This window comes from Porites lutea, chromosome 1 (genome assembly GCF_958299795.1).
Source record: "Porites lutea chromosome 1, jaPorLute2.1, whole genome shotgun sequence".
Lineage (NCBI taxonomy): Eukaryota > Metazoa > Cnidaria > Anthozoa > Scleractinia > Poritidae > Porites > Porites lutea.
The window spans coordinates 44,689,042-44,756,541 of record NC_133201.1 but is presented as its reverse complement, the minus strand read 5'-3'; the positions used below and the strand labels follow the sequence as shown (position 1 = coordinate 44,756,541).

Here is a 67,500-nt window from a genome sequence, read left to right as displayed (position 1 = left end):
CTTTGTTTCCGGCTCGAGAAGTTTTCTTTGTTGTTGCCTCATGGCCTGTGTAATTCATTGCACTTTTCTGGCTTTTTTGCAATTAGCATTTCGCTTCAGTTTTGCCGGTTTTTAGTTTACCAATTTGTTTTGTTCCTCATTACCGGCGTTTTATCGCATTGTTATACATTTTCTCTTTGCTCCAGTTTTCCCGGCATGAGAAGTTCATTTATTCGTTTGTTCCCTCATGGTCGATGTTATTCGTTGCATTTTTATTACTTTTTATACCACAGAGTTTAATCCTTGGTACAATAGCTTTAGTTTTTCGCTTTGCTTTTACTGACATCTAGTTTCTTTACTATCACAGTTTGGTGTAGTGAAAACTTTGCTTTACTTTCTCCGGCATTTTAAGTTCTTTAAATTGTTTGTTGCCTCTTGCTGCTGTTTATCTCGTAGGCTTTTTATTTATTTATTTGTTTTCTGTTTGTTCCATATGACTGGTGTTTGTCACGTTATTATTATCATTATTATTATTTTTTGGTGACAATTTTGGTTTAGTTTTTTCCGGCGTTAGAAGTTCCTTAACTTTGTCTGTTATGCTTTCCATAGTTACTACGCTTTACTAAAATGGAGTGGGCATTTTACTTGGTTTGCTTTCAGACATGACAAGTTATATTAACTTGTCCCATGTAATTCATTGCCCTGTTATGGAATTTTGGTCAATTGGTATTTTAATTTTATTTACTCGTCCGTTGCCTCGTTTTGCAGCGTCGTCTTACATTGTAATTAATCGATCTTGTTCTTTTGTACTCCGAGAATTTTGTTTAAGCATTTTCCGCAAGATAAGTTCCCTTGTTTGTTTGTTATTTTGTTTAACGCATATCTTTCATTTCTGCTTCTCCGGCAATTGCGTTTATTTGTTTGCTATGTTTTTAGTGTTGTTTCCTTCTTTTGTTTCGCCATTATAGCACCATTTTCTTGTCACATGTTGCTGATTTCAACGCCATTAGGCTTTAGCATTGCTATCTTTCGTTTCCATAGTCCCGTGCGCGGTATCTTCTTCTTTATTGTTCTTTATAATTATATTATTTTTCTGTTTCTTTGTCATTTCTGTAAGGCCTTTGTGCGTAATTTCCACGGATCTTTAGTTCCGCTCTCTTGGTTCCGACATCGTTCTTACCGTATTGCCTTGCCCTCTCTGTGCTTTTTCCTTTTTTCCCGTGTTCCGCGCTCTTCGCGGTCGAGGCATTATCTTAGTCGTGAGCTACAAATAAAATTTGTTTATTGCTACTAGTTTTGTGTGTCCTTTTTCCCTTACCCGTTCTAGGGTGGCAGTTTTGAAAGGGAGTCAATTTCCCTCTCAGTTATTTGAGGCTCAAAACTGCCATCCCCGGAGCCACCTCCTCCATTTTATTTGCCCTTTTTCCTTTTCTTTTAGCCCCCTTCCAAGCGTTTTAAGGGTGCCTCTCCTACCATTCCACGGTGGAAATTTACGGCGGATTTCGACCCTTCAAGTGTTATCAGTCCTTAAGTACCCTGGGTCGGCTTTTATGGCTCGCCTCTTGAGGTGGCTCAGGGGATGGCAGAAGGCAACATCCATATTGCATCTAAGTTCGTAGATGGTATAAGTGGCCAGGCTTGCGCGGATGTTTCCATGCTCTCCTTCAGAGATCCCGACTCTTTTGTTGCTGGTAACCTACAAAATCATTTTCCAGCCTGGGAGCTCATCGCAAACATTGCCCCGTTTGATCTTACGTCTAAGATTTTGCTGTGGATCAAGAACTGTGTTGATGTACACGATTTCTTTCAACCTTATAGGGAGAAAACTTTGATTCGGCGTTACCCCGCATCGGATTTTTTCTAGCGCATCGTCTAGTAAACCGTTTGCTCAATTTGTTTCTGATGCCATTATTGATTGATCTCTTAAGGACTCGGGCTATCTCCTCGTGGGGAAGGGTTGGTGAAGTTCCCCCTCTTCATTTGGTTATACCGTTTATGTAATGACAAACGTTTTCTCAATTTGTGGATCAAGGACATGCCATTTCAGCTTGATTCCCTTTTACGGCTCCCTCCAATGTAAAAGAGAATGAAATATTGTTTACAATTCTCAATTTTAAGTTCACGTATGTACAAGCAAAAAGAATCTACATGAAGGTAACGTCGTGGGCCCAGTTGTTCGAAGGTCGATTAGCGCTAACCTAGGGTTAAATTTTAACCTGGGTTTCTTTTTTCTTTTTGTTCAAAAGCATTTTCCCGGACTATTTTCTCTATTCTTTTAAGGGCATCCAATCATCAAATTGTAAGCAAAAAGAATAAAACTGAATTTACTTTTTTAGCTCTCATATCTGAATTCAAATTTCGCACTAACCCCGGCTTATCTTTACCCTGTTTTGAACTACCCGGCCCTGTATTTTAGTCTTAAGTCTAAAAAAAAAAAACTAGCACGAAAAAAAGGCCGGCAGTGCATTCCACTGTCTAGCTGAAAAGTAAGAAAAGCAGTTAAGATCGTGGGTAGTTCTTTAAGGTTTACTAAGTGAAAGAATGTAGTTGCCGCGAAGATAATAGGAAGAGGCCCGAAGTGACAACTTATTCTTCATATAAGCAGGAAAATGAGCGAAACACAATTTGTTATATGACAATATGAAAAATTCTGAACGCGCTTGTTACATCACGAAGTAGAGTTGACTTTTGAAAGAAGAGTGGTGTATGGATACGAGTAATCTCCAATTATAAATCTAAGTATTCTCTTATTTAGTGCTTCAAGCTTATCCGCTTCGCGCGCTCCTCAAAAGTGCCAGACAGATGAGGTAAAATATTACGCTTTATACAGTTTAAATCAGATTTCCCTGCGTATGAGTTTTCGAAAGCGCATCAAAACATTTAATTGATTGTTAATCTTTTTGCATACATTTTATATATGCCAAGAAAAATTCAGTTTCTTAACTATTTCCATTCCAAAATCTCTAAAGTGTCCTTTACTGGGCAGGAAAATCCATGCTGTCTCCGTATCACCTAGGACTAGACCCTGATGCTTGCTCTCATTAACTAACATCCCATTTTCATGGGACCACTGATTGGCCACCCCCACATTATGAGATACGTATGCTTCTAAAGCTACCGGATCGACGTGGGAGTCGTACACCTGATGATCGTCCGCATCGGCATTCAACTTGGCCTTCTTTACGTGGAAGAAAAGATCGTTAATGAAGATGCTGAATAGCATAGGTCCTTGCACACTCCCCTGCGGGACCCCGCGCTTTACGCTTTCTCAGGTTTAAAAGGTGTCTCCAACTTTAACTCTCTGAGTTCTGCCAAAGAGATAGTTTCTAATTAGGGCACAACTTTTGTCGTCCATACCATAGGCCCTCAGTTTCGACAGGAGGAGTGGATACTGAATAACATCAAACGCTTTGGAGAGATCCATAAAAACTACCGCAACAAGCTCCCCCCTGTCGCGCATCATACTCCAGTCCTCCGTCAACCTTTGCAAAGAGGTCTAGCAACTACGAAACTTTCTATGAGCGCTTATGAAGTCTGATAAGAGCCCAGTGTAACATAACATACATGTTTATTCAAACTCATATATAACTACATAAATTTGAAAGGGAGAGTCTAGAGGTTAACCCTATGAATAAAACTCTCCTAAAAACAACAAACAAACAATAAATATTACAACTTTAAAAAGGATTTGAGTTTACATTTAAAAAGTTCAAGGGTACCGGCTTCAACAACATTACTAGGTAAATTGTTCCAATAACTAATTACATTGTTAAAAAAAAGAATATTTAAAACAGTTGATTCTAGATAATTTACAATAAAGCTTATACGAGTGATTTGCCCTAGTGGATTTGACTTTTGCGAATTGAAAGAATTCCTCAAAATCCAGGTGTGATAAGCCAAACACGATCTTATAACATTCAACAAGAGAGGAATATGTCCTACGACTGGACAAAGATGGCCAATGTAACGTGTCACAACGCTCTTCATAAGACATATCACCTCTTTTTTGTCTAAGAGCTAATCTTGACGCGCGTCTTTGCACGCTCTCTATTGCATGAATATCTTTGACAAGATATGGGTTCCAGACTGGAGCAGCATACTCTAGAAGTGGTCTGACCAATGTTTTGTAAAGCAATGAAAAAGTTGTTGTATTAGCTGTTCCAACAGACCGTCTTATTAGCCCTAGGACTTGGTTCGCCTTATTCACCATAGTACTAATATGTTCACTCCAAGTAAGATCTTTGATATAATAATTCCAAGATCTTTAAAGCTCTTGACATCTTTTAAGGCCGTACCTAGTTTATAATTCGTAGTCGATTTGTCACGAGAATGCGTTATTCGCATTGCTTCACACTTTTCCTCATTGAAACGAAGTTGCCATTTTTTCGCCCGTTTACCCAAGATTATTCAAATCAGTTTGAAGGTATTGTTCATCGAGACTAGGGTTGCGAAGCTCTCTGTAAATCTTTGTGTCATCCGCAAATAATTTAATTTTTGAAGAGACACTATCAACGTGTAAAATTCATACATCTGCCCGATAGAAGCCTTTCAAAAATAATGTTTAGAGTAGGGAGCACAGTTAAGGCCTATAGTTGATCTTACGAAACTCGTCGTCTTTTTTGTACAAAGGAGTCACCGTGCACACCTTCCAGCTAGCGGGATAACAGTAATGAGCAAGTATATTTATGAAGAGAATGTACTAATTTTCGGTTTAGTCTGTTCACATAAGTTTTCTACATCGGTTCGTTATCTTTGACTTTTTGTTATTCATAGTGTCATATCCTACTGTAATGAGAATGTGTTACGCGTGATTATTAAAATTCAGTTTCTTTTTACATCTCCTGTCTCTTTTTGTCTGCCATGTCATACCCCTCTACCCATTCTTCCTTTTCTCTAGGCTCTTCCTTCTGTTCCGCGTTTTTTCGTTCCAGCAGTTCCGTGCCCATCTTGTCACTATCCCAATTACCATGTCTTCAAGTTTTGTCAAAATAACTGTTATGTTAGGCGTCGTGTTCACTAAGCCGTTCCCACGGCAGTCAGTTTCGTCCTCCCTGCTTTTGACCTGCGTATCAGCTCTCTCCAGTCGGCAACTCTATCGTCCGCTTATTCCCGCAGAAACAATCTTTAAAGGCCGAGGTTGAAGGCTTTATTTAAGCCCTCCCTGACAATAAAAGCCTTTTTGATGCTTTCCCTCTAGATGCTTGCCGCTTTTTGGTTTTCAAGGACTCAAAAGGTAAAGCCCAAGTCCATAACATGTGATGTCCACATCTTGGTCAGCGGGGTTCTTTCCCTTGCAAGTCCCATTGCGACTGGCCTACTCCACCGTTGACTGATACATTGGCAAGTTACGCTCTATATTTTCCGCCATTGGTCGTCTAGGCCGCTGGCGTAGGACTCTCCTTATTGGTAACCCGTCCTCTGATTTGTCAGTAAAGCAGTACCTCAAAGAGTTCTCCGCTGAGCAATTCCGGGCCAGCTTCGCTCCCAAGCAGGCTGTGCCGCCTTTTGCTGACAAATTGCTTTTGCTTTCTCGACACATCGAGAAAACGTCTTCTCCTCTCGTCCCTCTTGCCAACTGACATGTTTGTCATCGCCAGAGATCAAGCCTTCTTCAAGGCTCTTTTCTCTTCTGATGACCGTGCATTGCGGGGATCTGGGGCAAGTTAAGATCTCGGATAATGCTCGTTTCCCTGATGGGAATGGATTCTTATCGCATTTGGGGAAAGACTTTGAGGGATGGCATCTGCAACCTCTTTAGCATGCGCCGTCACCCCAACCCAGCATTATGCCCTACTAAGGGTCTTTAACCTTATATGTCGGTTGCTCATGAACTTGGCATTAGCCTACCTCCTGGATACTTGTTTCGTGCGACAAATCATCAGGGGCATATTTTTGATAAACCCCTTTTAAGCTCCGAGGTCGACTCCCGCCTTAGAAAATATAGTCGTGATGCCAACATTGACAGTGGGGAAACCCCCTTACAGTTCTCGTTCCGGTCGTGCCCTTACTCTGGCTTTCTCTGGTTCCCCTTTGGCTGACGTTATGTCTCACGTTGGCTGGTCAAGTTCCAAAACAGCTTTTAATTACCTCAAGTTAGCTGACGTTTTCAGGGCTGGGGCTCCAGCTGACCTACTTGCTTCTGCTCCTTCGCAGTCTCAGGAGGCCTCTCGCATTTATGACGATTACAACTCCTTAAAGGATTTTGTCTCTGCTTTCCCTGCGTCCAACTCGTCTTCGTTCAAGCGTGCTCTTCCACCTTTATTTTCCCTTTGTCTCATGGCTTCCTCCAGCTTTCAGTTTTGGGGCGTTTAGTATGGGGTTTTCTTTGAGATTGGGCTGTTGGTCTCCGCTTTCTGGGTACCTGGCGTTCTACATGTCATTGTTCTCTGTGGCCGCCAGACTTCCATACCTCAATAGGAGTGCGGGTAAGATCGGTGTAAATAGGATACTATTTACAGCGGTCTTACCCAAGCGAGTATAAGAGGGATCGCACAAATGCATTCATTACCATTTCGATAGAAGTTTAGACTTTCCTCGCGGGACTGGACCGCTTCAAACAATTCCCCACCCCCGGGCCCGAAGAGTTGGACTTGTCCCCGGGTTGCCCGGGGGGGGATGGTTACAGGTCAAATTGAACCATGCATTACCTGGCGTAGCGGTAGTAGGGGTATCCTCTACCAACAGGAGAAGTAAGGCGACTGGTTCCCTCCGCTAGCTTACGGGTCACCTGTGGGCAGGGTGTAATAGTCGGTCAGCCTTCCGACCAGGGTTTCGTGAAGTCATGGGAGGCTTGATGTCATAATCCACGGTGTTGGCACCCATAACTTGCACCAGTAGGATCCTTCTTCCTTGGACACTGACTGGGGCTACCCATCTTGTAAAGATACCGCCTAGGAAAGAAATACTCGGGACCCTACTTTCCGAAACAACCAGTCTCAACAATCCAGGGGCACCCAACGAGAATATAGTTCAAAACCACTTAAACATAGCATTGTTAAACGTGTTTTAGTACTTAAACGGTGGATATTGGCATATTTTTATCCCCTATAAATTTTTCATCTGTTCGGATTTCCTAGCTGAAAGTCTAGTGATCTCTAGTGATCCGAAAATTATGGGGATCAAAACTTACCTGTTCGAAAATTTCAGCCAGAGAAAAGGCTCCCGAAAATTTTAGGTGACCTTTTTAGGGTAAAAATCCGCTGAAAATGGGCAATTTTACCATTTTTTAGATGTTCGAAAATCCTAGGAGAGGCAGGCAAGCAAGAAATTTTACAACAAATGTTCCGAAAATTCTAGATCTAAAATCGTCTTCCGAACAGATATTTTTTCCGAAAATTGTCGTTGGGTGCCCCTGAAAGTCTGAGACTGAGAACAACGAAAACAAAAGTCGTTTCCGCTGTGCGGTCGAAGATGCGACGTCCATCAGGATATAAGCAGCAGATGATAACAATGTAGTCACCTGTTGTAGTGTGATAGCTACTGTTATGCCATTTTTCCGGCTTTCTAGGGAACTGCAAGAAAAAAAAACACAGATTCCATTAGATTCTCTCAGGGGGGGGTGATGAACTCGCCAATCGCTCCTATAGGGATCGCGCGGCCGATGATCTTGGCCATCGTGACGTCACGAGAAATTTATCCCGGGAACTTTAAATGGTTTCATCGAGCGAAGTTGTTTCGTGGTTTCAAGAGGTAAAAGTCGAGACGTTGCGATGAAACGACCGAAGGTATGTGTTTATCTATTAATGCTATATAGTAAAATTGCAATATATTCTAGGAAAGAGCATTTCCATCGTAAAAAATCAAGAACTTCCCGAGATCGACCAGATGGTACTACTCATCCCGGCGCGTCTTTAGAGACGCATAACTAAAGAGCCCAGCAGAATTTAGTCTCGAGAAAAACAAATGACGTTAATATGGTATAGGTCTCTCAATTAGTGATAGAAGTGAGTCATCTAATAAGTTAGCAAAAATGATCAGTGGGATAAAAGTCGCAAACCTCAGGGATGTTTACAAAAATTGCGAAAGTGGCGTGGACAGGTCACGAAACATAGCGTCATGATGTTCATACTAGACTATCAAATTGTGTAAACAATTCATTAAAACTACACAAATGTAAGAAGCGAGAGGTTTTTTTTTTAAATAGAATATGGGCTATAATCTTCAAGGGTTTTGAAAGGATTTCCTGTTTGAGTGAAACGCATCAAAACGTTAATAAAGCGTATTAAATCAAATCGTCGGGCGATAACCAAGGATATTATTATAGCTTATCATATTGCAACTTTTCACTATAAATTACGATCATTTTGTCAAAACATTCATTGCTCATGATGGAGATAAGTTCACATTGCCTTTCTCTTTGCTTCTTGGCCCCACAAACAAAGGGGAACATGGTTTTTATCCTGTAAATAGTCAAACAGAATCTATCACTGGGGTAAAGTGCCGTGAGCTAAAGTTTTTGATCAACATCAAGGTAATGTCAAAGCAGGGAATCTACTGGGAGTGGGAGTGCAGGGGCATCAGTTTAATTTTCAATCATTGATGCTTTTTAACTTACTTGGACTCCATGCTATAGTCAGTTACATCAAGTGACACTGTCCAGTTCCAACAATCTTCAGGGCCTGCTCGTACAGTTTTGTCACCCAGCTTGTACAGTTTTATCACCCCGCTGATGTAGCTTTGTGGTAATTTCTCGGCAGGCGTAACTTAGTGAAGACCCAATCGTTCCATGACTATAGGTGGTCCACTATAATAGCTCTAAAGCCCCTCTTTAAAATTTGCTGTTGTTCTGCCTCTGCTAATATATTTCACATAGCCTTGCCTTTTAGCTATTGGTTTAAGATTAGAAATCAGTCTTTGGATCATCCTGATAGGTTGCTTGAAGTTACAAAAATTTATAATTCAAGGGAGATATTTTTTTTTGCCATTGCTTGGGGGGGGGGGGGGGGGTGGTGTTTGTGGTTTAACTCACCTATATTAATGTGAAGTTTAGGGAGTAGATGAGGAAAACCATTATAATATCTGATTTAAGAGATGCTTAACAAATAATTAGGGATTTTAAGTGATAATATTGCCTTTATTTATTTATTTATTTATTTTGTTTTGACTTTTGTATATATAATAATCTCTTTTATCTGACTGATTTTATAATTAGGTGCTTCCTTGGTTGGGAATACTCTATAGATGATGAGAAAAAACATGCAGTGTATGATGGAGTGCGGTGCAGGAAGTGGAGGATGTTAGATGGAGTGGATTCCATGGAGCAAGAAGAGACCATACAGGATACAAGAAATTAGAAGAACCAGTTTCCTTTTATTTTTTATATACTGAACAAATGTGTTTTCTTTCTTGCATAACAGGTCTGACTTAGACTTGTTTACATTTAAAAACTTTGCACATTGACTTTGATTAAAAGAAACGGTTTGTTATCAATAAAATTTTCTTACACTGGTGTTTTTCTTTTACGTCTTCTTTAACTTTTTGGTCCCTTCTAGAATTTGGTTAGCCAAGAAGTCTAGCTGCCCTGCCATTAGTTGCAGTTGGGCAGCTACCCTCTTGGCCTCTATTACTGTGTTTTTAATTTCTTTTGCTTTTTGTTTTAACCTTTCTTCTTTTCCTTTCAACTCTTTCTCTTCAGCTCAATCTCAGTGGCTGCCAGTCAGCTCCTTACTTCCATTTCTTCTTCCAGGGATAGCTGTAAAAATGAGTAACCCACCTATAATAATCTGTCTATTATTGTTAACTTATCTTACCCCCGTCTCTAGGATAATAAAATATGATGAGCTCATCCTTTAAAACAAAAAGTATCCTATCTCAACAAACTGTTGAAAGCCTTGTTTCATCAGGTACGGGGAGGGAAGGTGAGGTAGGGTAGACGCAAATAAAAATAGCCATACGGGAATGGGGCGGGTTTCGGAGAAAAGGCCTGTTTCCATACATGTTGACGTCATTATGGAACCATTTGACTGAGCCCTATGTGCCTTTTGTTATTTTAAGATGCCTTTTGCTTTCCCAGAAAACCATGAGATTGGGAGTCTTGCCCTATCAACACTTGGCTGGTGTCACCAGGGGACTTCTATAAATTATATAAATGAGTTACAGTACTTTCTCATTTCATGTTTGTTTGTATAAAGCTTGTTTCACTCATTTGATATCTTAAAATTTGAGGTACAGCCTAGGTTTAATTAATTTCTCCACACAAATAAAGATATTAATGCTAGCTGCAAATGTATATCATCATATCTCTGGAAGTATTCCAAATGTTTCTGCCTTTTATTTGAATCGTACTTAGCTCCTCATACAGACCTGCCAACCCCTGATAAAGGAAAATCTGTAGACTCATGAAAAAAAATCAGGAGATTCTACAAAAAGTAGTGAGATACTATTTTTTCCCGATCAAAATTATTGACCCCTTTTCCATTAGGGGAATCAACTGTTTATTTTAATATAACCTTGCTTTAGTGTGGTCCCTTATGTAACAAATTGGATGCCGCTTTTTCTTTGATGACTTTAAGATGCCAAAAAATAGGTTATCACTGTGACGAAACATACAGCAGAGTCATTTCTTTGGGCTAAGACAACTTCATGGCTAAAATAGTCAAAGCTTATCCAGGCAGAAGAATTTCCCCTCAAAATTTATGTTTTTATTCAACAAGGTAATATTTCAATTTAGAATATTTCCCAGAAAACCATGAGATTGGGAGTCTTGTCGTGAGACCGTGCGAAAAGTTAAAAAATTGTGAGACTCACGGCAGAATTGTGAGAGTTGGCAGGTCTGCCTCATATGACATTTTCTATCGAAACCTGTATGTAGTAGAAAGAAACTTTGTATTAAGTGGGCACTACAGCATTCTCTGAGGTGTCCGCTTAAATTATACAAGTTTTACTGTACATGTTTGACTCCATTCGCACTAACTTTTGATGTGGAACGATATGAAATTGCTTTATGCATAACAGATGTACATGTTTGGAGCTGTATGTAAATCTTATTAATTTTTTTTCCTATTTATGAACACTTAATGTAAGCTTATAGGCATTACAGAGAAATATCCTTTGCTTCAACAAGATGGTACAACCTTCAAGTGTTAAAAAAATATATATTCCTGGTGTAATTATTATAGATACATGGTGTTGAGGGAAGTCTTTGGTGTCCTTTTTCTTAAAACCGAAAAATAATTGACTTTCATTGTGCCGGGGTAACCGAGTCGAGGTCATCTGTTTATATCAATATTAAGCGCACTCGAATGGACTGAACATTTTTACTGCTAATTTCTCCCATAAAACATCAAGGACAATGTTTTCCACTATTGCTGACCTACCCTTCTGCCAAGTTTCGAATTTCCACACCAAACCGATTTTCTAAAACATGCGATGTTAATATGCGATCATGCAAATTTCTGCGACAAATATTCAACTTGAAAAAATAATTATCAACAGAATATAATACAATTAACTCTCCTTCTCGGAAAGAGCTGTTGCAACTATACTTTCCCTCTAACAGAAACTACTTTAAAGTTTACTTATCCCGAAAAGACAGCTTGAATAGGTGGTACTATTGGCATTATTGGAGATAACAGCAAAGTAATGAATACAATTGCATCAATTCTGGGACTGTACCTTTAATAGCGGCTACACTGGCACACTCGAATGGACTGATCATTTTTTCTGCAAGTTTATCTCAATTAACGTCAGAGATAATGTTTTCCAATAGAAGTAACCCACCCTTATGCCAAGTTTCGATGTTCAACACCTCACCGATTTCGAGAAAATGCGATATTACTGTGCGAACATGCAAACTTTTGCGGCACATTATTCCACTCGAGGAAATTGACCGAAACTGTTTACAGCTCTCATACGCGTTACTTTTCGGATTAATACACATTTCACTCACCTTTTCGGAAAGAGATGTTGGAACTGCACTATCCTACCGTGACAAAAACCATTTTGGAGCGTCAATATCCAGGAAAACCAACTTTAAAAGTAGCATTTGGAAATGGCAACGGCGCCATTTTCGAAAACTCCTCGAAGTTGCGCGCTTCTCTCTTCGTGACGTCACGATGGCCAAGATCGTCGGGACGAGCTATGAAACAGGTCATTTTTAGGGTCCTTTCCCATGGTGAGTTTTGGCTATAGGGTGTCAAAAATTACGGCATCTTCACCATGCCGCTGGCCAAAAGTAACATAGAGACAAGATCGAGACAAGGGCAGTTTCGTGTCATCTGCATTAGCGATATGCTGAAACGGTTGGAGAAGCCCGATTTTACCCTTCCAAAAGACGGCTGGAAAATCGTGCGACTTCACGCGAAGAAGGAGAAGACGTGCCTGGTCCTAGTTCTGGTGAAGATACTGTAAGCAATATTCTATAGAGACTATAGATTCGATGAGAAGTACGGTACAGTTCATGTATTTGCCGACCATGCACAATTGCATGACTATCTTTGTACGTTACTAGGGATTACTAGCTAGCATGATGGTATAATGGGGCATTACAAAAGATTTGATGTGACAATCATGGAATGATCTGAACAGAAACCTTTTTGTGGCAGTTTTTTTGCAGCTCCAGAACATGTCTTAGAATTAAGTATGTAGTGTGTTTGGTTTTCTTAGTACAATGAGCTTATTGAAGTCTTCCTTGGCAAGGTTTTAAATAAGATGCTATGTACATGATGCCTTTTTGATGTAAGAACAATTTGTAATCATCTCGACCTCATGATATGATTTGCACCATGCCAAGAAAATATCACTCTAAATTCGACATTACTTCGAATCTCTCAATTTAAGAAAAAGTTTTCTTATATTATGGGGAAATTTAAAACAGATCATAGGATAAGAACTCTTTTTTCTGTGATTTAAACTGCCTGTTTAAAAAAGAGTTTATATCCTATGATTTGTTTAAATTTTCTCATAAAATAAGAAAACTAAATTTCTTAAATTGAGACATTTGGAGCAATCTTGAATTGAAGGCTGGTTTCCATATGATCGCTACGATTGCCATGATCGCTGAACTTTTTTTCAGTGATTGCAGCGATCACAGTGATCGTAGCGATCATATTGAAACCAGCCTTTAGAGTAGATGATAGGTGCGGTTACACACATCATGGTAAAAGGCATTTCCCACATTAACAAAGCCGTGGGAAATTTTAATGTGGATTTAGTTTACCGCAGGAACATGTAGTTACACATGAATTAATTCCCAAGTTGATTTAGCCGCTTTTACGGCTTCATTTGCTCTATCGCAGTAATAATTGCTGTCAATGATGTAGTATTTCATGTTATGTTGAAAATTTACGGAGAGTTTAGCTGAAATTTCAACTGGTATGTTAGTGTTAGTCTTGCGAAGGTAGTTAGCAGTTTGATTACATGCCAGAAATAGAACAAATTTTTTTTGTAAGTATTGTTCCCAAATCAGTATAGCCCAACAAATTCGTTCAATCAGTGTGAAATAAACCTGTTTATTTAACACAGGAAACTTACCTTGGGAAACGTCGTCACACTATTAAATACAGTTTCCCATGGTAAAAGGGCAATTTCCCATGGAAAAAGTACCCTGTGTAACTGCACCTAATATATATATTCAATATTTCTAGGTTTCTGGTATACTGCAAAGTGATGTTTCAGGATATTTGTAACCCATATTTTAATTTCAATGTTTCTAGGTTTCTGGTATACTGCAAGGTGACGTTGTATCTTTGTATTTACTGGAGGTACAACTCACCAGAAATGCAGTTGTCATTTTAGACACTGCTGTGACAAAGTTCTTTTTGAGGAACTTTAACTTGCGCACAAGATCTCTGTGGGTAAGTCTTTATTGGAACTTAGTATCCTTATATTTTTATAAACTCTTTATAGATTCTTTTCACTGTCATGCAACAAAATAATACATTGGAAACCGTCCAGTGGAAGAAGCCAAGAAAATGAAATGTTATAAACAATTTGTCCAAGTTTCTGGTCTTTGTGGCCCACAGTTTCTGAGTTATTTGTCGAAACGTTTCATGCACCTTTGTAGAGCTTTGTATGGAGATACCATATTGGTGTACTGTTTTGGTGCACCAATAATGGCCAAATGGCCGCCAGAAATCAAGAAAAACGTCTGGAGTTCACTTTTTCTATAAAAGTGCTTTCTTTTCACTGGGAAACTAGCATACCTGCACATGAAATGGAAACATGCACATGAAATGTACACTTGAAATGGTTATACTGCTAAGAATCAAGAGGAGAGACTTTTTTCATCGAGACAGCATTCCTATTTTGGTGTCACGCACTGTGAAAACTCAGAAGTTCAAATTGCAGTATTTTCGAAATGAAACATGCTATGGGACCGGAGACTAGTTCAAACGCATGGTGAAGCTTAAAAAGAACTTGCATAAGTAGCCAGCACTTCTCTCTCACTGTTTTTTTGATACCGCAGAGTCCTTAACCCATTCGCCCCTGAACCACCCGTAACCACCCGTGCCGATCCAGGTCCTTTCTACCCATTGTGACATCATCAGTTTTAACAGTCAAGGACAACTTTCTTCGCTAACTTGTGCAGAGTGAAGAGATCTTTCAAACCATACCAGAATGAGCACAATTCAGTCAAGGACACCGGAGAAACAAGCAAAAAACCACGTGACATTGACCTGAAAATCTCCATGAAAATCTTGTTCCATTACCCACCTACCTTTCCTTTCACCTAATCCTAAGATCCTAAAAGCTTTCCTAAAAACTCTTCCCACCAAAATCAAGCCTACTAAATGCCCAGCAAGAGAAAAAAAAAATGAGGCAAGAAAAGCGAAAAAAGAAGGGAGGAGAGAAAGCGAAAAGTCAAAGTCAAGACTGCTGTGTCACTTTGAAACCCAAAAACTATCTCGAAATTTTGCTTTCTGCGCATGCCCGAACTTCGCAAGCTGATATTTTGCATCTGGATCAGAAGGCCGCGAAGTGTTCGACCTGTAAACCAGTTTGTGGTAAGTTTTAGCTCTTTATAGCACGACAGTGACCAGAAAACTACTCTACTAGCTTCAAAACGCGTTTTTCGGCAAAATCTCCAGGAGCGAATGGGGTAATAGAATGCAGCACCCATTGATCAATTTTTTTGGATTTATATAGCCGCTTATTTTGCCATTTACATGTAGATTCTCTTTAGTTTGTGCTCATGTCATGCCACCTTCTCAAGGTTGGGCACATGAGCACATCGAAGCCTATTGAGCACACTGTTGTACAGAGCTACATGTAGTGTAACAACATCTTGTATTAAATTGTTTGCATGTTCCAAAAATTACAGAATAAGAAGTACATGTCCCTTGAAAAAAGAGCTGGTTGCTTTCAAGATGAGCATGGTGGTGAAGCTGTCCATTGGCTCTATCAGTGTTCTACCTGTAACAAAGGATACAGTGATAGAGTGGCAGCATCAGGACCTCACATCAACATGTTACATGAAGGTGGGTGGAGTCGATAACGTCTCATAGTTACAAACATTGTAGTACAAGTAGGCGTTAGTGGGATGTGAACCTGTAAACCTGCTTTAGTGGTGTATTGTTCTATCCAACTTAAGTTATCAAATACAGTGAAACCTGTATTAAGCAGACACCGTCTATTAAGCGGACAGTAGCCGAAGTCCCCAAATTTATTTTCCTTTTTTACTTTAAATGAAACCTTTATTAAGCGGACACCTCTATTAAGCTGACGCGGACACTTAGAGAGCACCTGAAATGGTCATTTCTATTGTTGCCAACCTGTATTAAACGGACACTTGTAATTAAATTCTACCACTTAACATGCCAGACACCGGAAATGCAAATGATTGCCACACACAAATGTTAATATTTTTACATTAAAAAACGTGACTTGACGAACTCAGTTGATAAGTTTCACAGTACAGTGTTGTTTTCTATTTTGTTTTGTTTCTATAGAGCTTGTTTCACTTATCTCAGTTCTTCAAATTTGAGTTGCAATCTATGTTTATGGTACTATCATCTTTAATAAAGAAATTAGTGCAAACGTATATCATCATAGTCTCTGGGAGTGTTCTAAACGTTTCCACTGTTCATTTGAATGGCATTTGACACCTCATATGACATTATCTATCAAAACCTGTATTAGGTGGACACCCTGTATTAAGCGGACACTACAGCATTCCCCGAGGGTGTCCGCTTAATACAGGTTTCACTGTAGATAGTATGTTGATATGCAATATACCCAAGTAGCGTTTTACTTCCTATATTATGTTTTTACAGAATAATGATTTAACAGACCCTCGCAGTGACATTTACTGAACTTAAGTAGCTGTGAGGATATATCCCTCTGTTTAAGGAGGATAATGGTATAGGAGGTTTTTTTTGTTGTTGTTGTTTAAAAAGTGGTATTAAACATAGGTTTTCATTCCCAATTTCCTTAGCATACATATTATAAGTAAGGCTAGGAGACAAAGGGGTCTTTGACACCCACCTAGGTGTTAGTTATTTTTGTTAATCTAGTTAACTTGTATTTTTTGTTTTCTTATGACATGGCAAAGGGAGCAGGCTGCAATCGTACACGTTGTAGTTAAATCCAAATGTTGTTGTTAAAGAACTCTCAATTTAACAATTTGGCAGCAAGGCAACTTCGTCTTCAAATACCATGTTGGGTTATTTTTAAAACAGTTGAGTCTCGATCACTCTAACCCTTGCTAACTCAAACCAATTTGTCGTTTCCCTCCAAGCCATTTTTCATACAATTTTAAATGCAATGACTCAACTTCCAACAACTCGAACCTTTTTCCTTTTTCCCTTGGAGGTAAAGAGTTTATCGGAAGTTGACTGTAACTTTAATTTTTTTCAAGTGCAATCAATCTCCAACATGTTACATTTTCTGTATGGATTTTATTTAATTGCTATGAATAAAGGCCAGGTCTGAAAACGGGTATGGATTTTAGAGGTCTGTTCTTACATTTTCTGGTCCGAAATATAATATGGAGAACCGGAAGGCACACTCTCTCCAAGAATTCGCCTGGAAGTACAGCCTTCGCAAACGTTATTTATATAATTTTTGTCATCTTCTTCATCGGCTGGTAATCGAGCCCAGTGCATGGTCTTTATATTCACAGTGTCAGTATGAAAATTAGGTTACCTAACTACATACATCTCGGAAATTACACGCGCCGTAATGCCCCAGCAGTAGAGAGAACTGTACCTCATCTGTCGAACGTCAATTGTAATGAAACTAGTAAAAGTAACTGTAAAAAATTGGCACTCTTGCATAAAATAGGAGAACTTGCTCGCAGGCTACTTATACTAGAAATACACTTATACTGGAATTACATGTATCGCAACTTGTTGGGGGGGGGGAGGCCCATAAAATTTCAGGGGGGGGAAGAATTAGAGTAAGTTGTATATCTATGAAGAACATTCCCTGATACAATAATCTATCACGCAGAAAATGCTTTCGGTTTTACGTTTAGAATTACCTGATAACAGCAGATACAGGTTAATTACCCGTTAGCATGGAAAAACCCCTTAACAATATTAGGGACCTTACGATCCGACAATGGCGACGTCCATGAAAAAGTCGCTGAAAAATAGACTTGTCATCCTTTCAAACAATTTCGCGATTATTCAAAGTCGCCCAGATACTTCAAAGAAGGGAATTTATGTTGGAGTTCAAATGAGGGGGCCACTCCCGAGTTCAGACAAAGATGGTAGCATTTATCGCCTCGCCGTCCCCGTCATCAAAAAAATACTTAAAAATTGGTCCTTTCACGTCGTAGTCGTGCAACGACGGCAAAGAAATGTACAAAAAAGCGTGATGCACGTGCAGAGTTGTTGTTTTGCCAATCAAAACCTATTGCTTTTTTTGCCGTTCTCTTTGCCGTCGCCGTCATCGTCTCTACTCCTAACAAGATAAATAAATGATGTAGTCCCCTGAAAAGTTTCTTCTTATTTTTCCTTCAGGAAAAGAACATTTGTGAAATCTCATTCGAAGACCTAAGAAAGGCATCATCAGGGGCGGCCCAATGGGTCCATACAGCCGCTAGGCTAAAAAAGTATGGGCCCATTGAAGACCAAACTTAATTTCGCCTGGAGCGCGAAGGACGCCCTAGTTGGGGGGATTTTAAAGTTTTTTATGCCAATGTAAGTATGAGTTTATTTTAGAAACAAAAATAACTTTAAATATACATTGTTCGGGGGGAGTACTCCCATAAATAAGCTATATAGGTATGTCCCGCCCCATCGGGTAGGGTTTTTGCGCCGTTTTGGTCTGAAAACGGGTATACACTTTGCCCGTTTTTGTCTGGAATCGGGTATGGTTTTCGAGGGAACAACGGGAGTGTATGAACGTATTTATCGTTTCAATTCCAAATGAGTAAGAAAGGAGGAAAACTATGCGAATTCGAAATAGAGTTGAAGAATTTTTTTGTTTGCGACCTAGTCTAAGTAATGATGACATAATTTCTGCCTAAAGGCCAGGTCTGAAAACAGGTGTGGAAAATGACATTTTTTGGTCTGAAATAGGGTCAGGATTTGGGAAACCGGGCGGCACCCCCCTACCAAGAATTCCCAGGAGTACCCCCCGGATACATTGCCAGATTTAACGGTATTCAGGAATTAATTTGAAAACTCCTATTAAAATATAAAACATTAAAATGTGCACTTGACAGTAAATTACCTTAGAACAGTGAAAACTCGATTTAACAAACCTCTGTACTTGTATAACGAACGATTTTCTTCAGCCCGGCCAAAATTACAGTGAAATGTATGGAGCAGAACCTAGATTTAACAAAGTAACGAACACAATCTACAGTGGAAACGAAAAATTTACCTCAATACAACCATAGTTAGAGGTCCCCTCTACTAACTATGATACAACTAATAAATGTTAGCAAGTGATAAAAGATGAATGCCAAACAGACCAACAAGGATAAAATTCTTTTTACAGTAGTTGCACAGTTCTGTTAGTTTCTAGCGCCGTAGCTATGTATAGCACGGGACTGAAATGTCATTACTAACAGAAATTTTTCAGATCCGGATTATTAACTATACCGCGATATAACATTTCTCAAGCATTCGTTATATAGAGGTGTTCCATATAACGAACAATCCATTTGTAATAACTAACACATTTCCCCTGTCCCTTGTCACTTCGTTAAATCGAGGTTCCACTTGTACTTAAATTGGATCAGTAAAACGTCTTTTCAACTTTCATACAGCAGAGAGGTTGATAACGGATTTGTTATTGTTGTTGGTGTTGCAGGAAGATGAAAGTTGGTCAAAGAAGACAATCACGGAAAAAATAAATATCAATATCTATGGAAAAAAAATTGTGTATTCATTTGTATCCTAAAAAACACCGTCCTATGAACGTCCTTTCTCCTTAGACAACAACTACTTGTACGTCCAAGCTCCTTACAGAGGCGTCTTCTCCGTTTTCGAAATAACCACGTTTAGACTAGATTCTAGTTTTAAAGAGTGAGGAATTAGATAAATCTTCATTGACAATCATTATCATTAACCACTCTCATAATAATAGGAAAGGCTTTTCGTTTTGCGTGGTTTGTAGAATCTTTTAACCCTCTTTTGCGGTTCATTGTAACTACTATTCTTTTATTAAAAGTTCATATTTCAGTTTATTTGTTGCATTAATGTATGTTCTTTTATCCCCACATATCGGTGACGTGAGAGCCTATTCACCACCAGTGTTTAGTTTTCTGTAAGCTAAAAATAAATTTAAGTAAAACCTTCATACACCAAGAACGGTGGCTTCAGAAAAGAATAAGGCCCGAAGTTGATAATTCAGGGGCGGATCCAGGATTTTTTTTAGGAGGGGGTGCACTCGTCTCTTGCTCTACTTCAACACTAATAAACCACATAGTTCTTTTTTTTTTTTTTTTGCAGAATACCAGTTGTATTAGAAAACCGCAGGTCATCTCAGGGAGGGGTGCGCGCCCCCTGCACCCTCCCCCCAGATCCGCCCCTGTAATTGGTGGTAGAAATGAATAGTCTGTTGAACGTTGTGCTTCTTCTGACGACAACTAGTCGAACACTTGAGCTCCTTACGAAGCTATCTTCTCTACCACCAGTTTTTAGTGTTTTGTAATCTTTAACAGAAAGACTTAATTGCATGGATGAGAATAAACATTAAAAATTCTTAATACACAAAGACGGTTTCCTTCGGAGAAGAATACGAACGGTCGAAGATGATAACTAGTGGAAAAATAAAACAGTTAGTTGAATGCTGTTTTTCCATTCTACTCAAACTGTTTCAACGAGTCAAACGTCTGAACCCCTCCATTTTCTGCAAAAACCGTGTTACGAGAAGCATTTCTCTTTTGTGTACGTTTGGTGAATTGTTAGCGAAATCTTTGAAAATAACCCATTTAAATTTGTTACTAAGAACCTAAAAGGTTTTTTTTTTATTATGCTTTACTATTCCCTTATTTACCCCTTTCTTACTTATGGTATTCAAGTTTTTATTTCGGGTCTCACATACCTAACAAAAAACCAGTAACTACTTTGCAAAAACGAGTCGTCCGAATAATGACTTTTTCCGACCCTAGATCTCATTCTGAGCCATTGCTGAAGTCTCTCAGACTCCTAAAATTCTCTGATATAATTCATCTTGAAATTCTTTCTTTTGTTGATCAGTGGTACCATAAACTAAGCCCTTCTTGTTTTGTTAATTATTTTAACCCAGTATCTTCAATTCATTCATATAATACACGTCAATCACAGATTGATAATCTGTTTGTTAAATCTGTTCATACCACTCAATACGGCATTCGTTCTCTCGGTTACACTGGTCCAAAACTTTGGAATTCTTTATCTATTGATGTTAAGAAAATCAAGCCGTTTTCCAGTTTTCATCAACATATCAAAAATTCTTTGATTGATGGTTATAATACTATTATTGATTCCTAATCAGTTTTACGATCATATTATCTTAACTACTATTTAATTAATGAAGTAATACTTTTTATCTAAAACAACTATTTTGCATCTATATTCCTTATACTCATATTCTTGTTTGGGTCACCTACTCGGTTAGTTCCACGAACTGTTTAGGTGTCCCCAAACTCTGCACAATGAACCTACAACTGAAATTTTCTTTCCCTTCACAATCTCTCGATTTTATATTTTAAAGCACTAATTTGTATTAATTATAATTATTCTGTGTGAGTTTAAATAAAAATTGACTTGACTTCACTTGGTTAGTAAAACCTAGTTTATAATCCTCCTTCACCATTCATTGAATTATTCTGTGTAAATCAATCTATATTTTAGTTTATTTGTTATTACAAGGTAAAAGAAGTCGAACTTTGATGCGTGTACTTTTAATCCGCATATAACGTTGACGTGGGAGTGTGGACATTCTTTCCAGGGTTGGAAACTGTGAAAAGAAATCTAGTAATAAAAAGAAAACCTAACGATTTCGACACCTAATCAACACCGATGTTTAGCTTTCTGTAAGCTCGAAGTAAATTTAAATAAAAACTTCATACACCAAGGAGGGTGTCTTCGGGAAAGAATAAGGCCCTAAGATGATACTCGGTGGTAGAAAAGAATAGTCACTGTCTGTTGAACGTTGTACTTCCTTTGACAACAACCAGTCAAAAGTTCGAGGTGCTTACAAAGCTATCTTCTCGGTTTTCCTAAAAAACATATTTCGACGAGAATTGACCTTATTCACATTCAAATGTAGCAATTTTTTAGGCTAAACTGTGAAAGATCAATTTCCTAAACTCCTTTTTTATTAATGGCAAAGACTTTTCGTTAAGCGCGGTACGTAGAGACACCTTATTGACCCCTTTTATCATTCATCAAATTATTCTTAAGTTTTTACCATTCATTGTATTATTTTTTAGAACTTTACTTTTCAGCTTATTTGTTGCTATAACGGAAGAGATGTCTTGTGCATGCGTGACCTTGGCATCAGCTGAAAACCGTTGTAAAAGGGTCCACACTCTTTCCAACATCAATAGCACAGCATAGAGGGAAATCAAAGTGTCTCCGTTAAGTTGAGGACAAGCAATATTGTACGCCGCTTTGACTAAAGCGGGATCCAACCTAGAGAGTACTAGCGAGGAATTATAGTATGTCGTTGTTTGAAAGTATAAAAAAATGATGCCTTTGAAAATGGTGCCGGTTTTCTGGAAAGAATTTCTTTTTTCAACATGACCGAGTATTTTAAAGCCAATGATTAAGAAAATTAACATTTTGGAAATTAACCTATTTACCACCAGTTTTTAGCTTTCTGTAGTTTAGCTTTCTGTAATCTTTAACAGAAATACTGTTGATTGCATGGATGAGAATAAACATTAAAAACTCTTAATACACAAAGGCGGCTTCCTTCGGAGAAGAATACGAACGGTTAAAGATCATGACTACTGGTAAAATAGAACAGTCAATTGAATGCTGTTTTCCTATTCTACTCAAACTGTTTCAACGAGTCAAACGTCTGAGCTCCTCCATTTTCTGAAAAACCGTGTTACGAGAAGCATTTCTCTTTTGTTTACTTTTGGTGAATTCTTAGCGAAATCTTTGAAAAAAACCCATTTACATTTGTTACTAATAACGGAAAAGGCTTTTTAATGGACGTGGTTAGTAGAACCTCGTTTATGATCGTCCTTCACCATTCATTGAATTATTCTGTGTAAATCAATCCATATTTTAGTTTATTTTTTATTACAAGGTAAAAGAAGTTTGAACTTCCTTTGATGCGAGTACTTTTTATCCGCATATATTGGTGGTAGAAAAGAATAGTCTCTTGACCGCTGTGCTTACTCTGACAACAACGAGTCAAACGTTAGAGCTCCTCAGTTACAAATCTTTCTTTTCGATTTTCCTAAAAACCATGTTTCCACTACCAGATATGAATTTATATACATCTACTGTAAATATAGCAACATCTTTAGTTAAACCTCGTAAAATCATTTTCTTTAAACTACTCCTAATAATGGGAGAGGCTTTTCATTTCGCGTGGTTAGTAGAATCTCGTTATTAACCCTCTTTTACCATTTATTCTTTATATTTTTCTTTAAAAGTTCATGGTTCGGATAATTTGTTGCTTTGGGGTATTTTATTTTTTTCCCCATATAACGACGAAGTATCAAAAAAATAAGACCGGTGCCGAAGATGATAACTAGTTGTAAAAAAGAACAGTCACTTGAATGTTGTTCGAGGTCCTTACTAGACAACAACAAGTCAAACGTCTCACCTCCATTTTCTTAAATTCGTGTTTCGACTAGTTCTTCTTTGTTTATAAACCTTTGGTGAATTCTTGACGAAAACTAAGCGAAAATAATCCTTTTAAGTTTGTTCGTAATAACGGAAAAGGCGTTTTTACAGGTGTGGTTAGTGGAATATCGTTTTTGACTTTCAATCACCTTTTATTGAATCACTCTGTAAAACAATGATATTTCAGCTTATTTGTTATTGCAAGGTAAAATAATCTTAAACTTGTTTTGGTGCGTGTACTTTTTATCCGCATATAACGTTGACGTCGGTGTGTCGACATTCTTTCCAGGATAAAAAACTGTAAAAAGAAATCTACTGATAAAAAGAAAAACTAACGATTTCGACACCCAATCACCACCGATGTTTAGCTTTCTGTAAGCGTGAAGTAGATTTAAATCAAAACTTCATACACCAAGAAGGGTGGCTTCGGGAAAGAATAAGGCCCGAAGATGATACTCAGTGGTAGAAAAGAATAGTGACTGTCTGTTGAACGTTGTGGTTCCTTTGGCAACAACCAGTCAAACGTTAGAGCTGCTTACAAAGCTGTCTTCTCGATGTTTCTAAACAACATATTTTCACGAGAATTGACCTTATTCAAATTCAAATGTAGCAATGTTTTAGGCTAAACTGTGAAAGATCAATTTGCTAAACCTCTTTTTTATTATTGGGAAAGGCTTTTCGTTGCACGCGGTACGTAGAGGCACCTTTTTGACCCTGTTTTACCATTCATTCAATTATTCTTAAGTTTTTACCATTCATTGTATTATTCTAGGCTTTAGAACTTTACTTTTCAGCTTATTTGTTGTTATAACGGAAGAGATGTCTTGTGCATGCGTGACCTTGGCATCAGCTGAAAACCGTGGTAAAAGGGTCCACACTCTTTCCAAGGAAAGAGGGAAATCAAAGTGTCTCCGTTAAGTTGAGGACAAGCTATATTGTACGCCGCTATGACTGAACCGGGATCCAACCTAGAGAATACTAGCGTTGAATTATAACATGTCGCAGTTTGAAAGTATCAAAAAATGATGCCTTTTAAAATAATGTTCTCTGGAAAGAATTTCTGTTTTCGACACGACCCACTATTTTGAAGTCAATGATTAAGAAATAAAACATTACCACCAGTTTTAAGCGTTTTGTAATCTTTAACAGAAAGACTGTTGATTGCATGGATAAGAATAAACATAAAAAATTCTTAATACACAAAGACGGTTTCCTTCGGAGAAGAATACGAAGCGTTAAAGATGATAACTAGTGGTAAAATAGAACAGTCAGTTGAATGCTGTTTTTCTATATTCTACTCAAACTGTTTCAACGAGTCAAACGTTTGAACTCCTCCATTTTCTGAAAAACCGTGTTACGAGAAGCATTTCTCTTTTGTGTACGTTTGGTGAATTCTTAGCGAAATCTTTGAAAATAACCCATTTAAATTTGTTATCTAACAACGGAAAAGGCTTTTTAATGGACGTGGTTAGTAGAACCTCGTTTATGATCGTCCTTCACCATTATTGAATTATTCTGTGTAAATCAATCCATATTTTAGTTTATTTGTTATTACAAGGTAAAAGAAGTTGAACTTGCTTTAAGGTGTGTACTTTTTATTCCAATATAACGGTGACGTGGGTGTGTCGACATTGTTTTCAAAATAAAAAATTGTGAAAAGAAATCTGCTGATAAAAAGAAAAACTAACGATTTCGACCCCTAATCATCACCGATGTTTACCTTTCTGTAAGCTTGAAGTAAATTTAAATAAAAACTTCGTACACTAAGAAGGGTGGCTTCGGGAAAGAATAAGGCCCGAAGATGATACTCGGTGGTAGAAAAGAATAGTGACTGTCTGTTGAACGATGTGGTTCCTTTGACAACAACGAGTCAAACGTTCGAGCTGCTTACAAAGCTATCTTCTCGATTTTCCTAAAAAACATATTTCGAGGAGAATTGACCTTATGTAGCAATGTTTTAGGCTAAACTGTGAAAGATCAATTTGCTAAACCTCTTTTTTAATAATGGGAAAGGCTTTCCGTTGCGTGCGGTACGTAGAGGCACCTTTTTGACCCTCTTTTACCATTCATTCAATTATTCTTAAGTCAGTTTACCATTTATTGTATCATTCTTTAGAACTTTACTTTTCAGCTTATTTGTTGCTATAACGGAAGAGATGTCTTGTGCATGCGTGACCTTGGCATCAGCTGAAAACCATTGTAAAAGGGTCCACACTCTTTCCAACATCAATAGCACAGCATAAAGGGAAATCAAAGCGTCTCCGTTAAGTTGAGGACAAGCAATATTGTACGCCGCTATGACTAAAGCGGGATCCAACCTAGAGAGTACTAGCGACGAATTATAGCTTGTCGCACTTTGAAATTATTAAAAAATGACGCTTTAAAAATGGTCTTCTCTGAAAAGAATTTGTTTTTTCGACATGACCCACTATTTTGAAGTCAATGATTAAGAAAATTAACATTACCACCAATTTTAAGCGTTTTGTAATCTTTAACGGAAAGACTGTTGATTGCACGGATGAGAATAAACATTAAAAATTCTTAATACACAAAGACGGTTTCCTTCGGAGAAGGATACGAACGCTCAAAGATGATAACTAGTGGTAAAAAAGAACAGTCAATTGAATGCTGTTTTTTTTATATTCTACTCAAACTGTTTCAACGAGTGAAACGTCTGAGCTCCTCCATTTTCTGAAAAATTGGGTTACGAGAAGCATTTCTCTTTTGTATACGTTTGGTGAATTCTTAGCGAAATCTTTGAAAATAACCCATTTACATTTGTTACTAAGAACCGAAAAGACTTTTCAATGGACGTGGTTAGTAGAACCTCGTTTATGATCGTCCTTCACCATTCATTGAATTATTCTGTGTAAATCAATCCATATTCTAGTTTATTTGTTTTTTCAAGGTAAAAGAAATTGAATTTGCTTTGAAGCATGTACTTTTTATCCGGATATAACGTTGAGGTAGGAGTGTGGACATTCTTTCCAGGATTGGAAAGTGTGAAAAGAAATCTACTGATAAAAAGAAAACCTAACGATTTCGACACCTAATCAACACCGATGTTTAGCTTTCTGTAAGCTCGAAGTAAATTTAAATAAAAACTTCATACACCAAGAAGGGTGGCTTCGGGAAAGAATTAGGCCCTAAGATGATACTCCGAGGTAGAAAAGAATAGTGACTGTCTGTTGAACGTTGTGCTTCCTTTGACAACAACCAGTCAAACGTTAGAGCTGCTTACAAAGCTGTCTTCTCGATTTTCCTAAAAAACATATTTCGACGAGAATTGACCTTAATCACATTCAAATGTAGCAATGTTTCAGGCGAAACTGTGAAAGATCAATTTGCTAAACCCTTCTTTATTAATGGGAAAGGCTTTCCGTTGCGTGCGGTACGTAGAGGCACCTTTTTGACCCTCTTTTACCATTCATTCAATTATTCTTAAGTTTTTACCATTTATTGTATCATTCTTTAGAACTTTACTTTTCAGCTTATTTGTTGCTATAACGGAAGAGATGTCTTGTGCATGCGTGACCTTGGCATCAGCTGAAAACCGTGGTAAAAGGGTCCACACTCTTTCCAACATCACTGACACGGCATAAAGGGAAATCAAAGTGTCTCTGTTAAGTTGAGGACAAGCGATATTGTACGCCGCTATGACTAAAGCGGGATCCAACCTAGGGAGTACTAGCAACGAATTATAGCTTGTCAAACTTTGAAAGTATTAAAAAATGACGCCTTTAAAAATGGTGTTTTCTAGAAAAGAATTTCTTACTTGAACATGACCGAGTATTTTAAAGTCAATGATTAAGTTAAAAATATTTAAGAAAGTAACCTATTTACCACGAGTTTTTAGCTTTCAGTAATCTTTAACAGAAAGATTATTGCGGATTGCATGGATGAGAATAAACATTAAAAATTCTTAATAGACAAAGACGGTTTCCTTCTGAGAAGAATACGAACGGTTAAAGATCATGACTAGTGGTAAAGTAGAACAGTCAGTTCTATTCTACTCAAATTGTTTCAACAAGTCAAACGTCTGAGCTCCTCCATTTTCTGAAAAATCGTGTTACGAGAAGCATTTCTCTTTTGTATACGTTTGGTGAATTCTTAACGAAATCTTTGAAAATAACCCATTTACATTTGTTACTATTAACGGAAAAGGCTTTTTAATGGACGTGGTTAGTAGAACCTCGTTTAAGATCGTCCTTCACCATTCATTGAATTATTCTGTGTAAATCAATCCATATTTTAGTTTATTTTTTATTACAAGGTAAAAGAAGTTTGAACTTCCTTTGATGCGAGTACTTTTTATCCGCATATATTGGTGGTAGAAAAGAATAGTCTCTTGACCGCTGTGCTACTCTGACAACAACGAGTCAAACGTTAGAGCTCCTCAGTTACAAATCTTTCTTTTCGATTTTCCTAAAAACCATGTTTCCACTACCAGATATGAATTTATATACATCTACTGTAAATATAGCAACATCTTTAGTTAAACCTCGTAAAATCATTTTCTTTAAACTACCCCTAATAATGGGAGAGGCTTTTCATTTCGCGTGGTTAGTAGAATCTCGTTATTAACCCTCTTTTACCATTTATTCTTTATATTTTTCTTTAAAAGTTCATGGTTCGGATAATTTGTTGCTTTGGGGTATTTTATTTTTTTCCCCATATAACGACGAAGTATCAAAAAAATAAGACCGGTGCCGAAGATGATAACTAGTTGTAAAAAAGAACAGTCACTTGAATGTTGTTCGAGGTCCTTACTAGACAACAACAAGTCAAACGTCTCACCTCCATTTTCTTAAATTCGTGTTTCGACTAGTTCTTCTTTGTTTATAAACCTTTGGTGAATTCTTGACGAAAACTAAGCGAAAATAATCCTTTTAAGTTTGTTCGTAATAACGGAAAAGGCGTTTTTACAGGTGTGGTTAGTGGAATATCGTTTTTGACTTTCAATCACCTTTTATTGAATCACTCTGTAAAACAATGATATTTCAGCTTATTTGTTATTGCAAGGTAAAATAATCTTAAACTTGTTTTGGTGCGTGTACTTTTTATCCGCATATAACGTTGACGTCGGTATGTCGACATTCTTTCCAGGATAAAAAACTGTAAAAAGAAATCTACTGATAAAAAGAAAAACTAACGATTTCGACACCTAATCACCACCGATGTTTACCTTTCTGTAGGCTTGAAGTAGATTTAAATTAAAACTTCATACACCAAGAAGGGTGGCTTCGGGAACGAATAAGGCCCGAAGATGATACTCAGTGGTAGAAAAGAATAGTGACTGTCTGTTGAACGTTGTGGTTCTTTTGACAACGAGTCAAACCATAGGCGTACGGGAAATTTTTTGCTAGGGGGGGCGGTAAGCCATTTGCCCAAAAAATTTTCGCAAGTGTCCCAAATTTTTACAAAAGAGTCGAAAAGAAACGAGGACCATATTGCAACAACATAGGCCGTACTGGCTTATGAAGGTGGTTCGATACAGTTTTTCAGGGTCAATGCCAAGTTTGAGCATAAACTACGTCGCCATAAACAAACATTAGGACAAATTGCCACTACAGTAGATGAAAATTTGTCATGATCAGGCCTAGGGTTGCAATGACATCGGAGTTGTCATAGCATCGAAATCACGCCATTAACTATTTTACTTCAGCAAAATTAAAAATTCTCGGCACTGGGAACCTTACAAAATCGTTCACAGGAGCTTTTTTCGCCAATACGGTCTTCTCAATGTTTGCAAAGTTTAAGCAAAATATGTAAGAGCTTTATCGAGATAGTTTGCGATGAAGTTTTTACCCTTAAAAATACGGTAACAAAAGGAAAACCGTGAGGTTTGGCCGTTATCTGTAGAAAACGAAGCGCTTTTGACATACAATTTCACCTCATAGTAGTTTTCACGTGTGTGAAAGATCGTGGACATAGCTCTGCCCGATTGCTAGAAGGAAGGATTTGATTAGTGCGCTCTTCTTAGCGGTTTTGTAAACATTTCGGTCTACTTTAACAAATTAGCGATAGATTTTTTAAAAGAATTAAGATTCTTCTCGTAATTCAAACTGAGAATTAGTCAGCCACTCCTCCGTCTTCAGACCCACCCTGTTCTTCGAGTGGAGATGATTCTAGAAAGTTATGCGACTGGATAGCGCATTCCAGCTAGCCCAGTGTAGTACGGTGCCCAACAATAACAAAAAAAATAAATATGTAAATTACTCATCACATGTTAGACGATTACTGTCTCGTGTGAATGTAACTGGATTATCACGCCGACTTCAGGTTAATATTCAGGTCTTCAAAATAATTAAATAAACATGGAGACGTCGGTAAAAACAGGCTTTGCCCAAATTTTCTCTTGCTGCCCAAAAAATCTGAGTTGCCCAAAATTTGGGGGGGCTGCAGCCCCCCTCGGCCCCCCGGCCCGTAAGCCTATGAGTCAAACGTTCGAGCTGCTAACAAAGTTATCTGCTCGATTTTCCTAAAAAACATATTTCCAAGAGAATTAACCTTATTTACGTTCAAATGTAGTAATTTTTTTTTATTTGGCACTTAAACCTCTCTTAGATAACATCAACAATCAAAGATTTACATAACATGTCCACGGCATGTTGAGAACCTTTAACAGTGCCTTGTAGGGAACTCCACGAGTTCAAGAATTATGCCGTATAATTTTTGAACTCGTGGTGTTCCCTACAAGGCACTGTAGGGCCTCGCCTTACTGAAACGAGCTACCATCTAGAATGATCGAAAACTAACTCCAATGAATTAAGAACAGCTATGAACTTCTTAGCCTCTTACAAGTAAGTCTCCTCAGTGTACCAATCCTGTTTAAAGGACAAGAATCTTTGATGGAGTCAGAAGATCACATAAAAAGCATGTATGGTGAAATATGTTTCGAAAGTGTCCGTTCTTCACCACTGGGCATATTTTACGTGTACCCATTCATTTTTTCGGCCCTTTTAACAAATGTTTTAAGATGATTGTGTGAAGAGAATTTACCCTAGGTACCCTTGTGACATTGTTGTGACCAAACCTTATTACACTTGTTACATTATTACATTTGCTGACCAAGCTTTATTAAACTTGTCTCTTCTTTACATTTGTGCCCTATACTGCTACTGCAATGAACTCATCAGTTACCTTGAAGGCTAGCTTTTACTTACCATAAGCCATTGCATACTTTCACGGACAACCCGGAAAAAGCGTTTGGTTAAGCAATCATTGCATGTTCGTGTTAGTAATGAAAAACTGATCAACGGTGACCTGTGACTTATTGCCAGCTGGCGTGGACGGAAAAAGGTACTTAGACAGCTCATAACGGACCAGCTCGACTGCGATGCCTCAACTTCTTCATGAAGTTATTCAACATGGAAAAGTCTTTCAAGTAAACAGTAGAACCAGGTAATCAATGAAACCTGGAAGAGTAATTCTAAAGAATACTTGTTGTGGTGAAATATGTAATAAAAACGATCACTATTGTTATGGCAGCAGAGCACTTTAGGCAGAGGTGTAAACTTGAAAATTGTCCGCTATAAGGTGTCTAAGACCCTTTGAATAATTCAAGAGATCTCGCTGGGACTTGGCTTCCCAAAACCAAGTTTGTTTAGTTGCCATTAAGTAGCACCAGCAATTAAGGAATTAAACAGCAACCCACAACTTTCATGTCCACAAAATGGAACTTAAAACCTTTTAAGGAATAGTAGCTTACAACAATGACATTATCGCAGGAAAAGGTTCTTATTCGGGGCCACTGGCCAACTCATGGTTACCGCTTACTGAACTGAGCAGCCATTTTAATAGGTTGAGGGAAATCGCTAATAAAGGGCCGTGGCTGTGACCATTCGAATGTGTATGGTGAAATGTGTTGGTTGAAAACTGTCCAGTTGCCAGTGACGGTGTCCACATATAAGTTTCTTGGTTTCCATACAGGTTTACAGTAAGGAGTCTTACCATGTAAGCGGCTTACTTTTTCATCAACATATACAGCTATTTATTCAGGGGCACCCAACGAGAATGTAGTTCAAAACCACGTAAACGTGACATTTTTGAACGTATTTTAGTATTTAAACGGTAGATAAAGGCATATTTTTATCCCCTAAAAATTTTTCATCTGTTCGGATTTCCTAGCTGAGAGTCTAGTGATCCGAAAATTATAGGGATCAAACCTTACCTTTTCGAAAATTTCAGCCAGAAACAAGGCTTCCGAAAATTCTAGGTGACCTTTTTAGGGTAAAAATCCGTTCAAAATGGGCAATTATACCATTTTTTAGATGTTCGAAAATCCTAGGAGAGGCAGGCAAGCAACAAATCTTACAAAAAATGATCCGAAAATTCTAGATCTCAAATCGTCTTGCGAACAGACATTTTTCCGAAAATTGTCGTTGGGAGCCCCTGTTTATTGTTTAAAAAAACGTGGAATAAATCGTGAACTCATGGGTATAACTCTCAGGTACTAGCCGAACAGAAAAGTGGCAAAGCTTACGTTTCTAATGACAGACAGAAACAGAAAATCATCGTTTAATCATTTTCGCTTTGCCGCGCAACGCCAATAAGAATTTATTGTCCTCTTCGGTTAGGCCATCACTAATACAGTCCTAGTTTAACTTTCCACAAATCGCCGGGTTTTTAATCCTGAACCGAATGGTTTGCTCATAACATAGTTATTTATATTTATTACGTGTTTTAGATACAGGATGTTGCAGAAAAACTTCGGCAAAAAAGGAACGATATTGTACATCTCCTTTCATTTCTTTATTTATGGTGAAATAAGCAAATTAACCTTGAACAGTTCCATGGTGAAAGTAAATCGATTTTACGCCAAAAATAACCATTTACTTAAAACATTATTTTCAAGCTTCGCTTAAATGCATAATTGCGTTCAAACGTCGGCGATAAACGACTAAGACATTTAAGTATTTTCAAGACTGTTTATAGTGTAAAGAAATATGGGAATCTTGACATGGTTATATCGTACGCATTTGTGACACCCTATAGCCAAAACTCACCGTGGTAGCATACCCTATTTTTGACCCGTTTCTTTTCTGTCGGGACAAACAAACTACCAAGTTCACCACCCCTCGCTGGATTCTCTCTTGTATCAAACTTTATTTGGGAGCCCGAGCTACAGACGTACACATTGCAGGCTCACTTCCTCATAATCAAATGCATTTTGTCGCCCCAAAATGAACCATGGATATTATCTGATTAATTATCCATGAATGAACCAATCGAATGTCATGACGGCCGATAGGCTTTTATGGGGAGCCCTTTTTCCGGGATGGTGAATCGTCCTCGTGTTGATTCGTGCCAGGAGTGTTGTTAACTTGAGGAAAACCTCGTTACTTTCAGTGGATAAAGGACTTAAAAACACCGCCACACCATTTACAATGGAAGACGAAGACTTTATTCCACCTGAATACCCCGTGCAAGACTCTGCCGCGGACGAGGAGAGCCAAAGCGGAAGCTATGCAACTGCTGCAGAAACTGCTGAAACTGGTATGAAATCAAAGTCATTTCTGCATTAGAATCCTCGGGTTCTCCTCGTGATTAAATTGGGGATGAGAGAGGCTAATTTTAATAATATTAAAAAAATTCAACGATATTTGTTTGAAGAGTGAGATACGGGAAACTAGTCAAAACTGCATGATTGGCCACAACGAAAGGGGATTCTGGATTCCATGGGCTGTATTTCACATTTCAAAGCCCAGGATTCAGGATTTCACAGTAAAAGTTTAATGGATATCAGATTGATTCCACAAGCAAAACTTTCCTAGATTCCAGAATCCGGATTCCCTTACATGGGGCGAAACTAGCCATGAGATATACACTGATCAGTTCAACACTTCAACGTGCATTCATCCCCTTGACAACCCTTGCACATTTGTGACAAAATGGAACTTTTTGTAGGACAGGCCTGTTTAAATTACCCCTTATTAATTAGGCCAATATAGTGGTCAAATGCACTTCAGTAAAGGCAACTTCTTTGAAAAACCTGGTATTATGGCAACCACCTTGACTCACAAAATTCACAACAGCTGAACTACAAAAATTACAGCCACTCTCCTTTTCATACATTTCACTTCCAAAATCTTGCATATCTTTTGAAGTCTTTGTTGAACAAGCCATTCACATTCAAAAGTTATGTCTCTCTCCATCTCACTATGAGACAGCCTACATAGCTGGTGGGATTAGCAGGCACTCTCAAGTGGAGCAGTGGAGCTATGTGGAGATTGGAAGCACGTCAATTCCCTCATGGCTTCACCGCTTGCTTCAAATGGCAGCTCTCCAAGAAAGTACCCACGCACAAAATCCCATCAACTATGCAGGCTAACCATGGGAAAGATTTCATCTATCTAATCACGTTCTCATCCAGACACTGGATACAAAGAAGTTATATATTTGTCTTGTCACTTTCAGTTCAAATACCCTACCCTTGGGAATGCCTTTTGTGTCAAATTCCCCTCTTCGTGGGCATGAGTGATGGTCAAATGCCCAGGGTTTGCCCTGTGGAGGGGATGTTTTGGCTTTGAATTGATCAGCGCATAATTTCTGGCAATGAGATTAGTCTCTCTTAAACACTGAAGGGGGTTGGGGCCATTTTTTTAATAATGCAATAAATTATTGTTATTTTTTAACATAATTTCCACCAATGGAGGCTAGGGTAATTATTATTCCTTTTTTTAAAGAGGAATGTGTCAAACAATCAGTGGAGCAGATTGAGAGACATCCATTTTCTGAACCTTGGGAGGATAGTGACTTGGTGCTCACAGTGGAGGATGATACATTTTATGTCCATCGACAGATCCTGAGTTTACACTCTCCAGTGTTCAAAGCAATGCTCAGCTCAAAGTTTAAGGAAGGAACAGCCACAGAAATTCCATTACCAGGAAAGAAGGCAAATGAGGTTCTGGATTTTCTGAAGGTGCTCTACTTGAAAGAAACAGAGGGTATTACTTGTAAGTAAGAAGTAATGTATGCATATATGCCAACTATAGGTATGTGCCGCTGTGAAGGGTATGGTTTTCATGCAGTTTACTCTAGGATAGGGTATATAGATCAGAGCGTTTGGGTCTAGAATAGGGTATCATTTTTCAAGAAACTGATCAGTTGGTTGAAGATTTTATCTAGACTGGGGAAACAGCTACTCTAGGATAGGGGGATTTGGGGAGTTTACTCTAGTATAGGGTAGCACAATTCAGCTGTACTAGCTCTGGTATAGGTTAAGGGTTCCAGGGTCCCAGCGGCACATCCCCACCCAGAAATTCCTAAAGTGCCCCCCCGGGTACCGGATATGGCTTGAATATCCTGGTCTCCCATATTATTCTCCCAATCTCCGAGATAAAAATAAAATCAACTTATGAGCTCTTCTTGCTTCAGTTTGAAACTTAGCCCATGTTCCCAAACTTCAAAATAATTTTTTTACAAGCCAATGTAGTATGGTTCCTGCTGTACTTTGGCATGTATTTCATGACTGACAAGGATTATTTCATCAATCTTACCTTGGAAGCAACTTTTGGTGGTCGCTCTTTTATACCTCATATGTAAGACTTCATTATAATGTGTAGCCTGCGATCATGCCCTGCCTATGTGGGAGTTGGGAGGGGGGGGGGGGGGGCTACAATTAAAACAGATAGTCTTTACACTTTACATCTTGAAAGGTAATTGCATGGCATCTCTGTGTATCACAAAGGCAACTTTCACGAAAGCATTGTGCAAGTATGAATGTTTTACTCTCTGTTTGGTTGAGTTGATATTTGCTGTGTTTTCACCCCCAATTGTCATGTGGGCTGATGACTCTGTGCTAATGCTTATAAAATACTTGTGCTCATTACCAGAGGCTAATGGGGATGTGACACTGGATAGGGTCGCATTTTTACGCTGAATTGACTATAATGGGGTCACATTTTCAATAGAGTTACTAGAATGGGGGTTTTCAGATTTTGGGGGTAAGAAAGTTCTTCATATTTATGGTTAGCAAACGTATCAGAATGTTTGTACTGTAGTTGAAAAGTAAAGTGTCTTTCATTCAATTTAAAAAATCGGTAAATTCATTTTAGAATGACCTATTTAAAGGATTGATGAGGTAGATACATAAGGAGAAAGTGACTTATTTGGGATCGTGAAAATTACGTTTGCCCAAAAGTGACCAAGATGGGGTCTATAATTGGCCACAGAATAGACTATAATGGGGTAGGGGCTCTGAGAGGCCAGTGGCACATACCCAGCAAAAATTAACCCAAGTACCCCCACCCCCCCCCCCCTTCCCCCTGGGATTACCACTCAACCATTTGGCAATAACCAATATCATAGTTCCACACCATCAGTTGATTAGTTGAACTATACAATGAGAATACCAAAGCTCGGTGATAACAAAAGGACATTTGAAACCACCGCACAAGGAAATCGATTTGGGAAAAAGGGTGAATTAAGAACACTGTGCGTAACTCTGAAAAATTCATAGCTGCACCCGCCCGTTTTTATCTCTATCAATCTAACTGTGTTTTTGGTGACTGTTATTCAGTGGACAAAATGGGTCACCTTCTGAAGCTAGCTGATGAGTACGATGTACAGGGTGTGCTTGATCTCTGCACAAAGTGCCTCAAAGATGTACCAAAGTCTGAGGAGAATGTGGTGAAGATTCTTTACTTGGCAACGGACACTGTGATAGCAAGTGAGGATTCTAGGCTTGATGGTGTTCGTGATGATTGTGAAATCCTCATTAAAGACATGGATTTGGTCAATATCTCTGCAAAGAGTGATTTTAAGAAATTGAACCGAGACAGCATGGAAAGAGTTTTTGTTAAAAGAACTGAACGTTTAGAAAATTTTGTAAGGGAGATTCACCCTCAGTTGGTTGGGTTAGTGGAATATTGTTTATATTTAAAATTAGCGTCGTCTCCATCTGTCATATCTCGCTGCCCTCAACATTTCCCCGGCAATAAGTCATACATAGGTCTGCTCCAGCGTATCAGAAGTTGCTTAGTTTGTAGAGGAATGATTACACAGTTAGTTACCTCATCTATTTCAAATGATAAGCAGTTCGCCCAAACTCCTGGCGGACTCTTTGGCACAGGAGCGGCTTTCGGGAGTTTAAATGCCAATCAGACAGGAGCTGTTAAAGAACACCTTTATGGGGGAAATTGCCACTTTGACGAGAAATTGGTTTCACTTCTACAAGATATAAACAAGGTAGTAAGCCTCCCTGATTTCTTTTTTGGGTCCCCAATTTCCTCTTTTGGTGGTTTCTCAGCAGTGCCCGTGGGCTATTCTCCGACTGCACAATTGGGACGAAACAAGAAAAAAGGACCATAAATCTTATAGCCTCCCCTGCGGAGAGGCTATAAATCTTAGGGCCAGTTTTAAAAAAATATGTCAGTAGACAATCAATCTGATAACGACACGTTCAGTGGGCCTCAATACAGATCTGTTTATAACTTAGTGGGGGTTTTTATTACACAAAATTAATGTTTTCTTGTCTTCTTTGCTGTATACCTTGGAACTGCTAACAGTGTTAGTACCGGTATATGATAAACGATGTTTAGATATTACGATTGATATCTTTCTGCTGAAATCCGGGGGAACAGAACTATCGCCGTCTATAGAAATAGCTGTCCTTTTGAGATTTTTACCCAAGAGCTGGGAATCTTAATGACGTCGCTGGACAATAGGTGATGCCATGATCATAAAGGACTAATAAGGTCTTAAGTAGTGTAATTGTAGTTATTAATTACTCCTTGCTGTTTTTCACTAGCAACGGAGTCGGCGTGGGAGTCGAAACCAGAAGCGTAGGACTTAACAATTTTAATTAGTGAAAACAGCCTCCTGATTCCGCTTACGACTCCGTCGCTTATACGATCAAGTGAAAACTAGGTTGTCGGAGTCGCAAGCAGAAGTGGAAGAACTAAACGAATCACAAAACCGACTGGGACTCCTTTGTGACTGATTTATTCTTCCGCTTCTCCTTCCGACTCCGACAATCTGGTTATCACTTGATCGTATTAAAAGCGGAATCGGAAGAAGATGGAAGCGTTCTGATTCTTCTGACTCCGATTCCGTCGCGCTTATGACTCTGCTTACGACTCAGATTTTTGATTTTCACTAAGTCATAAGCACTCTTACGACTCCGCTTACGATTCCGACTCCGACTTCGTCGTTAGTGAAAACCAGTCTTTAGTGATTTTGTTACAAATAGTCACGGTGAGTCCTGGGAATCATCTTGTGAAAAATCATGAGTCCCTGTCCGTAACCAATAAGTCCCACTTCAAAAAATCAAGGAGTCCTAAATTGCAAATGCTTGGCCTTTATGTAACCAGACAGTTAATCCGAAGACAGACGCCGAAACGCTTTATTACAGTTTACTGAAATTAAAATGTAGTCCTATATAGTTAAAGCACAAGAAAGTCTAAAATAAATATGCATCTTTAAACAACAGCCAATGAAATCACACGAACTGAATATTCTACCAAAAAATCTTCAAATCGATCTATCGTTCTTTGCGTCTTACTGGACGCATTTCATGAATTGTTTTGCGTCTTTGGGGATTTTTATACGTCAGGGGCGGAGGACGCAGAGATAACAAGATCACTGCATCCTTAAACGGATTCTGTTGTACTTGGTAACAACCTTGCTTGACCGAAAGGAGACTAGTTTCATACAACGTTTGCATATGGGAGCCTGGTAGATGAAGATTTGTTTAATTGGGCCGTTATTACCCCCAAGTGCAATGCTCCGGGCGAGCGCGACGTTCATATGACAGAGACGGGAATGCTGGTAGTCTCTCGTAGTGGTGTAAATAGCAGATTTTGGTCCACGTGATTTAAGGACAGCAGGCTAATATTTTTAGGACCTAAAAAGTTATCGCTTAGGGTACCAAAAAATATTTTTATTTTTGTATGTATAATCGAAATTCCTGGTTTCCCCGCTAAATGACGTCTTAGGAATGAGCCGGGGCCAATCTTGGTCAGGAGGGAATGAAACAGATGACGGCGTAAAGCATCATTATTAAGGCTTTCTGCGCGTATCTATTAAAGCTGTTTATGAAGGCCATTTTCCCTTTAAACTCTCCCGTACTGCTTTTCAAAGCTGAACCTTACTTGGCGTGAGATCAATAAGTGATTCTGTTCCCTTTCCAAACATGTCCACTTGTAGACTATCGATACTTGTATTCTGCTATCCATAGGGCTTTTTTTCTTAGGGGAATTTCATAGGCTGACCATGAGAAGGTCGATCAGTACAAAACTTACTCTCTGCTACGACCGGTTTGGCTCTCTCTTGACTCACCTTTCTCCTCTGCCTCGGAACACTCCGGAGAAGTTAACTATTTTCAATGTAACCATGTAAACGCAGCCCCAAAAAATCGCTGTTTTAGGTAACTGCAGAGCTCTGTCGCGCGCCAGGGGAGTATCATGGGTAAGTAAATCTTCCCATCCCAGAAAATTTGGTAATCACGTCACCGTACACCGACCGACCGCCATACGTCTGCACCACAGGCATACCAATGTAATATAACTGAATCAACAGGTATGGCAACCCAAATGCAACTCGAGGTTATTTTGGCGGGAAATCGCATTGCCACCCGCGTCTTGTAAAGCAGAGACAACTAAAGAGGCCCTGCCAGGGTAAATTCCGACAAGCGACATGACCCAAAAAGTAGCGACAGAGCCTAAAATGAAATGGCGACAAGCGGCAACCTCCCGCTGCCAAATTGCGACAGTGACGGCAAAGCCGAGAATATGCGACAAAGAACGGTGGTTTGGCTAATTTATCACCAGTCTGAATGCCTAGAAGAAATAATTTTCGTCAATTTTCCTTGCCCTTCGGAGGTTGTCTCTCGTCAGGGAGTTTCAGTAGACCCTCCTGAGCGCGTCGCGTTGGCCCGTCGCGTAGTCTTCATTTACGCAACCCCGCTCAACTCCTGGGAGACCTTGGGACTAGGTTGTCCGTCAAATAGCTTAATTTACGCTCGCTTTACATCTCTTGTAATCACTACTTTCATATAGGCCATGACGCACCTTGTTTTCCCCCTCAGAATTTTGCATAACCAATGTTTCCAAATTCTCCAGGGTATTACAGTCGTCCCAAGAGAAATCGAAAACAATGGTTATGCAAAGCGGGAGGTAAACAAGGTGAATTATGGTCTATGTGAAAATGGTGAATACTTTGCCTTTTTCTGAACTTCTCATATCCTTGTCGACCTCTGTCGGACGATGACGACGGTGGAGAGACCAGGGACCAGGTAATTTAAACACCGCACAGCGCAGACCACCGTTAACCGGCCTTCACGTACGATTTATCAGGTCAGTTAGTCTTAAAATGTTGAACGTGGATCACTTAGGGTGTGCTGACAGTGTTCCTTTAAGCGAATCCAAAAGCGGATTTCTGATCCGAGATTTGCCGGATTTCGCGGTCGAAAGGAACGTGAAATCCGAAATTGGATTTGTGACCTTGGTAACCTTTCGAAAACGCGTGCAATATGCATGACAGCCTGAGCCTCTCAAGAAATGACATGTTTTCTACTGTTTGACAAATTATGCGATTATACCGTGCAGAATTTTGTGGTCGGCAGTTCGAATAACGACGATGGAACATAAACAGATCAAGAAAGTAGCGTGTTAAAGTTGAAAATTATCTAAAGGTTGTCGGCTCAGTTTGATCCAGTTTCGTAGCTCGGTTTTCTATGTAACACGATCGAGTGCCTGTCGCGTCCAAGAGCGAGTTTGCAGAAAGATAGCAGTTATTTGTCCCTTTTACTTATTTGTGTTTTTAAGCAATCTTTAGCGACAAATGGTCAGCACATGGACATTTTACTGTACCACCATGAACAATCTTCTAGTGTTTTCAGATGTTTTACGGCAAATGGCAGCAATTAGGAAACTCTACGGGAATACTTCAACTGGAAGTACAGCTGGATCATCTGACTAATTTCGAATCCACTGTGAATGGAACAGCGTAGATGAATAATCCGTTAATCTGGATTCGGATTCTTCGGATTTCAAATCCAATGTGAATCCTTTTTCAAAAGGATTCACCAGATCAAAAATCCGAATTTGGATTTGCCGAAAGGAACGTGAAATCCGTTTTAAGATCCAAATCCGTTTCTGGATTCACCGAAAGGAACACACCCTTAATTGAGAATGGCGATGTATAGGTGTTCTATACGCGAAAGGTTAACTGAGAAATTGCTCAACTGTAATGGTTTCTTTAAAACCCATCGCTATCCCCCTTTTCTAAAATTCCGACAAAGACAAAGAATTTTCGTTCAATTTGCGACAGCGACGTGAAGCATTAATAAACACCGACACGAGACGTTTTAAAATTCAGACGAGCGACATGGGAGCCCCCCCTGGCAGGGCCTCACTAAAGACTCGATAAGGGAAACGGTTTAACAGCACCGGGTAATTCTCGATGTAGGAACGCATTTTAAGCCAACTGAAACATTTCACTGCATGTATACACATTTCACATCTTGCCACCCATTAGGGGTCAAGAAAGGCTTTATAAAGGGCGACACCCTCCCGTTACTCAGAACAAATTCCTGAAAAGAAAACTTTCAAAACCGACTAGAAGAATTCCAAAAGCACCTTAGAGAGAGGAGAATATCCACAGAATTTAATATCTCTAACTCTCTCTGAAATACACTATGAAAACAGGAAAGAAACACTTCAACAAAAACCTTCAAGAGGAAAAACTATTTTGCCCTTTGTCACGTAATATCAACCATCAGTTCCTAGCCTTAAAAAATTCTTATGAAACACTGGCAACTGATAGAGAACCAACCTCTCCTAAGACAGATCTATAAAGAACCTCCTATTATATCGTACAAACGAGGAAGGTCTGTGAAAGATATACTCGTAATGTATCGGTCAAATCGAAGCTTCAACATGCCCCCACCGGGCATACCCCGGGCATTTGACACCTTTGCTGTCCCGGGGAGGAGGGAATTTGATTATCAGAGTCTTCCAGGGGATGGGGAATTTGATCCCCATGCTTTAGGGGTGGGGAATTTGAACTGCACCCTCGATTTCATGAAAAAATTCTTGGCGCGGCGAGCTATCATGGGGGACGTGGTGTTATAGGATTTTTGTGGAAAAGATTGTGCCCTTGTGGCCAATTGGTTACGATGAAAGGGCTTAAACAAGCTTTGTGCCGTATTTGTAGTATTTAAATTTTAAAATTTTTAATACTGGATTCAGGCTTTGAGTGTAAGAATGTATTTTATTGTGTTTACAATGAAATGCAATACCTATACCGGCGATTCAATACAACAACATAAAATAAAATAAAATAAAATAAAATAAAAAGCTCAGGTCAACTACCTTGACCTACTACAAGTATGTTAATTAATAAGGCGAGCGATGATGCATGTCAGTGAAATGGTCATGATGTAGTAATCTCAATAGGTGGGATCTTTTTTATAGAACGCTTTGTATGTTGCATGACGAAGAAAAGCTGAGCACTCAGTGACCTTGTAGCAGCGATTTCCGCCGCTTTGCACGAGACTTTTGTTCGTAGTAAATACGCTAACAGTGTTTCTCAGTTTTTGTTGTATTTATAAAGATTTTGTTCGACAACTGAAGGCGTTTCCGCTGTCCTTCTGTCGTTTTTGCGCCTGTGAAATGTCCCCGGGGTGGGGGCATTTGATTACCTGAATGGACCCTAGTGTGGGGCATTTGAACGGCATTTTGGCCCGGGTAGGAGGGAATTTGAACAATAATTTTCCAAAAAGTCAAATGCCCGGGGGGGTTGCCCGGGGGGGGCATGTTGAAGCTTCGATTTGACCGATACATAAAAGCGAAACTGTGAGAATTAAAGGCTATAAACAAGTGGATGGAAAGCGTGTGTCAGACTTGTCAACCCCTTATGATATTTCAAAAAGAAAGCGAAAATGTTTGTGTTGTGTTCACCTACTCCGTAACGTGGGCTCGTAAAATTAGAAAGTTTCATGTCGTAGCGGTGCAACGACGGCAACGAAATGTACAAAATGGCGTGATGCACGTTCAGAAGTTGTTGTTTGTTAAAATAAACTTATTATTTTTGCCATTCTTCTTGCCGTCGCCGTCGTCGTTGGTTTTGTTGTCATCCAGAAATAGTGCTACCATGGTAACGTGACGGTCACACTTCTCCTCTCTATAAGAATGCATGCGATGGCTATACAAGTCTCTCCTTCTGTTTCATTGCGGAAAGAATATCAAATATCAACCCCCGCTAAGCTTACAAATGTAGCTTCTAGTGTTCTAGTGATCTTTCTGTAGCTGGGCAGTTCTGTAAATTGCAATGCAAGTTCTTTTGGGCTGTCTGCTTATCAAAGAAACTTCCAACTTAGCTAGGGAGGACTTAGTTCTTCACAGCCCAAAGTTCTTCAAAGAACTGCAAACCTATCGACCAGCAGCCCAACGAGTTGCAGAATCCAAAACAAACAAATAAAGTTAATGAATTGAAATATATGAAATGAATCATATTTTGAACTGCGGATAAAGGTGATCAGAGGGAACATAATCATCGTGCAGTGGAATGAACAACCTACAATCGGTTGATAAAGAACCTGAAAAAATTCAGGCTTGTCGGTTCTTTTTCAACCGCTTAGGTTGAACATTCTACAGCGATGATCATGTTCTCTTTCATAAATATATAGATTTAGCATGGGCTAAAAGAGAAGCTCTCGTTAATAGTATACCGGTTTACAGATCGCGAAAGTGACGAGAACGGCAAACAACAACAACAATAAATAATGGGTCTAATTATAGCAAAAAGATAACTTTCCACGTGTAGCACACTTTTTTTTGAACATTTCTTTGCCGTAATTTTGCACGACTACAACGTGAAACTTCCAAGCTACACATTTTGTGGAGGAAATGTCGCATGTATTTCTGTTCCCTTTCCTTTTCAGTGCCTCTCATTTTCACATTGGTGGCCGCTCATCCTCGGAGACCCAGGTGTAGATAGTGGGAGCAAGGGAAAGTCTAAATGGAAGGAACTTCCCCTCGCCCCCTCTATCTGCCCCTGGGTCTCCGAGGATGGTGGCCGCTACAATGTCTCATTTTCTCACCGCCGCTATATAAAGTTTTCATGTTTTTCGTCTCCTTTGGTTTTTAAATCTCTCGCTCTAGCTCTAGTTAGTCTTTCTGTGTCAGTGTAGACATTGAAATTTAGTCGAAATATAGACTCCGCTTTGTTGTTGCTTTTTACTCTCTAAAAGTCCAGGTGGCAATGAGATTTACCGCCAAACACGCGGCGGCTTGAAATGCAAAATTTCACCTCGGTTTACATGACGGGGTAGACGTTAATGATTGTCAGAACCAAAATTTATGGGATGCATATAGATAGCCACATTTTTTTCTTTTCTTTTTACTTTTTTCATAACCAACTTTTCTTCCCCATGGTGCTTCGCTGCAAGTTAATGTTGAGCACAGTAGAAAACACGCACAACTGAAGACCTTGTTTATCAGTTTTCAGGAACGCACCTCTGAAGCAAGGCTAGTGTTTTGTTGTTGTTGTTGTTGTTTTTTCCGTGTTTTGTTTATTTTTTTTCCGGGGGGGGGAAGTAGGTCAGTCATTGTCAAGATTCTACATTTCCCCCGCGCGCCCTCAACCTCGTCCCGAGGGTCTTCTCGTTTTCCAAGAAAGAAGAAAAGAGAAAAAGGAGAGGAAATTCCTCAGCTTTAACCTGCATGACAGGCGCAAAAAAGGGATATGTTATAACAGATGATATGTTATAATAGATGTTATAACCTGGGGAAAAAATAGTATAGTAGTATACTATGTTGAAAATTAACCCCGTTAGTGTCTAGCACGGTCTAGCTAGGTCTAGTCTATGACGTCACCGATTGTTATAACCTGGGGAAAAAATGGGTTCCTCCATATTAATGAAGTGGATAGGTTTACTAATGAGCGTCGCCCTACTACAATAGGAACAATAGGCTTGCCTAAACTTGCTCGTTAATAGTTAACACGGATTGGCTCATGTAGAAGCTATTCTATTATTGTCACAAACTCCAGTAAATAATATTTTTGAGCGGATAGCTTCCAAACATACTAGTCAACGGTCCGAAAACAGTACTCGACTTAAAGCTATAAATATTTTTATTCTACAAAACCATTGATTCTGTTTTGTCAATATAATTCAACCTTCAAACGTTTCTAGACTGTGGTATCGAGCGTTAACCATTAAGAGGTTGGCCTTTTTCCTTTTAGACCTGTATCACACGAAACAAAACGAACGCAAGCGAACTGTATTTTATTATTCATCGCAAACTAATTTAATATACACTGAGCCAACATGAACGCTTGTCGCATAAATTATCCACGGGAATCAACTCAATTATATATAAACAATGGTGGGATTAATACACGCGTGCTACAACCAGACTACACCTTTGTTTCGGTTAAAAAATACATTTATTGACAACAAAACCATCAAAGTGTTACAAAAATAGATGAATAGACAGAGTTCCGGCTTAGTCTTCGGGAACAGTTTGTTTGACAAACAATCGATTGAGTAAGAATTTCCGCTTATCGATGGCAAGTTCTGTCGATTCCAGCCAGTCATATTCTTCTGTGTCTTTGAGATCTTGGCGGGTTTCCATCACTTTTCGGAATGGTAGGCGCCAGTTAATAGCGGAGCTCCGCGCGCGAAGCGCGCCTGCGGAGCACCATGGGTAAATAAATCTACCCATCCCAGAAAATTTGGTAATCACGTGACCGACCGACCGAGCGACCGAGCGACCGTCCGTCCGCACCACAGGCATACCAATGTTTACTCTCACACTTTCTAGCTACTTTGGGAGCCCAGGAGAAAGCTGATTGCACATCAATGATGTCATCAATTGACAGCTGTCAAAACAGGGTATCCGCTGACCAGTATCACCTGGCCGTATCGCGGGCTCAGGTGTCGACCCATCGAGGTCGAGTATTTTTTGCAGTTATCCGCTGACAATTTACTCGTTTTCAAATGATCGCAGGCTCACGTTTACTTTTTAAAATTCATATCAAATATGTTGTGTTTATGTCAGTATCGCACTGCACTATTACGATTTTGATTTCAAACTGACCTCAGACGCAAAAATTCAGCCAGTTTTTTTAAAATACAGGCGGGGAAGACCTTTCCTTACCATGGTCACGTGTTGGTCACGCTCCACGTCCAATTTTTATGCTCTGATTGGTTAAAATTTGACAGGTGAGTTCATGCGTAAAATTTATGCAGCATCTTGAAAGTTGTTTACTTTGACAGCTGAAGCTGACAGAGTTTTGAGTCAACTTGTGATGTTTTTAACTGTCTTTTTCCACTGGATGTACAAAATGAAATACAGCTGCTATCGAGAGTGTTCTCTTATTCATGGCTGGTTTGTTTATTGGGTTTTTGGTTGAGAAGTGTGTCGCTTGTCAAAGCCGATAATCCGATTTCGGATGGCATCGTTTTTGTTTTCACCTTGCTGGATGCGTACGAGAATTATAAAGGCTCAAGCGATCCTTGGCTTACTTGATAGCTTTCAGGAGCTGCATCTCGAAATATGGTAAGCTTAAGTAATTATTGTATTCAGATATAATTTCATGAAGTCCAGCGGGGCAGTTTATGAAGCTAGTTTATGCACATTTGTATTAAGATTTGACAACTCATAGTCTCTTGGATTTGACTGAGACACCGATCTGACCTAGTATGAGGTTTGATATAAGCTTAAGCTTACAGGGCCCGGTTGTTCAAAGCTGGGTTAAGATAACCCGGGGTGAGTGCGAAATTTGAATTCAGATTTGAACGCTTAAAAAGTATATTCAGTTTAATTCTTTCTGTCGGCAAGTTGATGATTGGATGCTCTTAAAAATAACGGAGAAACTTATCCGAGAAAATGCTTTTGAATAAAAGAAAAAGAAACCCGGGTTAAATTTAACCCTAGGTTAAGCGCTAATCGGCCTTCGAACAACTGGGCCCAGAACTTTAAAAAGCCTTTAGTCGATATTAATTCACCGTAAATAGAAAGAAAAAACTTTCCGAAGTATATTTAGTTATAATTTTGGCTGTAGAAAGAAAGCTTTGAGCGATTTTTTTGTCGTGATAATAATAATAATAATAATAATGGCTAAAATTACACGGAAAATGCTAACTATATTGTAGCCCAGGCCCTGGTTTAGCGCTATCCACTTTCACATGACGTCATGGCGGCCATATTTGTGTCCCAAAACAATGAAACGGCGGCCATGTTTAGCTATGTTTGTGTCCCAAACCAGTCCTGTGGGAGTTAAACTCTTTACTTATGTAAACGCTTTCTTTTATTCCAATAAATTTGCATAGATACTGGCCACGTGAGTGAAAACACAGATATTGAAACCAATTTATCATTTATCATCCATTAAAAAAAAGAAAAAGATTATGGACAACGAGCCCACAGTGGCTGATAGTGGAAAAGGCCCGTGTAACTGTAACTGTAGTTGACAGTTTACAGGCTTCATTCTCTAATATAGACCCGGGGAATTCAAAGAAATAAAAAATGAATAAAATCTTTATATTTTGGAATTGTCTCAATAATCTGGTTGCTTTCTGTAATTGTATCCCCCTCAGTGATTTATCAGGGGCACCCAACGTCAATTTTCGGAAAATATCTGTTCGGAAGACGATTTGAGATCTAGAATTTTCGGAACATTTTTTGTAAAATTTCTTGCTTGCCTACCTCTCCTAGGATTTTCGAACATCTAAAAATTGGTGTAATTGCCCATTTTTAAAGGATTTTTACCCTAAAAAGCTCACCTAGAATTTTCGTGAGCCTTTTTTCTGGCTGAAATTTTCGAAAAGGTAAGTTTTGATCCATATGATTTTCGGATCTCGAGACTTTCAGCTAGGAAATCCGAACAGATGAAAAATTTTTAGGGAATAAAACTAAGCCTATATCTACCGTTTAAATGCTAAAATACGTTTAACAATGCTATGTTTAAGTGGTTTTGAACTATATTCTCGTTGGGTGCCCCTGATTTATGCATGGTTCAATTCAGATATGTAACCATGACCCCCCCCCCCCGGGCATACCCCCGGGATTTGAAATTTTGTTCTTTCTCAGAGCCGATTCCGCACCCCCGGGCATGCAGTAAGAGTCAATTCCCCACCCCGAGCTCATGATCGACCTCATGCACGTTTGTTTGCCGGTACATCTTTTTGATCTGTACAAAAGCAAAAAGGAACTTTTTCACAACTTTAATAAACATTTTCCAGAGTTTACTTAGAGAAGGAAAGTGGCTGTCATAATGTAGTTAAAATATGAAAGACAAATTTGAAAAAGAACACGAAGAAGGAATACTCTCTAAAAAGTGCCTCCTTGATAGAACACTTCATATAAGAACACTGGACCGGATCTCTGTTTATCCATATATTTCAAAAGCCTTGTATTCGTTTTCATATAAGTTTTCTTATCATTAAAACTCATTGTCTGCAGCCAATTATTTCAATGTATTTTGCCATGTAACTTTAAAAAATCATATCTCTGGTGTTATTTACAGTTCAATATCAAGCTATACCTCATTGGAAAGGGAAAAGAATACCCTTTCGAAAAAAAAATATTTCGGTCATAGGAAACCCATAATATTCCGCCACAAAAAAATTAAAAAAGCATATTTTGCATAAAAATTTTTTAAAATTTTAAAGAATGTCATTTAGCTAGGAAACTTCTTTATTTTGGGTGATATGGTACCCTGCTAGCAGAGTCGCTTCGATCTTTCCTAGATAAGTCGGGAAAGAGGAAGGCGCCTTCCTCTTTCCCGACTTATCTAGGAAAGATCGAAGCGACTCTGCTAGCAGGGTAGTGATATGGTAGCAAGAAATATTTTTCATCAATATGTAAGTAAAAAAACCCGGAAATCGTTCTAAAATATGGAGCGACTAGAAATTTTCTACAAATTTTTTTCTGCACGCTGTCATGATTATGCTAATTTGATTATCATAATTAGCATAATCCTTTGGCGTCACCTCGTGACCCCATGTTTACTTCACTGAGACGCTTTGTTTCCTCGATTCCCAAAAAAATATCGAGTTAGGGACAACCAGACATGAATTTGCTGATAGAATTCATCAAAATAAGCAAGAATTTGACAGCGAAAAGCGAAGCGAAGGCAAAACGGGAAGGAAATCGTCGCCGTTTCAAGAACATGTGGCACAGAGTGGGCGATCGGCGATTTGCATGCACAGATTCTAATTGTTTCCTAACCTCGATTTTCGCGTTTATTTTGCTTGTTATCCTCCAAAATCCTTCAGAATAGTTTGTTTGACTTGTATTTGGTTGACATTCGTCGATACAAGCTTTCATTATTCGCAAAACCGGCTCACAAAGATTCCCCGCGACTCGCCATAAAATTCAAAATTTTCGAAAACCCGGTGTGTGACGGTCAAAAGTCGACAGGGGCTGGAACTAGGCAGGTGATTGGCTAAATCTATTAACTTCGTGTGTGCCAAATTTGGGAGCAATCGGAAGTAACACAATTTTTTGCGAAATTTCTTTGGTCACCGTTCCTGAAGCTCCGATTTCGGCGACCCCGGAAGACGGCTAGGCTGAAGAAACATTTCTGTCCAGTTCTCTTCCGAAAAATATAATCCATTTGAGTACGCATCATAAGCTTGTTCGTTGCCAATTTTAAAACAAACCTTTAAATACAGACTTTAATTTTGATAAGTTTTTCCTCTCCAACCACTCTCCGCGACAAATTCCTGCTTTTTTCCTCAAAGATACGTATTCTTGAGGTCTGCAGTCATCGTGTAAACCGCGCGAGAAATGACACGTACTTCGCAAAGTCAAACAGATTTTGCCCTACCACCTACCCCCGGGACTGGACCGCTTCAAACAATTCCCCATCCCGGGCCCGAAGGCCCGGACTTGTCCCAGGGTTGCCCGGGGGGATGGTAACAGGTCAAATTGAACCATGCATCAGTAGCACGGATTTATTCATTGCATGTAGTCACCTGGAGTAGCGGTAGTAGGGGTATCCTCTACCAACAGGAGAAGTAAGGCGACTAGTTCCCTAAATTTCGTTTCCGCTGTGCGGTCGAAGATGCGACGTCCATCAGGATATAAGCAGCAGATGGTTAGTCACCTGTTGTAGTGTGATATCTACTGTTATGCCATTTTTCCGGCTTTCTAGGGAACTGCAAGAAAAAAAACGCAGATTCCATTATATAACTTTATATGGGAGCCTGAGCTACAGACGTACACATTGCAGGCTCACTTCCTCATAATCAAAGGCCAGGCATTTTGTCGCCCCAAATTTATCCATGAATGAACCAATCGAATGTCATCACGGCCGATAGGCTTTATGGGCAGCCCTGTTTCCGGGATCGCGAATCCTTCTAGTGTTGATTCGTGCCAGGAGTGTTGTGAACTTGAGGAAAAATCTCGTTATTTTCAGTGGATAAAGGACCGAAAAACACCGCCACACCAATTACAATGGAAGAGGAAGGCCTTTTACCTGCACCTGCACCTGTACCTGTACCTGTACCTATCGCGGACGAGGAGAGCCAAAGCAGAAGCTATGCAGCTGCCGGAGAAACTGGTATAAAATCAAAGTCGTTTCTGCATTAGAATCCTCGGGTTCTCCTCGTGATTAAATTGGGGATGAGAGAGGCTATTTTAATAATATTAAAACAATTCAACGATATTTGTTTGAAGAGTGAGATACGGGAAACTAGTCAAAGCTGCATGACAGGCCACAACGAAAAATACAATAATATTCGGAAATTGCCACTTGGATAGAGCTTCATGTAAACCTGACGTTCACGTTATCTTTTTTTCCTTGCACAAACTGCACGTGCAATGACTGGTTTCCAAAAATATAATGCATCAGTCAATTCCAGGTGCACCCATGTCCCCTCCTGGGCAAATGTGGGACATTTGCCAGCCTTGTAAGTCAGGGAGGTGGGGGCATTAGCAAATTTTGCATCGTCACGGTCTAGGGTCGGGCATTTGCCAACCCTAGGGCCACCCCCGAGCTTTTGGCTTGTACTTTCATCCCTATCCAAACTTATCTATAACACAGAGGATTTTATGGTAGACATAAACAGGTTTAAAGATTGGCTCACCTGTCAAGGATGGGAAAAACTTGTTTCTTGATTTTTATACGTCAACATTACATTATTGCTTATCAAGCCAAAATTCTGGAGCTATTGACGTGAATAAACGCATATTTTTTGGTTATGGAATGAAATTTCTGTTGATCTAGGATTTGAATGAGTTTAGCGGTGATTATATTTCTAATCAGTTCTACATGATCTATCTATTATTTGAGGAACTTCCTTTACTTTTTGCAGGCGACAACAGGAGACTGAAATCCTAATTTCCAGGTTGTTATTACGCATGCATTGCATGTATGCAGCTAGCATTCGTTTTGACTTCCCCTACGAATGAATGGAAAGCACAGAATGCAATTTGATCACTTCTGTTTGGACCTTCTATCACTTAGATCACACATATTTTGACCATCTATCACGTGAATCTTGTGCAAACCACAGAGTTATTGGAGCAAAAGTGTTTTGACCTTCAATCGTTGTCACCCACACTCCGTAACCTTTGGTCATTACTAGTTCATGTTTATTAAACAAACCAACATTTCACTACGAACTACCCAGTATTTAAAAGAAGATAAACAACGATAATGAAAGAAGAATCATAAAGTGGTGTCGTCGCATGTCAAGTCTCAATTAGAGTGGTTCTATTGCAAAGGCGCGTTAACCAAAACAAAAAAATCGCCATTTAATCGATCAAGGCCCTCTTTTTCATCCCCGCCAAGGGGCACTTGGCAGGTCAAGTGTCCCGGTCCCCAGGAATTTTCCAAAGCAAAAAAATTGCTAATGATGCCTGGGGGTCAACCTTTGGGGGTTGGCATGGGTGCACCTGGAATTGACTGATGCATGATTCTTTCTGAGTACATATAGGTGCAGTTAGTACTAACTATATTGTGTAGGAGGCATGTGCTTAAAAGCCTTTAGCTTTAACTCTGATCCATTACTCACTTCTCTTGTTTCTGAATTCCTGAACGTGTAGAAAAGACAAAAGTAACGACGTGTACTTTAGCCAACATTGATCTTTTGCACACAGATATGCTGATATAATTTTCAACAAAGTGATCCCCAGTGCACATGTAAATCAGGCACAAAAGATAATACAGAGGTAAGGTTTTTATGAGGCACTACCCAAACGGCACAGTCGTTATTAAAGGGGATTCTGGGTTCCATGAGCTGTATTTCACATTTCAAAGCCCAGGATTCAGGATTTCCACAAGTTTAATGGATACCAGATTGATTCCACAAGCAAAAATTTCCCAGATTCCAGAATCCGGATTCCCTTACATGGAGCGAAACTAGCCATGAGATCTGCACTGATCAGTTCAACACTTCAACGTGCATTCATCCCCTCTGCAACCCTTGCACGTTGGTGACAAAATGGAACTTTTTGTAGGACAGACCTGTTCAAATTACCCCTTCTATTAGGCCAATATAGTGGTCAAATGCACTTTAGTAAAGGCAAGTTCTTTGAAAAACCTGGTATTATGGCATCCACCTTGACTGGAAAATCCACAACAGCTGAACTACCAAAATTACAGCCACTCTTGTTTTCATACATTTCACTTCCAAAATATTGCATAGCTTTTGAAGTCTTTGTTGAACAAGCCGTTCTCATTCAAAAGGTATGTCTTTCTCCATCTCACTATGAGACAGCCTGCATAGCTGGTGAGATTAGCAGGCAAGTGGAGCAGTGGAGCCATGTGGAGATTGGAAGCACGTCAATTCCCTCATGGCTTCACCGCTCGCTTCACATGGCAGCTCTCCAAGAAAGTACCCGCGCACAAAATCCCATCAACTATGCAGGCTAACCATGGGAAGGATTTCATCTATCTAATCACATTCTCATTCAGACACTGGATACAAAGAAGTTATATATTTGTCTTGTCACTTTCAGTTCAAATACCCTACCCTTGGGAATGCCTTTTGTGTCAAATTCCCCACTTTGCAGGCATGAGTGATGGTCAAATGCCATGTGGAGGGGATGTTTTGGCTTTGAACTGATCAGCGCATAATTTCTGGCAATGAGATAAGTGTCTCTTAAACACTGAAGGGGGTTGGGGCCATTTTTCTAATAATGCAATAAATTATTGTATTTTTTTAACATAATGTCCACCAATGGAGGCCAGGGTAATTATTATTCCTTTTTTTTTTTTTAGCGGAATGTGTCAAACAATCAGTGGAGCAGATTGGGAGACATCCATTTTCTGAACCTTGGGAGGATAGTGACTTGGTACTCACAGTGGAGGATGATACATTTTATGTCCATCGACAGATCCTGAGTTTACACTCTCCAGTGTTCAAAGCAATGCTCAGCTCAAAGTTTAAGGAAGGAACAGCCACAGAAATTCCTTTACCAGGAAAGAAGGCAAATGAGGTTCTGGATTTTCTGAAGGTGCTCTACTTAAAAGAAACAGAGGGTATTACTTGTAAGTAAGACATACAGTGTATAGTGACATTGAAAAATCAATAATCAAATTATGTAATGTATGCATATATGCCAACTCTCCCAGCTTATGTGGGAGTACCAGATATGGCTTGAATATACTGGTCTCCCATATTATTCACCCAATCTCCCAGATAAAATCAACTTATGAGCTCTTCTTGCTTCAGTTTGAAACTCAGCCCATTTTCCCAAAGTTCAAAATAATATGTTTTCAATCCAATATAGTATGGTTCTTGCATGCAGTATTTTGGCATGTATTTCATCACTTACAAAGATTATAATATTTTTGTCAATCTTGCCTTGGAGCAACTTTTGGTGGTCTCTTTTATACCTTATATGTAAGACTTCATATAATGTCTAACCTGCGATCATGCCCTCCCTATGTTGGAGTGGGGGTGCTACTCAACAGATAGAATAAATAAATCTTTGGACCTCCAGATATCTTCAGGGGGGTATCTTCATTAATGGGTTATTTAAGAAGACATTCAGATGCTTTTCTAGTCTACGGTAAATGCTTACGTGAAACTGTTCACGATAAATGGTGTTTACCAAAAAGTGTCCGGCAAACTGAAAATGGCTTAGAATGCGGCTATACTCCGTTTAAATAACTGTGCCATAGTCTTTAGATTTTACATCTTGGGAGATTGGCATGTCTGTGTATTGTCGTTCTAATTTTGCTAAATAAGTTGGATCTTGTTTACTGTGGGTAATGTCGACCGAGATATTGGTCGATATAGCGGTCGACACTCGGTCAATAGTCGGTCGACACTCGGTCGACAGTCGGTCGACATAGCGGTCGATAGTCGGTCGAGACACGGTCGATAGTCGTTCCAGATGTGTCTCGGCCGATATAGCTTTTCGTTCACCGACACTTCGCCGACACTTTGCCGATAGTTGGTTGATAGTTGGTCGATACTTGACCGATGTATCGGTCAGTAATTGGTCGACACTCGGTGGATGGTCGGTCGACACTTAGCATTTCCTACATTTTTTGGCTTGGAAAACAAGAAATTAGAAAGCATTTTCTAGCTTGGACCTAACCGTTTTTTTAAATTGTGCTTCTGCTTTTTTAATTTCAAACTTCAATGTACTTAGCCAAAATTCCGGAATAATAGCTATTAGTAATTTATCTAGCCTTTTCTTTTAATTCATGTGAGCGGGATTTAGCCTATCTGTATCGATGCCCACCACCTTTTCGCAGACGTTTCCTCCCCTGGTTTTTTTTAGGGATGGGGGTGTCTCGCTACGCGTAGCCGGCTAGAATTGAATCATGAAGAAGTCGGCTAAGTGAGAATGATAGGCCTTCATGCAGCTTCTTGTTATGTGATTTATTCCCACCGTGTGAGGTCTATATCTGGCTGATTTTTCCTATGCCGAGAATTTTTCAACCGACTCAGAACTACATTGATGAAAAAATGTATTTACAGTTCATTTTTTTTAACTTGTTTTTCCTTAACAAGTTAAGATAATATTAATGTTAACGCGGCGCATACTGTTTTCCTTTTATTCAGATGACCAAAAGTGACTTACCATTCAATATTAATTTCTGTATACGCATTGTGGCTGGCCTCCCGTAGTACATACAACAAGAGGAGTTGCTAACAATCAACACGAACGTCCCAAACGTAGTTTATTCACAGGTCCTCGGTACAACACATTCTTTTTACTCCTTAGTTCTTGGATCCTGAGTCCCGAGATAACAATCGTTTAGGCCGTATAATGTCCGATGGATGGCGATAACTATCCAAAAACTTGAACAACACGAGAAAGGGCTAACATGGCGGCCGCTTACTAAAATCTGGTGCGGCTGCTAAGCTTTTACAACATACCGCTGACTGCGCAGCGCTGCAGTCACATGGCTCCCCTAATTGTTGCCTAACAATTACTTAAGTTAATGTCCATACTAGACAGTTAAACAAAACAAATGTTCATAAAGGCGGTCACTTGTGTCTTCTACACCTGTCGGGGCGACTTCACTGAGCAGTTGGCTCCTCGTTGGGGAATTCCTCGGTCTCCCTGCTGCTATCACCAACATCCGCTTCATCTGCAGAGGGTACCAGTAAGACTAATTTGTGGATTGGTCTATCCAGGAACGTAGATGGCTTTCGACGTCTGCCTTGGTTGTCAAGTTCTCCATCAGCTTTCACAATTTTGACTTTTCTGATACATCCGTCTTCGCTAGGGTAGACTTCTACGACTCTAGCGAGTGGCCATTGGTTACGTGGTCCTTCGTCTTCCTTGGATACGACTACATCTCCAACTGATAGATTTCGCTTTGGATACATCCACTTGTTACGAGCCTGCAGGCTATGAAGAAACTCACGGCGCCATCTAAGCCAAAATTCGTTCGCGAGATATTGTACTCGGCGCCACCACTTGCGGGAATATAGATCTGCTCGCTGGAACCTTCCAGGCGGTGGAAGTACAACTTTAGCTTTCAAGGTAAGTAAATGACTGGGCGTAAGTGGTTCTGGTGCCTCTGGGTCATTTAAGTCGTTCGTAGACAAGGGTCTGGAATTAACAATACACTCTGCTTCAGTCATGAAGGTTCTGAACGCTTCGTCGTCCAACTGTGTGCCAGCGCTCAGAAGTAACGTCTCCAGTGCACTACGAACAGTTCGGATTAACCTTTCCCATGTGCCACCCATGTGGCTGGCATGAGGTACATTCATCTGAAATGGTATCCAATCACATCCGTTCTCCACTAAGTACTCTTGCACCCGGTTCTGATCCAGTTCTTCTAAGGCAGCTTTTAGCTCATTCTTCGCTCCTACAAAGTTTGTACCCTGATCACAGCGGAGCTGTCTGACTGGACCGCGTCGGTTGAGGAAGCGACTAAGTGCGTTGATGAAGGAACTGGTACTTAACGAGTTGGCTGTCTCCAAGTGAACACCTCTGCTGGCCATACAGGTAAAAATAACTCCGTAACGTTTAACTTCACTCCTCTTTTCCTTGATCGGGAAAGGTCCAAAGAAATCTACAGCACAATACGAGAAGGGGGCCGAAGGTTCAACTCGATCCACAGGCAAATCGGCCATCTTCTGAATTTGCAGGGGGCCGCGCATTTTTCTGCATGTAACACACTTGGAAATACAATTTGACACTGCTGACGATCCACCAACAACCCAGTAGCCTCTCTGGCGCAACTCATTTTGGGTGATACCTCGTCCCATGTGGTTCACTTTGGCATGCCAGAATCGAATCAGCAAATCTGTAATATGACTTTTACGAGGAAGTATCACAGGATGCTTCGTTGCAAATGGAAGGTTAGCTCGTCTCACGCGGCCACCAACGCGGATAACACCGTTTTCATCGAGAAATGGATCCAAACGATATAAGCAACTAGACTTCTTGACGGCTAGATTTCTTTCTCTTGCGATCTTTCTAGTAGTAAGCTCTCCAACTTCCTTAAGTTCCTTTAAAACTTGCATCTCGTCATGGAAATGTTCACGTTGAACAACCTTAAGAACTTCCCTCTCTGCTGCGTGAAGTTCTGTAAGTGTGACTGATACCTTCGGTAATGGTCTGATGCTCTCACCACCCGTTTGTCTCGTCAACTTCACTTCTCTACTTGCCAGTTTGCTCTTCAGTCGTAGACACAAAGCTATTGCCTTCAGCACATGCTGCCAGCTTGACATGTGGCGCAAACGGCTTGACGTTAACGGTTCAGGGGCTTGAGTAGCTCTGCTCTCTACACGAGATGTGAAAACGGCTGCTTTCCTTACTTCAGGATCACTTTCGGTCACTTGAAATTCTTCTATCTTCTCAGGCTGGAAAGTTCCACTCTTCCAAAGAAATAAGGGTCCAGTTAGCCAGTTGGTTCCTTGTAATAACTGTGACGCTGTAAGGCCTCGCGAGGCATGGTCAGCAGGATTAAGTTCAGTGCTGACATACAACCAAGAACTCGGGTTAGTGACGTCACGAATCTGCTGCACACGATTTGCCACATACACATGAAACCTCTTAGCTTCGTTGTTAACATAACCAAGGACGATTTTGCTGTCTGTCCAGAAATGTTCCTTAATGTCCGTGTAAGACAATTCTCGACGAAGAAATTCACTCACGTTTGCTGAAACAGTAGCTGCAGCCAATTCTAGCCTCGGCACAGTGATTTGCTTTAACGGGGCCACTCTAGATTTCCCAATGACAAGGGAACAGTACGCCTTGTCCTCCACATTGATTAGTCGAAGGTACAAGCACTGTCCATAACCCTCTACACTAGCATCTGAGAAATGATGCAACTCGCTGGCTTTGACCTGCCCAAAGTTCTCCGGCTTAAAACAACGTTGAATTTGCAGCTGATCGAGATTCAGAACATCCTGACGCCATTTCTCCCAATGAGTATACAAACTCTCTGGAATTGGGCTGTCCCAATCAAGCTTGTCTCGGCACATTTGCTGCAAAACTTGTTTTCCTTTCAAGGTAACTGGGGCAACGAAACCACTAGGATCGTAGATTGAACTGATTGTGGAAAGTACGCCACGTCGCGTTAGGGGACGGTCACGCAGCTCGATGCGGAATTGAAAACTGTCATTCTCAATGCACCACACTACTCCTAAGGCACGTTCTAAGGGCAGTGGATCAACCTTCAAGTCTAGCTCCTTTAATCCTTTGGCGCGATCTTCGGCCGGAATCTGTTCAAGAACTTCTCTTTTGTTTGATGAAATTTTGTGCAGTCTCAGGCCGGCCTTGGCGCAAATGCCTTGACTTGCTTTTATCAGTGTAACAGCTCGCTCCACGGTAGGGACTGATTTTAGTCCATCATCCACATAAAAGTCCTGTCGTATAAACTCAGCAGCTTCTTCACCAAACTCTTTCTCCCCATCATCTGCTGCTCTCTTCAGACCAAAATTTGCGCAGCCAGGTGAACTACCAGCACCGAAAAGATGAACCTTCATCCTATACTCAGTCACTTCATTTGCAGGATTCCCATCCTTCCACCACAAAAAGCGCAGGAGATCTCTGTGTTCCTCTGACACCATAAACTGATGAAACATACTCTTAATGTCAGTCATAAACGCAACATTTTCTTGTCTGAATCTGCACAGGATCCCCAGAAGAGTGTTCATGAGGTCGGGTCCTTGTAACAAGTGATCGTTCAGGGACACCCCTTCATACTGGGCCGAACAATCAAAAACAACCCTGATCTGGTCTGGTTTTTTTGGGTGGTAAACACCGGTGTGTGGTACATAGTTAACCATTCCATCCTGAACTCCATGGCGGTCCGGTGGTACCTCTTCTGCACACAAAGCAATCACATCTTTCATGAATAAGCGATAATCTTCCAGAAACTTGGGGTTTCTCTTAAACCTTGCTAAAAGTTGGTGCCATCTCTTGACAGCTAGTTCGCGGTTGAAGGGTAGAGACGGTTTGTCTGTCTTCAAAGGGAGAGGCATCTCGTAGTGCCCATCCGATCTCTTCACAATACCATTCTCAAGGATGTTGAGGAATCTCCTGTCTTCAGCTGAACAGGGCTTGGTATTTGCAGAACTTTCTGTAAAGTCTGACTCAAGAATCTTAATAATCTTCTGTGGGTTGATAATCTCTTTCACCTTTGTCGTAAAGGCAAAGTGTTCATGGGTTTCTTTGACCATCACCTTGTTGCACACTCCTTCCTTATGGTTGGCTTCACCTGTAGATTTGCACACCTTGCCGATTATACCCCACCCCATTAAAGATCTTTGGCCGTAAGGGTCGTCTTCACCTCCCACTAGGACTTCTCTGGGTCTGACGATACTAGGGCAATTATTGCCAATCAGCAAGGAGATTTCCACACTTGGATTGTAGGGCATGAGCTCGTCAGCAATAGGACACAGATGTTCCCATTTCCGGGCAACACTGGCCTTTGGAATCTGCGACCGACTGGCTGGGATGATATCTCGCTTGAACATCATGGGTAGCTTCACAGCATGCTCCCTTCTAAAATCCAACACCTCAACTCCACAAATACGGTTGCTTGGTACATGTACATTTCTCTCTTGCACTGTTGTCAGCAGCAAGTCGGTTGGTGGGCCTTGCAAGTCCAATTTTTCACACAAACTTTGCGACACAAAACTCACATTGGACTGGTCATCTAGCACTGCATATTGTAAGACTTCTTTACTGGGTTGGCTAACTTGTCTAACCCAAACAGGTACAATCATGGCATGATCCGAGCCGCCCTCTTGCTCTGGGATGGTACAAACATTTGTACAGTTCGTAATACTTTCCTTGGGAGTTTTCTGAATATGGAGACATGTAGGGTGATTTCCAGAACACGTGCGACATTTAAGTCTGTTCTTACAGGAGGATACTTGATGTTGACTGCTAGAGGCACATCCAAGACAAAGAAATTTCTTATAGAAGAAGTCCTTCCTTTCCTTGTGCGGCTTCTCTGCAAACTTTTTACACTCGTCTAGCTGATGTTCTTCCTTGCAAAACAGACATACTTCGGTCTTTTTCTTCTCGCTCCTCCCTTGCGAACAGGTTGGGGGTCTCTCCTTTTCACCTTGACCCTGGGCAGTCACGTTCTTGCTTGGATCCAATACATGAGTTTCGAAGGAAAAGGCCTCCTCGCCTTTTGGTGAGCGTCTGAATGGTCCTCTAGGCCTAACAAACTCTTTGGTTTTGGACAGCTCCTCAAGTTCGGGAATGTTCGCTCTCTCTGCACACTCTTTCACAAATGAAGCAAATTCAGAGAAGGTAGGGTAAGTACCATTTCCTTTTGAGACTCTACACTGTTGTACTATTCCTCTCCACTTATTCTGAATTTGAAATGGCAACTTGTTTAGAGTTTTAACGTTCTCCTTCGCAAAGTCTAAGACAGCAAGACTAGGAGTAGTTTCTCTGGCGGCAATTATCTTTTGCAGGAAGTCAGAAAGATCTCTTAGGGCCTCCGCATCTCTTACGCCAATCTTAGGCCAGTTCTCCAGTTTGTTCATAAAGGCTGTCCCTACTACATTGCAGTTACCATACCTTTCCTTTAACAACTTTCTCGCAGACTGATAGGCATCTTCAGTACCAATTAACATATACTGATCAACAACTTGTTTGGGCTTTCCTGAGATGTACTGATGTAGGAAGTTCAATTTTGTCTGCGCGTCCATTGGTTTGGAATCAATAAGGGCACTGAAGGAACTGTTCCATGTAGGATACTCCAAAGGATCTCCACTAAAAACTGGGATTGAAATCTTAGGCAGTTGCCCTGAGATTGCTAGTTGCCTGTTCACTAGGTTCTGCTCCATAGTAGCTGCCACCAACATACTACTTGTTTCCACTAATTTGTCCATACACTTTTCTAAGACGACAGAGTGTGGTTGAAAGGGTGTGGCACTGGGGCTTAACGTACTGTGCACTCCATTTTCTACACGCGGAAGACTGAAAGTGGGTTGGGCTCCACTTAACTGAGTTGAAGAGTAGATAGGTTCTTGCTGACCAGGAGAGAGATCACTCTTACTTGTGACTGGAATTGAATTAAGGAATTTGTCCATGTCCTTGACTTTATCAGCGGGGGGAATCGAGTTTAGATCCTGATCATCAAACAGTTCTACTTTATCTGCTGACATGCATACATTAAGCTTTGCTTGATTCTGAGCAAGTTCACTTTGTAATCTTAGCTCTTCCAACTTTCTTTCTTGTTCTAATTTGGTCAACTCAGTCTTTCTGTGTTCTAATCTCAGTAACCGTTCCTTCTCTATATAGGCCAGTTTAGCCTTTAAGGCAGCTTCCTCCTTTTGTAACTGAAACCTATCTTCTTCAACATTATCATTGGAACTTATTTTTGACCTACTACTTTTCTTGGATGCTCGACTGGACCTTTTGGATGCTTCAGAGATTGAATCATCCACGTGGTGTTCGACAAATTCCAGAAACTTTATCTCTGATCTAATGTCACACTCAAAATTTGACCATTCTCTGCCAACTTGATCAACCATTCTTTCAATATTTTCCACATTCTCATCTGGGTTCGCAAAAACCTTAATCTCTTCAACCATGTCTTGAAATTCGCAATACAAAATCTGAGCTTCGCTGAATTCTTTCTTAAATTCTACTAGTTTAGTTGACTGACCTCGCTTCAGTAGAGTACCTCTCATTCGCTTCACCAGTTCACATTTCTTAGTTTTCAAGTTACTTGTTCTCAAGTTGAGTTGATACGTATACCCTTTCTCCGTCAGGAAACGCTTCCTTGATTCATCAGTTTCTTCTTCCAGCGCCACATTGACCTGGTCTTCGGGTCTTGCTTCTTTGTTGACGGACATGACTGCTACACGAAGATCGTCAAACGATTGTTATTGTGGCTGGCCTCCCGTAGTACATACAACAAGAGGAGTTGCTAACAATCAACACGAACGTCCCAAACGTAGTTTATTCACAGGTCCTCGGTACAACACATTCTTTTTACTCCTTAGTTCTTGGATCCTGAGTCCCGAGATAACAATCGTTTAGGCCGTATAATGTCCGATGGATGGCGATAACTATCCAAAAACTTGAACAACACGAGAAAGGGCTAACATGGCGGCCGCTTACTAAAATCTGGTGCGGCTGCTAAGCTTTTACAACATACCGCTGACTGCGCAGCGCTGCAGTCACACGCATGGTCGTCTTTATTTTGAACACAATATAAATATAAAGCGAAAGGACAGAGCAAAAGGACAGGATAATGTAATGATAACGTATGAGTATTTTCCTTGCTGTAAATTGAAGTCATTCCCACAATAAATGAATGTGTTCAGTCTGCTGGATATTTTTGTCACCTTCCTCGGCACATTATCAGCGCGTTTTATCAATAAGTGATTGTTAAACAAAGGACTGTTCCCGTCTTCAATGCAGAAATATATAGGTTTAATTTGTGGTCTCTGCACAAACGAGAACTTGGCGTGATGAAGCAGGTCAAAGCCCGATAATAAAAGATGTGTATTCCACGCTCTTAAAGCATGTCATCAACTGCCTTTTCCTATTCATTATTCGTCCACTTCGGGACTGCGGGAGCAGTCATTTCACTCGTCCTTATTAAGTATTCTTCGACTGCAGGACCACAGGAGCAGCAGATTCAACTTAGGCTGAGACAGGTTCTGTTTAACAGCTAAAACTCAGACGATCGGAGATGATACAAACTGGAAAAAAAAATGGTTATCATGTCCTTAGTTCCCAGTGCTCTTCGGTTCCCTTCATAGAGTAATCGCGCCTCGCACTGCCACATGTTCCCCCATCGCATGATAACAGTAATTAATGACGTCTTTGCTAAAAAAAAAAAGCCATTGGACTCACCTGATAAATTAACACACGACTGATATTCGAACGACAGTTGACCGATATACCACCGACAGTTGACTGATATACCACCGACAGTTGACTGATATACCACCGACAGTTGACTGATATACCACCGACAGTTGACCGACATATCACCGACATATGACCGATAGTAAGTCGAGGTGCTTCGTCGAAATATCGACCGATACTCGGCCGATAGTCTATCTCACTATCGACCGACTATCGACCGACTATCGACCGACTATCGACCAACTATCGACCAACCATCGACCGACTATCGACCGACTATCGACCGACTGTCGACCGACTATCGACCGACTGTCGACCGCTATATCGACCGCTATGTCGACCGCTATGTCGACCGATATCTCAGTCGACATTACCCACAGTAAACAAGATCCAATAAGTTTTGCAAATATAGATGAAGTAAGCAAAATCACAGCAAAAAGCATCTGAAAGGGCAAAGGCAACTTAACGAAAGCATTGTGCAAGCATGAACGTTATTTTTTACTTTCTCTTCGGTTGAGTTGATGTTTGCTGTGTTTTCACCCCCTAGTGGTCATAGGGGCTGATGATCACTCTGTGCTGCTTATAAATACTGCTCTTTAACTACTCAACCATTTGCCAATAACCGCAATATCATAGTTCCACACAATCAGTTGATTAGTTGAACTATACAATGAGAATACCAAAGCTAAGTGATAACAAAAGGAAATTTGAAACCACCGCACGAGGAAATCGATTTGGGAGAAAGACCTCATCAAGCTAACTGTGTTTTTGGTGATTGTTATTCAGTGAACAAAATGGGTCACCTTCTGAAGCTAGCCGATGAGTACGATGTACAGGGTGTGCTTGATCTCTGCATAAAGTGCCTCCAAGATGTGCCAAAGTCTGAGGGGAATGTGGTTAAGATTTTCTACCTGGCAACGGACACATTGACAGCAAGTGAGGATTGTAGGCTTGATGGTGTTCGTGATGAGTGTGAAATCCTCCTCAAAGAAATGGACCTGGCCAACATCACTGCAAAGAGTGATTTTAAGAAATTGAACCGAGACAGCATGGAGAGAGTTTTTGTCAAAAGAACTGAACGTCTAGAAACTGTTATAAGGGAGGTTTACCCTCAGTTGGTTGGGTTAGTGGAATATTGTTTATACTTAAAATTAGCTTCTTCGTCTGTCATAACTTGTTGCCCTCAGCATTTCCTTGGCAATAAGTCATACACAGATCTCCTTGAGCGTATCAGAAGTTGCTTTGTTTGTAAGCAAATGATTACGCAGTTAGTCACCACATCTGTTACACCTGAAAAGCAACCACAAACCCTTGCCAGACAAAGGGCTAGACAAAGTAATGTTTTCTGCTTTCAAGCAGCCGGACCTCAGCCAATTAAAGAATACGTTTATGGGGGCCAGTGCCACTTTGATGAGAAACTGGTCACGCTTCTTCAAGATATGAACAAGGTTGCGCGCCTCCCGTCTCTTTCAAGTCTTGCTTTCGGGTCCATGAGGGCTAGTTTAAGTATAAACGAAAATGTCTAGACAGAAAGTCAACATGACATTGACTCAAATCATCAGTGGGTCGAAAAATCAGTTTATGTCTTACCTTGGTAAAAACATTTGTATGGGTCTGGGGAGAGTAGGTGTATTGATAAACGGCAATAGTTCTGTTCATTTTAGACTAAAAAAGAATATATATATCTAGTCATTTGTTACTCTGAACCGTGTCAACAATTACACAAAAGCGGAGTACTGTACGGAGTAAGAGCAGGGACATTCGGAAGCTTAAGCAACAACGGCCATGAAAACGTCACTTAAAAAGTGAATTCGCGCAGTGCCTCCCCAAACATTATCGCACTTATTCCATCAATTATATTAATTGATTCAACACTAATTAATTGGACAAAATATTGGCATTTTTTGGGGGATTTGGAGATGAATTTTAACGGACTGTATCAAAGTTCAGGAAAAGAAAAAGAAAGTTGTTGTCTTGTGTTCCCTTCCTTGACGAAACGTAAAATTCGGTACTTTCACGTTGTAGTCGTGCAACGATGGCTAAGAAATGCACAAAAAAGACTGATGCATGTGCAAAATCGTTGTTTTGTTATTATAATTGCCTATTGCTTTTTTGCCGTTCTCGTTGTCGTCACCGTCGTCGTTGCTTAAGCTCCCTATATATTTATTAGCACCTTAAATACAAGAATAAGTTTCTGCTAATAACCTATTATAGCTGTAGTTTGTGTTGTCCATTAACCAAATACACGTTTTTATTGACTAGTAGCAATTTCTTTTTCACTGATGTATTTTAAAGCCACAAATATGAAGAAGATGAAGTCCTGCTGACAGCATTAGTTCCCTCTTTACCGTAAAAAGTGTACCAGAGTGCGTAATTTCATGTTAGATGCTTTTCTAAAATATGAAAAGGTACTACTTTGTGAGAAATACATGTAATTCTTTTACTTGGTCATTGCTAGAGGTTAGGAATTTTTGATGCAATCGATCGATGGTGTAACGATTTTAGAAATATATAATCACAAGTTTCAGGGGCACCCAACAACTGCCTCTCCTAGGATTTTCGAACATCTAAAAAATGGTATAATAGCCCATTTTTAACGGATTTTTACCCTAAAAAGATCACCTACAATTTTCGGGACCCTTTTTTTAGCTAAAATTTTCGAAAAGGTAAGTTTTGATCCCTATAATTTTCGCATCACTAGACTTTCGGCTAGGAAATCCGAACAGATGAAAAATTTTTAGGGGATAAAAATATGCCTATATCTACCTTTTAAATGCTAAAATACGTTCAACAATGCTATGTTTAAGTGGTTTTGAACTATATTCTTGTTGGGTGCCCCTGAAGTTTGTATTCCGATTGTAATGCAGGTACGTTCTCTGTTATTAAAGAAGACTGATATAGTAGTGTCGACTTTTTTTTTATCAGGGCCCACGCAGGGGGGAGGACCCGGGGGCTCTGCCGATCCCATCCCCTCACCTTTTGCACGAAATATGAAAATTTATTTAAAAAAGTTCTTCACTTAATACGGTTTTTTAGATACTAGACCAAGGATTGGGTTTTTAACACATGTCCACATAGTGTATAATATAGAGTAGAGTGAAAAGATGTAAAAAACTTCATTTTGTAAATATAAACACAGCAGAAGTGCGTTTATGTGCTCCGAGTATTTGCGATTTTTTGCGCCTTCATTTCATGGGTATCATGCATTCTACCACTTGCCGGTACACCGAGGGAAAAATCCGTTCGTCACGTGGTGCTTTCCCTAAGAGTACAAAAGGGGTGAAGAGGAGAAATGTGGCCTTTTTGACGGTCATTGGGCCTCTGTTCGATCTGTGTGGGAGAAAGTTGCCAAAATGGAAAAATGCCTTGAGACTGCGGTTAAAATCGCTGCTTTAATTAATTTCAGCATAATTTACACAATAGCGCAAAAAATCCGTGTAACGGGCGTTATTGAAGCCATTTTCCTTTGTGCCTGCGAACAGTGGCTGCTTTTTCTCGACACTCGGAGCATGTAGAATATAAGTAGCCTCTGCCTGCATGGGGTCAGTGTTTGGATAACCAGCCTGCGGGCAGCAGAGCCTCCTAGCTTTCGGTGTCTTCTTGAGTGAGGAGGAGAGTCCTCAAAAATCGAACAAGCGGGAAAAGGACTCAGCAGAGAGGGTATTGGATAACATACCCTCCGATAAAACATGGAAGTTTGGTTATTAGTCTGATCTGTTCCCAGAAATGATGGAGTTAAGTTGCGGAAATCACGAGTCGAAGTAAGAAAGTATTATTTTTTTGTTCCTTCTTCTTGTATCAGTTATACTCGAGCTCTATTGGACGTACATAAAGATCAAGTTATCCTGTATCGTGCAGCCATTATCTCGGACTGGAGTTATACATGATGAGGTAAATACTCGAAACGTACGGAAGTAAGTTTTAACACTGCACATCTAAGCTGATATCGAACACAACCCTGTAACCTTTCATAATAATAAGCAGCCATAAGCACCAGCATGCTGGTGCGACTTAATGCAGTGCTTTACAAAAAGTAACATGACCGTCCGGTTGAATTGAGTGCCTCAAAGATATGCCAAAGTCTGAGGAGAATGTCCTCCAAATCAAAATTACCTCGAAAACTGAAAAAAAGGACGGGAAATCTTAGGGCCAATTATATTATATATTACATGTAAAAAATCAGTGGACAATTAGCCTCACCTATACTCCAGCGTCGGCACATTCAGTGGGCATAGATACAGGACCTGTTTATAAGCGGAGGATTTTTAGTACCCAAATGCTTAAGTCTGGTCTGCGCTACATACCTTATTGGAACAGTTGCAGTAAACATTGTTTACATATCAGGATTTATAACTTGTTTGTACTGAAATGAACAAAACTGTCACAAACGATTGCCATCAATAGCCATTCCCCGAGACTTGGTTCATAATCGTCATCAGGCCTTAATTAAGTAATGCCATGATAAAAAAATGTTACATTTCGACACTGCTGGTCAAAATGCGCTTGGTTAATCCTGGTTAATTCCGGTAGTCATTATTCACTCAAAATATTATGCCGTTTCTTTTTGCCTCCAATTCTCTGGCTAATTCTTCATACCCAACTAGCGCTTACCACATTTGGAAGCTGCGAGCAACTTAATTTACGTGGATTTCAACTTATAGACTTTGCGATCACTCCTTTCTTACCGAAGACTTGTCCCGACCGGCGGCCAAGGCTAATAGAAAACTCTCGCACCAGGGCGGGATCTAGGGGAGGGTGTAGGGGATGCGCACCCCCGTGAGATGACCTGCGGATTTCTAATACAACTGGTATTCTGCAAAAAAAAAAAACTATGCGGTTTATTGGTGTTGAAGTAGAGCAAGAGACGAGTGCACCCCCTCCTAAAAAAATCCTGGATCCGCCACTGCGCACATTGTACGTGTATACCCTTACATTCACATTCACGTAATTGCTGTGACATTTTAAAACAATTGTTTGCAGAGTAGTCAAATAAGCTTTAAAAATTTTAGTTTCCAATCTGAAATAAAAGCTGACAGTAACAAATTGTTCAAAACAAGGACAAAAATGTATAGGGGGATATGTTAGAAAATCAATAGCTAATTCTTTTATGAGTAAACGAAGTTTAAACTAAATAGCCTGCGGCCCTGCCTTACCTACAAGTGCGATGTCAATAAATCATCGGACTAGACTGCAAAACAGTCCGTATTCAGTTGCGTATAGGTCCGGAGTGCGGCTGAAAACGGAGAGCGACACTGGGGAGAGACGAAGAGGCTGGCGCGCTTCGTGCGCGTGAGGACTGTCGCGCGTGAGGCTCTTTCGCTACTCTTACGATACACTGAACCGATTTAAAGGAAAAAAATCCACTGTTGGGCAGTCTATCATCGGACTGGCTCGAAGCCAGCCCTGACCACCTCAAGAAAGACAATCACCTCCTCCATCTCAACGGGAAAGTTATTCCAAAGAAATGCACCAGAATAGCTGAATCTATTTTTTCCTTCAGTGAGCAGATACACTGTACCACTGTACACATTCCTTGACCGAATTAAACTACGTACTCACCTCAAATTAGCCTTCCTGAGGGGGGAAACTGTATCTGTAGGAATAGT

At 40.0% G+C, this 67,500-nt stretch overlaps 3 protein-coding genes and 2 long non-coding RNA genes across 5 annotated transcripts; 3 read left to right on the top strand and 2 right to left on the bottom strand.

Annotated features, from left to right (window-relative positions):
• Window positions 1-9,268: 9,268 nt before the first annotated feature.
• Window positions 9,269-12,046, bottom strand: LOC140952306 (uncharacterized). Its single transcript, XR_012167343.1, has 2 exons — window positions 11,867-12,046; window positions 9,269-9,670 (listed from the first exon to the last, which is right to left on the bottom strand). It is a non-coding gene; the product is annotated as an uncharacterized lncRNA (long non-coding RNA).
• Window positions 12,047-12,052: 6 nt separating this feature from the next.
• On the top strand, window positions 12,053-19,558 carry LOC140952312 (uncharacterized). The gene is made up of 5 exons (XR_012167344.1): window positions 12,053-12,323; window positions 13,632-13,772; window positions 15,239-15,395; window positions 17,883-18,062; window positions 19,183-19,558. It is a non-coding gene; the product is annotated as an uncharacterized lncRNA (long non-coding RNA).
• Window positions 19,559-32,559: 13,001 nt separating this feature from the next.
• Window positions 32,560-37,595, top strand: LOC140952295 (uncharacterized). Its single transcript, XM_073401723.1, has 3 exons — window positions 32,560-32,652; window positions 33,852-34,120; window positions 35,686-37,595. Exons 2-3 carry the CDS (start codon window positions 34,000-34,002, stop codon window positions 36,474-36,476), a joined length of 912 nt encoding a protein of 303 aa, XP_073257824.1. The 5' UTR covers window positions 32,560-32,652; window positions 33,852-33,999; the 3' UTR covers window positions 36,477-37,595.
• An 11,880-nt stretch (window positions 37,596-49,475) lies between these two features.
• LOC140938878 (uncharacterized) lies at window positions 49,476-64,796 on the top strand. The gene is made up of 3 exons (XM_073388407.1): window positions 49,476-49,682; window positions 52,347-52,616; window positions 62,681-64,796. The coding sequence occupies exons 1-3, from the start codon at window positions 49,577-49,579 to the stop codon at window positions 63,418-63,420; spliced, it is 1,116 nt and encodes a 371-aa protein (XP_073244508.1). The 5' UTR covers window positions 49,476-49,576; the 3' UTR covers window positions 63,421-64,796.
• LOC140952284 (uncharacterized) lies at window positions 54,199-61,196 on the bottom strand. Its single transcript, XM_073401716.1, has one exon. The coding sequence runs from the start codon at window positions 60,868-60,870 to the stop codon at window positions 54,607-54,609; it is 6,264 nt and encodes a 2,087-aa protein (XP_073257817.1). The 5' UTR covers window positions 60,871-61,196; the 3' UTR covers window positions 54,199-54,606.
• Window positions 64,797-67,500: the final 2,704 nt, after the last annotated feature.

Excerpts from the sequence above, each read along its gene's own strand:
- LOC140952295 (XM_073401723.1), top strand. The coding sequence starts at position 34,000 with ATGCTCAGCTCAAAGTTTAAGGAAGGAACAGCCACAGAAATTCCATTA. Across the intron at positions 34,121-35,685 it reads AGAAACAGAGGGTATTACTT|TGGACAAAATGGGTCACCTT; the intron begins GTAAGTAAGAAG and ends ACTGTTATTCAG.
- LOC140938878 (XM_073388407.1), top strand. The coding sequence starts at position 49,577 with ATGGAAGAGGAAGGCCTTTTACCTGCACCTGCACCTGTACCTGTACCT. Across the intron at positions 49,683-52,346 it reads TGCAGCTGCCGGAGAAACTG|CGGAATGTGTCAAACAATCA; the intron begins GTATAAAATCAA and ends TTTTTTTTTTAG. Across the intron at positions 52,617-62,680 it reads AGAAACAGAGGGTATTACTT|TGAACAAAATGGGTCACCTT; the intron begins GTAAGTAAGACA and ends ATTGTTATTCAG.
- LOC140952284 (XM_073401716.1), bottom strand. The coding sequence starts at position 60,870 with ATGTCCGTCAACAAAGAAGCAAGACCCGAAGACCAGGTCAATGTGGCG.